The following is a 63829-nucleotide window of genomic DNA, read 5'->3' on the forward strand; positions in this document are numbered from 1 at the left end:
TCTGAAAGTTTTGGTTTCGGGACCCTTTACATTTTTAGAAACTGAATATCCCAAACAGCTTCTTTGTTTATGTGTAGTATATTATCTATTGCTGTGTACAAATCACCCCAAAATTTAATAACTTAAAACAACACTAAACTTTTATTTTTTCTGGGTTTCTGTGGGCCTGGAATTTGGGAGCAGCTTGGCTGGGATTTTCTGGCTTGGGATCTCGTGAGGTTGCAGTCATCTGAAAGCTTGAGTAGGACTGAAGGATCTGCTTGCAAGATGGTCCCATCACATGAGTGGTAAGTTGGTGCTGTCTGTTAGCAGGAAGCTTCAGTTGATCTCCACATGAGCCTCTCCACAGGCACACTTGAGTGTCCTCATGTCATGACTGCTGGCTTCCCCCATGACAGGCAATCCAAGAAACGGCAATACAGATGTTGAAATGCCTTTTATGACCTAGCCTTAGAAGTCACACATTGTCATTTCCTCATTATTCTATTGGTACATAGCCCTATTTGATGTAGGCTTGACTACCAGGAATTAAGGATCATTGCAGGCCATTTTGGAGACTGGCTACCACAATGTGGGTATTTTTAAACTTATAAATATCAGCTTATGTATCTTATATATTTGTATATATTTATAAAATCATATTTCATATTTACCATATTAGAAATTAAAACTGAGAAAATTTTAAAATATTAGTTTGTTCATTTAAAAATAAGCCTGCTATGTGTTACCATAAATAATGCATTTTTAATGAAAATATATTTTCCAAAACAAAAATAATTAGAAGAATGTCATTGTTTTACATTTCTGCAAATCTCTTTAATATCCGGTTTAATAGAAGAGTGTTGGATTCTCGTTTTTGCTTTTGTGTACTCCACTGAACATTCGTGAGAGAAGGAGAGCCAAAATGGAAAATAATGTCTTAGAATTATTGTAAAAATAGTTTTGACCTCATGGAACCTTCTGAAAGGGCTGAGCTACACTTTGAGAACCTTGAGCTAGATTATGATGTGATAACAAATGATGCCAAAATCTCAATAGCTTATAACAACAGAAGTTTATTTCTTGCTCACGCTGCAAATCCACTATGAGTTGCCCATGGTTTTCTTCCATGTCATCTTCACTAAGAAACCCAAGTTGATAGGGCAGCCTCTAGCTAGGACATTGCCAGTCACTGTGATGGGGGAAAGAACCTGGAAAACCATACTGACTTTTAAAGCTTGTGCTTGGAAGTGATGAGTCACTATTTTTCTTTTGTCATCAGCCAAAGCAAGTCACATGACCAAGCTTTAGTTCATCAGAACCGGGATGTATAATCTTCTGCAGGGAGGGACCCCACTGGAAGGAATACCAAGTATATGTAGTATAGTTAGCTCTACCATGGTGTTTAAAGAATATCATTCTGCCTGTGTATGGAGAATGGATTATATTGAGGAGAGGTAGGAAGCTACTCGAGTAGAAGTAGTGTTAGGAATCGGCGCAGTACTTTGGGCAAGAAATTATGGTAGCTCAGACTAGGGTAGTAGCAGTGGTCTGATTCAAGATGTACTTTGGAGTTGGTAGAACTTGTTTTTGGAGTACAGATGGGGATAAGGGAAAGTACTGAAAGATAACTTCTAGGTTTTTGGTTTGAGCAACTGAGTGGATGATGTGACATTTACTGAGATAGGGAGGACTGGGAGAAGAATCACTGGGGGTTTTGGGGAATAGGTGGGTGGAACAAAAGTTCTGTTTTGAACATGTAAAGCCTCTTAGATACCTATTAGACATCCAAATGGAAATGTCCACTAGGCACTTGAATAAATAAGTCTGGAGATCAGAGGAGAGGTCAGAACTAGAGACAGAAATTCTGCAGGCATTAGCATAGAGCTGAATTGTAAAGCCAAGGAGTTGGATGAGATGTCCTAGGGATAAAGTGTTAATAGGGAAGAGAAGAGGGCTGGGGGCTAAGGGCTAAGGGCTAAGGGCTAAGGGCTAAAGCCTTGGCTACTCCAACATTTATGGGTGGAACAGTGGCTTTGGGTCCAGCAAAGGAGACTGAGGGGGAGCCATGGAGGAAGGTGAAAACGGGCAGAAATGGAAGCAAAAAGAAGAAAGTTGTTTCAAGAAGGAGGGAGTGGTCTGTATCAATGTTCTAGAAGTCGGATAGGATGAGGATAGCAAAGTGATACCATTTGGGAAGGTGGAAGTCACAACTGACCTGCATAAGTACATACAGTTTTAGTGGAGAGGGGAAGACCAAAGTCTAATTAGGTAAATTGAAGAAAAGATGGCAAGTGAGGAATTGAGAAATTTTTTGTTGGATGGGTAAGTGGAGAAAAGGGAGGGAAACAAAGACGTGAAGATGAAATGATGTGTATGTGAAATTTTCATGTAAAACATAAATGCTCTATAAGTGTTAAGCTTATTTTGTTACTTATTCTCGAACTCCTAGGAATTTCAAACCAGCTCAGTATGAGGATCACTAAGACTCTATCACTAGACCCCAGCATGCTGACTATTAAGGCTCCAAGTGCCAATGAAAAGCCGAGAAATGAACGGACTGATAGAGAAAGCAGAGCGAAAAATCAAGGGGAAGGGGAGGAGTCGCTGAGTTAATATTGTCCTCCTAGGGCCACCGTAGGGCAGCTCTCGAAGCTATGACATCGTTTCAGGGGCGGAGCCGACAGGAAATTTAAACCGAAGCAGCGGCTGAGGGCGCCTAGAGAATGATATTACAGTTGCAGGGCAACAACCGGGACTCCGGAGTCTTGAAAGAGCTCATGGAGTCCGCGAATGTAAGACGACGGCCGTAAAGAAGGAATACGGAAGCCGAGAAAGAGCCGAGAATTTGAGGAGGGAGCCGGGAAAAGGTACGGATGCCGGGAAGGAGAAGAAGGGATAAGAAGGCAGGCTGAAGGGGTCAGAAGAGTTGTGGAGAGGGTGCATGGTCGAGAAGTGGGCACAGAAATCAGGGAGCGGTTACGTGCAGAAGCTGGAGAGGGTAGAGGGGCCGGGAAGGGGTCACAGGAGTTGAAGGGACAGAGGTCTAAAGTGGGTGCAGGGACCGAGGGCACAAGAACTTGGAGGGAGGCACGGGAATTGAAATTACACGGGGTGGCCAAGAGGCCATGGGAGTTGAGGGAGCAGAGACTGAAAGGGGGCGGTGGGACTGAGGGACAAGAGCCTGGAAGGAGGCGCGGGAGTTGGGGTGGAATATGGGTTGGGATGGAGTTGAGTCTTGCTGTAGCCGCAGTGGGGATAGTGCGGGATTTGGGAGGCGAGGGGAGCCGATGGTGGAAGGTCGAAGACTAGAGAAGGTGGTTCAGCTGCTGTTTTGTGCTTCTTTCTTAGGCGAAGATTGCCTTGAGCCGGAGAGTTCAATGGCTGAGAGTAGGCTCCGGGCTCCGGACCTAGGTAGGAAACAGGTCAAAACTGGGGATGCGAGGACCAAGTTGCTGCTCTTGCCCTAGAGTCTCTTGGGAGGAAAAGGCCAGGATATGTTAGCCCTATTGGGGTTTTCTAATTACTTAGTCGTTTTGTTTGTGTGTGTTGAGGAATGTCGTGGATCATTTAGGAATTCACAGTAAATGTCAAACAAGCTTTCAGTTTGATAATTATGAACAAGTTAGCAGACAGATGGGAAGTCAGGGTAGAGTAACTAAACCCATATTCATGGTTATTTTCACCATAAAATTCTTAAGTTTATCAATAAACGTAAACACCCACACTCAATTAGGTAAGTATTTTAGCGCATACTCACTTCTCTCAATACTCCCCCCTCCACTGTCTTAGTATCCTCTAGTTTTGTTTCTGGATTGTTATGGATGTGCATTTAGTTGTTGCGTTATGAACAGCAGTACACTTTACTAAGTTATTTATGCTTCCTTCCCATGTCTTGTTGCTTTCTTCTGGATCTATTTCTCTTTTTGCTGGAGAACTTTCTCCAAGAGTGTTTTCAAAAGGGGGCTTTATGTGATAAACTTTCTGAGGCTTGTATGCCTGAGAATAGCTTTATTTCACCCTTGTATTAAAATTCTTGAGTCAAAGTTTTTTTCCTTCAACACACTGAAAAATTACAGTCGTTTCTTCTTGCGAAAAGTAGATACTGTTGAGAATTGATGTCAGTCTGATTCTTGTTCCTTTGTAAGTGATGTGCTTTTCTCTTGAGAAGATTTCAGATTATTCTCTTTATATTTGTTTTTAAAATTCACTGCAACGTGACTCTTAGAGGATTTTTATTTTCATTTTTATTACAGTTTTATGTTTACGTAGTTTAAAAGGCCAAGGTCTGTCACACATACCCACACCCACACACACCCACGCAAGAGTATGAGTTGCTGCTCCTTTCCTACCTCCTGATCCCACTTCCGAAGGTACAACCATTTATGCTCTTTTAGCTATTTCTTCTAGTATTTACCTTTTAATTTCTAAATAGCATGCTTATGCTGCTTTTGTTGTTTTCAATTTTAAATATCTGTTGACTTTCTAATATGGAAAGTAAAGATTATTTTTCTGTCCCCCCTCTCCTCTACACCACACACAAACAGATACACATTTCCCTCCTTTCCTCTCATCCTCCCAGTGTATACGTAATAGTTTTTGTTTAGTCATTTTTGTATTTACATTGTTGTGATTATGAAAAGATTATTCACAACGGAGCCATATAGTAAACTCAGAAGTATGCTTTGTTTTCTGTGTATGGATCACTAATTCATGTCCAAACTCTTTACCAGAAGTATAAACTTTCTCTCAGGCCAGCCCGGTGGCGCAAGCGGTTAAGTGCGCGTGCTCCGCTGTGGCGGCCTGGGGTCCGCTGGTTGGGATCCCGGGTTTGCACTGACGCACCGCTTGTCAAGCCATGCTGTGGCGGCGTCCCATATAAAGTGGAGGGAGATGGGCACTGCTGTTAGCCCAGGGCCAGTCTTCCTCACAAAAGAAAAAAAAAACCTTCTCTCAATACTTTCAAGCTCATGAGAGAAACTATCAGTTTCTTCTCTGTCTGAGAGATGTACCTCTGAGACCACCACTGTCTTAGTACTCTGGTCTGGTCCAGTTATGCACTAGGCCTTTTGCACTGGTTTCTTCCTAGGATCTCCGTTCATCATTCTATGGAATTCCCTTTGCCTCTTTCCTATGTGGAATTCCCTATATTCTAAATTCCATATTTTCCTCTCTCTTTGTTTACTTCCTCATTTTGGTAGAGTACATCTTCTAGTATAGCTTCTTGAGAAAGGGAACATGACAGGCAAATTTTTTGAGACCTTGCAGGTCTGATTGTTTTTTATGCTACCTTACATTTGAATGATAGTTCAGCTAGGTAAAGAGTTCTAGGTTGGAAATAGTTTTCCCTCAGAGTTTTGAAGACATGTTCCATCTTCTTTTAGCTTCCAGTGTGCTGTAGCAAAGTCTGATGTTGTAAATATTTCTCTCTGCCTCCTGAGCACTACAAGGGCCTAGACTGCTCTCTCTCTAAACCACCCCTACCCCGGTCTAGCATTATTGCTGTCTAGCAACAATATTATTATTGACTATCTTTTTTACTTCCAAATAGTCATCATTATTATTGTTTTATGCAGTCAATGATTGTTTAAATTTATACATATTTTCACCAATTTTTTGGCATTTCTGGTTTCACTTTCCTTCTGTCCAAAGTACACCTTTTAGAAGTCCTTTAGTAATATTTGGTTGGTGATAAACTGGAGTTTTGTTTGTTTGAAAAATGTCTTTATTTTATCCTAGTTCTTGAATAATTGTTTAGCCAGATTTAAAATTCTAAGTTGACGTTTATTTTCTCTCAACATTTTAAATATTTTAATAAAATTAAAGTATTTAATAATTTAAATACTTATTTTATAGTCTATATCTGATCATTCTATTTGAGGTTCTTGGGGATCTGATTTTGCTGTCTATTATTTCTGCTGATTCTTCTATGGTGGTTTGTTTTCTTCGTTTTTTATTTGTATTTTTTTGGTGAGGAAGATTAGCCCTGAGCTAACATCTGTTGCCAATCCTCCTCTTTTTGCTGAGAAAGATTGGCCCTGGGCTAACATCCACGCCCATCTTCCTCTACTTTGTATGTGGGACGCCGCCACAGCATGCTTGATAAGCCATGCATAGGTCTACACCCAGGATCCAAAGCTGTGCACCCCGGGCCGCTGAAGCGGAGCACACGGACTTAACCGCTACGCCACCGGGCCAGCCCCCTAACTGTCCCTTTTAAAGGCTTTCAGATAATCCTCTGTTCCAGCCCACTGTTTCATTCCAGTATTCTACTACATCTAGTTCCTCCAGTTTCAGGGCCTTTCAGCTCCACCTTGCTTCTTGTTGGCTTCAGATTAAGCTTTCTCTGGTCTCCTGTCTGTTTTTCACTCATCCATCTGCTTCCAGCTTCCAAAATTTTATGGCATCTCTTACTTGTTATCTTCTTGCCAGTGTCTTTGTTCATTTTTATTCTTTCTCTGTCATTTTAGTGGGATTTGGGGAGAGAACAAAAGTTCTCGTATTCATCCTCCACATTTATTTGGAAGCTTGGACCATTATTTCTTCAAATATTTTCTTCTCTCCATTATTTTTTTCTTTCCCTTTGCAGCTCCTCTGATGTTGTTGAAATTTCTGTCCCTAGCCTCTGCGTTTCTTAGTTTCTCTGTTGTCCATTTCTTTATCTCTTCCTGATACCTCCTGGAAGAGTTCCTTGACCTCATCTACCAGCTCATACTGTGTTATGATATTCAACTCATCTATTGGAGTTTTTCTTTTTCCTTTTTATTCTTCATTTTAAAATAATTTCAGACTTAGGAAAACATTTCAAAAATAGTCAAGGGGTCCTTGTGCACTGTTTACAACTCTCCCAAATATTAACATCTTATGTAACCATAGTACAATTAGAAAAATCAGGAAATTAATATTGATAAAAAATATTAACTAGTCTACAAATCTTATTGATTTTACCAGTTATCCTCCAGTGTCCTTTTTCTGGTTTAAGATCCAATCCAGAATCATACATTGCTTTTAGTCGACATCTCTCCTTAGTCTCTTCCTATTTGGGAGGAAGTGCTCATTTTTCTTTGTTGTTCAATACCTTGATACTTTTTTACAATTCTTTTTTTTTTTTTTTTATAATTTTTATTTATTTAAATTTTTCCCCCAAAGCCCCCGTAGATAGTTGCATGTCACAGCTGCACATCCTTCTAGTTGCTGTATGTGGGACACAGCCTCAGCATGGCCAGAGAAGCGGTGCGTCGGTGTGCCCCCGGGACCCGAACCTGGGCTGCCAGCAGCGGAGCACGCGCACTTAACCGCCAAGCCACGGGGCCGGCCCAATACCTTGATACTTTTGAAGGACAGAATGTCCCTCAATTCGAGTTTGTTTGCTATGTCCCCATGATTGAATTCAGGTTTTGCATTTTTGACACAGAAGTGATGTCTTGACCTTCTTGGTACGTGGTATCAGGAGGCACATGATGAGGATAAGGCTCACCAGTGGTCACGTAAACTTTGATCACTTGATTAAAGTGGTATCTGCCAGGTTTCTCACTATAAAGTTACTATTTTAGCTTTTGTAATGAACAAGTATCTTATGGGGAGACATCTTGAGACTGTGCAAATATTGAAGTTTAAATTTTTTCTTTTTTACCGAGGAAGATTCACCGTGAGCTAACATCTGTTGCCAATCTTCCTCTTTTTGCTTGAGGAAAATTTGCCCTGAGCTAACATCTTTTGCCAGTATTCCTCTTTTTGCTTGAGGAAGATTTGCGCTGAGCTAACATCTGTGCCCATCTTCCTCTATTTTGTATGTGGGTCACCACCACAGCAAGGCCACCCACTAGTGGTGTAGGTCCATGCCTGAGCCGCTGAAGCGGAGCGTGCCGAACTTAACCACTAGGCCACGGGCCAGCCCCTAAAAATTTTTTTAACAGCAGTTTTATTGAGATATAATTCATATACCACACAATTCATCTGTATCAAGTGGCTTTTAGTATATTCACAGAGTTGTGCAACTATCACTACAATCAATTTTAGAACTTTGATCATCCCAAAGCAAGAACCCCATGCCGATTGACAGTCACTCCTGATGTTCCCCTAAGCCCCTAAACTCTAGACAGCCACTAATCTATTTTCTGTGTATAGGCTGCCTATTCTGAACATTTCATTGAAATCACACAATATGTAGTCTTTTGTGACTGGTTTCTTTCACTTAGCGTAACATTTTCATAGTTCATCTATGTTGTAGTGTATATTAGTACATCATTCCTTTTCATTGCTGAGTAACATTCCATTGTATGGATATACCACATTTATCTATTCATTAGTTGATGGGTGTATGAGTTTTCATTTTTGGGCTATTATGAATAATACTGCTATGAACATTTGTTTACAAATTATCATGTGGTCCTATGTTTTCATTTCTTGAGTGTATACCTAGGAGTATAATTGCTGGGTCATATGGTAACTCTACATTTAACCTTTTGAGGAACTGGCAGACTGTTTTCCAATGTGACTGTGCCATTTTACGTTCCCAGCAGCCAAGTAGGAGGGTTCCAGTTTCTCTGCATCCTCACCAACACTTCTTTTTTATTATAGCCATTCTAGTGAGTGTGAATTTGTATCTCTTTGTGGTTTTGATTTGCATTTTCCTGATGGCTAATGATCTTGTGCATCTTTTCTTGTGCTTATTAGCCATTTTTATGTCTTCTTTGGAGAAATGTCTATTTTTATTTTATTTATTTATTTATTTTTGGTGAGGAAGATTGGCCCTGAGCTAATATCTGTGCCCATCTTCCTCTATTTTGTATGTGGGTCACCGCCACAGCATGGCTTGATGAGTGATATAGGTCCACACCTAGGATCTGAACCTGCGAACCCCAGGCTGCAAAAGTGGAGCACATGAACTTAACTGCTATACCACCGGCCTGGCCTCCATTGCTCATTTTTAAATTGGATTATTTATCTTTTATTATTTGAGGTTTTTTAAACTATTATATTTTGCATATCCATTATCTCCAATTAATTCTTTTCTTTACCTGCTGTTCCTGTTTTATGTTTCCAGTATCCTCCCTTGCCTTTTTGAGGATCTTTATTATACTTTAAAATTCTTTTTTCTGTCTGGTCCATTACTTATGGACAAATAGATAACCTATACCAGAGAAAGCATCTTTTATAGTACTTAGTTTCTTTAATTGCCTCATTTTCTTATAAGCTAATGTTCCCTTGAGACTGTTGGCAACTCTGATTGGTAATGTGTTCCTGGAAGGAAGATGCAAAAGCTTAGGCCCTATTTTGTGCCCCTCACATTGAGTTTAGGGACTAGGGGTTGGATAGAAGAGGAAAATCTCCCAAGGTGGAGAGCCCCTGGTTCCATTGTGGGCTCAGTCACTCCCCATTTGCAGCAACATTCTGTGCCCGTGCAATACACGAACATTGCTTTGTACTGCAGTTGTGCATCGCTTAATGACAGGGATATGTTCTGAGACATGCTTCATTAAACGATTTCGTTGTTGTGTGAACATCATAGAGTGCACTTACACAAACCTAGATGGTATGGCCTACTACACACCTAGGCTATATGGTACTAATCTTATGGGATCACTGTTGTATATGTGGTCCATCGTTGACCAAAATGTCCTCATGTGGCACATGACTATATTCATTTTCAAGAGTTGTCTCCTTGAATTGTAATTACCTAACTCACCAAATGGATAGAGGGTAAGGAGAGAGCCTCATTTAGGTGCCAGCCGGCGCACTGTCCCCTTGACTCCATGTTATCTGTTTCCCGCACACATGTGCATATTCATCCCAAGCAAGGCTCCAACACTGCCCTACTGTTAGCCTACTACGTCTGGTCGGTTCTGGGCTGCTTACCTGGCACTGGCAACAGGCAGGCAGTGACCCACTCTGCGCAACTAGAAAGTGTTCTCCAATCTGTCACCCACCTGTGAGTCCTGGCATTCTGCCACTCGGCTTGCTGTTCACCCAGCCCCCCAGTGTCTGGTTCTGGTATCCATCCAATTCCTTATTTCTTCAGTGGCTTTCCAAGGTTTAGGTTCCGTGGAGAGAGTCAGCAGGCCTTGTGTGTTTATTATCTTTTTTAGAAATGAAAGTCAAAAGGGCTAATTCTGAGAAAGGCTTCTGTACAAATATTGAATCATTAAGTTGTACACCTGCAACTAATATAACGTTGTATGTCAATTATACCTCAATGAAAAAAAAAAGAAGAAGGAGAAAGCCTTCTGGAGAAGTTGGCATGGGGAGGGATCCAAAATGGCTACAGTTATAATAATGCCAAGGACTGACATTCGGCAGGTACTCCTGGTATGGTTATAGTCCAGATGTTTCTGGCCAGTTTCCGTTCTGAATGGTTGGTGCCTGTTAAGTATTTGAATATCTCCCCAATACCATTATCTGACACAATTTACAGTATTTTATTTACTGTATATGGACTGCCGATGGGGGTGGGTATTTATTTTCACTATTTCAGAAGTGAGAAAAGAGATTCAGAGATACTAAGTGAGACTGTGACTTGCCCAGGGTTACACAGCTAGTAAGAGGCAGAGGCAGGACTCACAACAAAAGTCTGTTCTGTGAAATGCCAAGCTGACTTTCCAGTATTTTCTGTCTCTATACCTAGGACCCTCAGGAAGATGGAGCTTTATGGGACCAGAAGGTAAGTGCTTGAGGGTCAGGTGCCCGCTGAGGTTGGGAGAGCAGGCTCTGGTTTAAGCATTGGGGGAATGATAATGATGTGTAAGACAGAGTCTCTTCCCCAAATAGTTCCCAGTCTAATGGGGGGGCCAGAGGTTTACCCTGAAAGAGTAAACAAGAATATGAAGCTGAAAATACTAGGAGGAGAGACAATAAGTAATATGAAACTGAGTAAAAAAATGGTATCTCATTAGGGCAAGCAGCCGTTAGCTGAGGAGGTCCAGTTGAAAGTCTGACTGGGCAATCAGTGGGAGAGATGCAGGAATTCGTGCAGAGTTTTAGATAGTTTAAAAAAATATCTGGTCCAAACCCCTCATTTAAAGTCCAACAGTTTTACTAACTATGTCTTGGTGTTGGCTATTCTGGGTCAGTTTTTTCAAGTATATGACATGCTCTTTCAGTATCTTAGTTTCAAATATATTTTTTTATTTCAGGAGAGTTTTCTTAAATTGTAGTTTTTAGTATTCTGGGTTTTTTGTTTGTTTCAGTTTTTGTCTTCGGGGACTATTATCTGTATATTAGAACTTCTTTGCCTATCTTCAGTATTTGTCACTTTCTCATGAATCTTTTTTATCTCTTCAAGTTTTAACATGTTAGTATGAAAGTTTTCAAGCCTACAACAAAGTCAAAAGAATTTTACAGTGAGCACTCATAGACATACCACTTACATTTTATCATTGACATTTTAATATACTTGCTTTATCACATATCTATCCATCTTATTTTTTTTCCATTTTTATTTTTTTGTGAGGGAGATCAGCCCTGAGCTAACATCCTATGGTGATGCTCCTCTTTTTTGCCGAGGAAGATTGGCCCTGAGCTAACGTCTGTGCCTATCTTCCTCTACTTTATATGGGACACCCCCACAGCATGGCGTGCAACACACAAGTGGTGTGTCGGTGTGCGCCCGGGATCCGAACCCGCAAACCCCGGGCTGCCAAAGTGGAGCGCGCACAGTTAACCGCTTGTGCCACTGGGCCGGCCCCCATGTATCTTATTTTTGATACGTTTCAAGTAATTTTGTACACATTAGTACCTTTCTCTCTAAATAGTTCAGCATGCATTTCATTGACTAGAATTCCGTATTCGTTTATAGTTTTTTCCTTTTGAAGGAAAATTTATATACAATTAAATGCACAATTCTTTTTTTTGTGTGTGAGGAAGATCAGTCCTGAGCTATCATCCATGCCAATCCTCCTCTTTTTGCTGAGGAAGACTGGCCGTGGGCTAACATCTGTGCCCATCTTCCTCCACTTTATATGGGACGCCACCACAGCATGGCCTGACAAGCAGTGCGTCGGTGCGCGCCCGGGGTTCCAAACCTGGGTGGCCAGCAGCAGAGTGGGTGCACTTTAATCGCTACGCTACAGGGCTGGCCCCTAAATGCACAATTCTTAAGAGTTCATTCATTGAGGATTTTTTTTTTAGCTTTATTGAGGTATAAAACTGTAAAATTCATTTCTTGTAAGTGTACACTTTCAATGATTTCTAGTTAATTTACAGAGTTGTGCAACTAACACAACAATCTAATTTGAGAATATTTTTATCACCCTGAAAGGAACCTCATGCCCATTTGCAGTCACTCCTCGTTCCCACCTCCAACCCTAAGCAATCTAATTTCTATCTCTCTATATTCTCCCTTTTGTGAACATTTCATATAAATGCGGTCATACAATATGTGGTCTTTTTTGTCTGGCTTGTCTCACTTAGTATGTTTTTGAAATTCATCCTTGTTGTAGCATGTATAAGTAGTTCATTCCTTTTTATTGTCAAATAATATTCCATTGTATGGATAAACCACATTTTATTTCCATTTAAATTGTTCCCACTTTTTGGTTAAAACGAATAACACTGCTGTGAACGTTCTTGCGCAAGTTTTATCTGGACATAGGTTTTCATTTCTCGTGCGTATATGCCTAGGAGTAGAACTGCTGTGTCATGTGTTAACTATGTTTAACATTTTGAGGAACTGCCAAACTGTTTTCTAAAGTGGCTGCACCATTTTTCGTTCCCACCATCAATGTACAAGGCTTCCAGTTTCTCTACATCTGAGCTTCATGAGGGTAGACACTAGTCTCACAGCAATCTCAGGGCCTCACCGGGGTGCAGCACACAGAGGCTCTCGGGGAAGGTTGCTTGAGTCACGGGACTCTCTCTTTCCTCAGACTTCTCACCTTATTCCTCTTTGTTGTTTTCTAGGGGTTCAGCTAGGAGTTTCCAGTTATCTGAGAAAATGCCAGAAAAGTTCACCAGATGCTCGGAGGCAGCCCTTTTCTGGAAAGTCCTTCTACTTGGATCTGCCTGCTGGCAAGAATCTCCAGTTTTTGACAGGGGCCATCCCGCAGCTAGGTGGGGTATGTGACCTGCTTCTCTCCTGTGATACCATGTGCCTTTGTGGGGTTAAGGCAGGAGCTGGAGACGGTTATATTAGTGACTACCAGATATTTTCAGTGGTATCACAACATTTTCCAAAGCAATTTTAAGTATAAACCTTTTTTTTTTTTTTTTTGTGAGGAAGATCAGCCCTGAGCTAACATCCATGCCAATCCTCCTCTTTTTGCTGAGGAAGATTGGCCCTGGGCTAACATCTGTGTCCATCTTCCTCCACTTTATTTTTATTTATTTTTTGTGTGTGTGAGGAGGATCAACCCTGAGCTAACATCCATGCCAGTCCTCCTCTTTTTGCTGAGGAAGACCGGCCCTGAGCCAACAACTATTGCCAGTCCTCCTCCTCTTTTTCCCCGCCTCTCCCCAAAGCCCCAGTACTCAGTTGTATGTCGTAGTTGCACATCCTGCTAGTTGCTGCATGTGGGATGCCGCCTCAGCATGGCTGGACAAGCGGTGTGTCGGTGCATGCCCGGATCCGAACCCGGGCCGCCAGCAGCGGAGCACGCGCACCCAACCGCTAAGCCGTGGGGCCGGCCCTTCCTCCACTTTATATGGGACGCTGCCACAGCATGGCTTGACAAGTGGTGAGATGGTGCGCGCCCGGGATCCGAACCCCGGGCCACCACAGTGGAGCACGTGCACTTAAGCGCTACGCCACGGGGCCAGCCCCATAATTTACTTAACTGTTACTCTATGGACATTTAGATTCTTTCTAAATTTTAGCTTTTATAAATAACACTGTTGTGCAGAACTTTGGGTAGAAGGTATTTGCTGTATTTGAGTCCATTAAAAGTCCTTTAAAGGGGCTGGCCTGGTGGTGTAGTGGTTTAAGTTCACGCACTCCCCTTAGGCAGCCTGGGGTTCGCAGGTTCAGATCCCGGGCTTGGACCTATGCACCTCTCATCAAGCCATGCTGAGGCGGCATCCCACATACAAAATAGAGGAACATGGGCACAGATGTTAGCTCAGGGCCAATCTTCCTCACCAAAAAAAAAAAACAAAGTCCGTTAAAGCATCTGTCATATGGTACTTTTAATAAGGGGTTGATATGAGTATCTCTTGTGTTTAGAAAATAGGATGATAGTGCTTGGCCCTAAAGAGCTGGGTAACTGGGGAAACTGCATGAATGGACTTGGAATGCAGAGGGTTTTTGCTGTCTGCTAACAGAAACTCAGGGATGTAGGAACTCAGCAGTGGGGGTGGAGAGGATGAGGATTATACACCCAAAGTGGCCCAAAATTAGGTTTTGAACTTTTAGTCTGCTCTGTCATTTAGCCTTTGCTGCCTAAAAAACGACCCTAGAACTTAGGTTTAAAACAACAATTTATTATTTCTCACTATTCTCTGGATTGGCTCAGTGGCTTTTCTTCTGGTTTCATCAGGCCTCACTCCTGCAGCTGCATTCAGCTGGAGGGCCGGCTGGGCTGGAAGGACCAAGATGACTTGACTCACACATCTGACAGTTGGTGCTGGCTGCCTCTATCTGGCCTCTCATGTGTTGTATGAGAAGCTTCTTATATACATCACATTATATACACTATCATATGTGTATACAGTAAGCCGGGCCAGCCAGTTACGTGGTGGTCTCAGGCGGCTTTCCTGGAAGGTGAAGGGAGAAGGTACAAGGCCTCTTGAGGCCTTGGCTCTAGAACTCACACCTGTTACTTTCACCACATTCTTTTGGTCAAAAGGAGTCCGATTCAAGGAATGGAAAAATTAGGCTCCACCTCCTGATGGGAGGAACAGCAAAGTCACCTTGCAAAGGAGTGGGTTTGTTGAGATGGGAGGAATGTGTGGCCATTAAACCATCTACCACGTTTATATAGAACCAGTCATTGCTCCATTCCTACTCTAGCATTTGTTTCTGCCATATTACAGAAGGTAGACAGATGTAGTAAAATGTATATAACATAAAATACACCATTTTAACCATTTTTAAGTGTACAATTCATTGGCGTTAATTACGTTCACACTGTTGTGTAACATCACTGCTATGTTTCCAAAACTTTTATCACCCCAAACAGAAACTCTGTAACCATTAGGCAATAACTTCCCATTTCCCTCCCTTCAGCCCCCATAACTCTAATCTACTTTATATCTCTATGAATTTGCCTATTCTAGATATATCATGTCACTGGAATTGCTGATATTTGTCCTTTTGTGTCTGGCTTATTTCACTTAGCATAATGTTGTCAAGGTTCATCTATATTGTACTGTGTATCAGAACTTCATTTCTTTTAATGACTGAGTAATATTCCAGTGTAGGGATAGACCACATTTTGCTTATCCATTTGTCTGTTGATGGACACTTGGATTGTTTTCGATTTTTGGCTTTTGTGAATAATGGTGCAGTGAACAATGGTGTACAAGTATCTGGTCAAGTCCCTGTTTTCAGTTCTGTTGGGGATATACTTAGCAGTGGCATTGCTGGGTTGTATAATAATCCATGTTTAGCTTTTTGAGGAACCTAAACTTTTTTTTTTTTAACCTAAGTGTCAGGTTTCTCATTCAGTCACACTTCAGAGAGATCGTCCATCCTTATTTTCAGAGGTATGTGGAGCTGGCTGGTACTGGCTCACGAGAACCAATTGTTGTCACTAAATGCGGAATTGGAAAGAGATGCTGTCATATTGGTAGGTTGAGATTAGCCACAGTAGGAGTATTTAACCCATAGAAATTGGCAAATGGTACAAAGCAGGGTTTTTTCCCAGAGTCAGTCATTGAGCATTTGCCAGCTCACCACTGCTTCTTTCCATCTTTTCTTCTTCCCATAGACCTGAGTTAAGTGTCATTGTGTTTCAGGTGCTGTGTTGGTTCTTGGGGTGCAAAGATGAGTCAGACCCTCTCAGTGCCCATGAAAGATGAGCAGATACCTATGCAGCTGAGTAATAGCCAAAACCCTTTTTTGTTTCATATTTTAGGTTCCTTTTGGTAGTGTGGTCAAGATTACAGGTGCAGTGTCTGGATGTCCCAATGTATCTTCACAGAAAAATCATGGCTTACCCAAGCTACTTTTAATCCTCTCTGGTCCCTTCATTGTGCTCTTGCTCCGTGCAAACTCAAATTGGTCAAATAACTCAAAGTCTGCCGGGTCAGAAGCAGCAGTTCTGGAGACAAAACCTTGTATTATATATATAAACCCTATTATATTTCAGGGTGATGTCTTCTTGGGGGCCCAGTACAGAACTGCAGTTGGTCTATTTAAAGACATTGATTCTGGAACTTCTGGCAGCCAAGATTTCCTTCCCCAGCCTCTTGATATTGGTGATTTAACTTTTGCTTTTGGTTTTCAGCCACCTTTGTGATCTGGTTTCAGGTAATTGAGGGTTTCCTGAGCAAAGAAGTAAGTTACATCGTGTCCAGCCGCAGGGAAGCAAAGGCGGAGAGCAGTGGGACAAGTCACAGAGGCTGCCCCAGCCCCACTGAGGTCAGAGTGGAAACACTATCCCTGGCCGATCCAAAAAGTGGCCACTCAAGGCCTTCACAGAAACCCGTGGACTCGGTAAGAACCTCGTGGGGTAGGAAAGGTGTCTCCTATACACAAAGGAAGTAAGCCCCAGTGAGCCCTTTTAGGCAGTCTCTAGTTTTAGTTTCATGTGGTTTAATTTAATCCCTCATTTGAATTCAGGGGCTAAAAATATCTTATCATAGCTCTGGATCTAAACACCTCAGCACCATGCTATCCCTTTGATAAAAGTGTTCACTTTTTATGGGACTTCAGAGTCAGAGGTTCAGAAACAATAAGAGCGTCCTCTGTTAACCAGAGAGGGCTTGTTGGAATTGGCCCAGGCTTATCTGCTGGAGAGTGCAGAGACTCTTAAAGAGAGGTCGTTTTTTTTTTTTTTGAGGAAGATTGGCCCTGCGCTAACATTTGTTGCTAATCTTCCTCTTTTTTTTTTTCTTTTTTTATCCCCAAAGCCCCAGTACATAGTGGTAGAGTTGTAGCTCTTCTGTACGCCGCCTCAGCATCGCTTGATGAGCGGTGAGTAGGTCCGTACGCAGGATCCAAACTGGTGAACCCCGGGCCGCCAAAGCAAAGTGCGTGAACTTAACCGCTGTGCCACTGGGCCGGCCCCAAGAGAGGTCTTAAAACATTTGTAACACTTTTATCTGGGGTGAATTCAGAATGTCCTTTTCCACCAGGGTCCAGGCTGCCCAGGCTGCAGCTGCCTGTGGGTGACCTGAACTTTTATGTGGCTTTACCTTTACCTCCAGAAGTTTGCTAGGCTCTCATTTCTGCCACTCCTCACTTGTCACTGCTGCCAGCTTTCTGAGGGACATGACTCCCAGACAGCCTTGCCAGCTCCTGTGTAAACATCTGTTTGTACACAGCATACCTCATTGCTCTTCTCTCCCTGTCAGGTGCCTATGAGCAGAGGGAAGGAGCTACTGCAGAAAGCCATCAGAAACCAGGTGAGCTGAGGGAGACAGGCTGGAGGTGGACGCCTCTGGCACAAGGAGGGGTTTAGCCTTTCTTCTGAGGCTCTTCTGAAGTACTGACACAAATCGCACACCCTGTGAGATGTGCAGTATTGTCATTATTTCCTTCTTACAAATGAGGAAGTGGGTCTCAGAGAAGTTAAGTAATTAGTCCAGAGTCACCCAGGGTGTAAATGGTAGAGCCAGGATTTGACCCCTTGATCTTTCCAACTTCAGAGCCTACCAAGAGAACCTTGGAGGAATGCTGTGGAGCATGTCTGCTCTGCACATAAGCCAAACTTTGTAGTCTTTTACAAGTAGCTGTTTACCCCTTTTGTGAGAATCCAGGGCCATTAAAGTTAAGTGACAGGAGGAGGAGTTAAGGTGATCTTGTGAGAGGCGTTGTTAAAGTGACATCAAGATGAGTGCAGTGGCTGTAATGAGGAAGGATGGTATTGCTGGACTCAGACAGCCAAGCAGGAAAGGTCTGCAGCCAGCATAGTTTCCTGCTCTATGATGGTGATTGTCGCTGGTATTTATTTTGTACTTACTATGTGCTGAGAGCTCAGAGACCCTCCCCACAAACAGCTCTCTTATAAGCATGTGTTCCTTCCTGATCACAGGGTGGCTGGAGCAGAGCATATAGGCAGATCAGCAGTCCCTCCCCTCCTGATGTGGCTGTCCTTGTGGAGGACAGGGGGCTTCTTCCTGGGGGTTGGAGTAGACTCTCCAGGTGCTGTGCTTTCTCCGCTGCCTGCCTCCCCTCAACATACCCCCATGTGGATGACCCAGAGCTCCCGGAAGCCAGGACATCCTGTCCCGTAGTGTTCAGGCCTTGGGAGTCTCATGCGCCTGCCTTTCATCTTTCCAGGGGAGCAGCAGCGGAGGAGGTAGCGGGAGCAGCAGCAGCCTCCTGACCAATGCCCGCTCGTGGGGCGTGAGGATTCTGCATGTGGACGGTACTGTTTCTGCCCAGGGCGCCTGTGGAGGGGAGAGCTGGTGGCTTGGACGGGAAGTGTTCGCTTTCAGAGGGGTCATAGTTGTGTAAGCTAGCTGGAAGCCAGACCTACTCAGTTACCGTGTTGATCCACAAAGGTGGCAGGGCGTGGAGAGCAGCAGTAACAGGCAGAGTGCAGGTACTGGGTGGTGCTGTTTTGTTTAACCCGCACCACAGCTCTCCTCAAGTTGGTATGATGATCCTGTTTTACCCATAAGGACATAATCCTAGTATCCATGACCACTTATCAGGTATTTGCTCTGTGCTAGGAATTACCTCATCTAATCCTCACCGAAGTCCTCTGCACGTTGTACAGATGAGGAAATTGAGCCTCCGAGGGATTAAGTAGATTAGCCATAGTCTCACCAGGAGTGAATAGTGTGGCCCATATTCCAACTTAGTTTGACCCAACTGAATTTCATGTTCTTTCTTTTCTATTGGGTTGCCTCACACTATAATCACCTGTTTGCAGGTTGTAATAAATTTACACTAGAATAGCTATCCTGAATCAGCTGGTGGGCCTCGTACCCAGCTCCACTTTGAGTCTGGGGTTTTCTCTGATCCATTAAAGGGGGCTGGTCCAAATCTAGCCTGAGATCTGCCAGGGCAATAGAGAACTGTGCTCGGGAGGGTCCTGGTTTGTGATGTGGGGGGGCTCCATGGTCACTGGAAAATCTGCTGTTTCTGACATGATCTAATTTCCTGCCTTCCTGTGTGTTAGAGAAGCTCCAACATGTGTAGCCCTTGCTGCGTCTTCCACCTAAGGATACATCTGAGTAACTCATATGGCTTGGTCTCCCTGACAGAAGCAGCTCTTCAGTAGTGCCTTAAAGCCCTTTGTGAGCCGTAAGGGAGCTCCTGTACAGGAGTTTGTGTTCGGTGCTATAAAATAGCATGCAGCCAGCTTCCGTACTTTTCCAGGGATAGAGGACCCAGTGCTTTTTTTTTTTTTTTTTTGGTGAGGAAGATCAGCCCTGAGCTAACATCCGTTGCCAATCCTCCTCTTTTTGCTGAGGAAGACTGGCCCTGGGCTAACATCTATGCCCATCTTCCTCCACTTTATATGGGACGCCGCCACAGCACGGCCCAACAAGTGGTGCGTTGGTGCACGCCCGGGATCCAAACCCAGGCCGCCAGCAGCAGAGCACTACGCCACAGGACCAGCCCTTTCTTTTATTATAAGCAGGTGCAGAGGTGACAGGTAGCCAGATGGTGGCAGGCAAGGCTGGTGTGATCCAATGGGTCAGGCTGAGTGAGAAGTTTAGTCCCCAGCCCCGGGAAGGGGCTGTGCTGATGAAATGAAGAGTAGATCCTTTGGCCACAGCCCTCTGTTTTCTCCACAGAAATGATGGTGCATGTGCAGCAACTGTCTCTTGATGCTTTGTGTGTGAAGAAAGAAGGGCCAAAGAAGCCAGAGGTAGGTCATCCTGCTGAACTGAAGGAAAATGGATGGTTTACAAACAGTGAGGTCTGTGACAGCTTTGTAAATCCATGACCCACCCAAGCCATCTCTTCCTGGCCGTCCTGGAAAAAGTAAGGAGTACAGCCTCTCAGCTCATCCCTGGTGTCCGCAGCCTTGCATTGCCCCATGCTACCTGCAAATCTTCCTTGGTGCACTGAGGCATTCACTGTGGCCTGGACCGTGGACTGCCTGTGGATAGTTCTGGCCTAGATGAAACGTGAATGCTCATGGCCTGCTGGCCAGGCTGCCATCTGGGGACTGCTCTTGGCCTGGGAATGAGCCTGCAAATTGCATGGGTCGGGGTGGAGGGTGTTGTGGTTTTAAATAGCTACCATCTTCCAAATTCTTGTTTGGCTTTTCTTTCTTTTTCTGGAGTTAAAACTGTGTGTACCACACATCAGGAGAGCCTGGGCTGATTTTTAAAGCCATGGTGTCTTCTCTTCACCGGGCCTGAATCTGAGGAAGGATTAAACCCTGCAGGTCCGCCAAGGGCCTGGCACCTGAGAGCGGGACCAACTGTAGTAGCAGACTAGGACAGAGTGCTCGGCCTTGGCGCTCCTCGCTCCTCACCCTCTGGTCTGGGAGTCTTTGGGGTTTCCCTGCAGCTAAGTAGATTTGCATTGCTCACAATTGAAAAGGGTATACAGTGAAAGTCTTTCTCCCCCCAACTTCTGTTCCTCAGCCACCCAGCTCCCTCCCTGAGATAAGCAATGTGAACAGTTTCTCAGGTATCCTTTCAGGACTCCATATACAAGCAGATATGTCAAAACTTCTCCCTTTTTATGCATATGCACAGTATTTTTACTTTGCTTTGTTCACTTAATCTATTTTGTAGATACTTGGGAGTCTTTTGGATGAAGTCTGGGTGCAGTCTGCTAATATGCGAGGGGATGTGGAAAGCTTCTTTGGGGTTGTGTTTGCCCTGGAGGTGTGGCCTGGAGAATTGAACCTCCTTGGACCCAGAAGCATAGGCAGTCATGGATCCACTGGATCTCTCATCCTGCCCCCACCACCCAACTCTTTTACTGATTTTTTAAATTTGTCCCATTTAGTTTTTAATATTAGCTTTATTTGACCTTGGTCTAAATGTTGGGTTTGACCAGCAGAGTCAGGGTACACAGACAGGGCCCAGGAAAGCCACAGGCATTATCTTCACCCTCATCCTGTAAGCTACCTGGAATGACAGCAGTGCCTAGGAAATACAAGCTGCCATGGAGTGAGCACATACTCCGCGTCGTGTCTCTTACCTACTTTCATTTCAGTTGTGTCACATCTGATGAGGTAAGTGGGAACTCCTCACATCACAGGCAGCACAGCTCCAGTTCCCACCCAGGCCCATGGGGCTCCACAGCTCTTGCCCTCTGCTCCATCCTGCATTCCCTCTACAAAGTCAGCTGCCAATGAGATTCACACACAATGCTTACCACTCATCATGTCCCTGGGGAGCTGGACGGAGCCATTGTGCTCAGGGCCCAGCTGACAGCAGGAAGCAAAGTGGGGCAGACTTGCAGCAACTAGGCTCACTGGGCCTGGTACCTCGACCCCCCTGGCTCCCTCACATCCTTAACCTATTTTCCCTTTCCATTTAGGGAACACGTCCAGCAGAGTCAAGAACACGGAAAGGTCAGTGTGGTAGCTTTTCCTCATCTAATTGCAATCCCTCCCTCCCTAAACGCTGCCCCACGACTCCCTCTGTGGCTGCATCTGCTCACTTCTCTGCGGCAGGAAGTGAGTCCAGGTTGTGTTCCTCTTCATGTTTCCAGGGCCTGGGCTTCAGAGAGGGGGGCGGCGGGAGAGAGGCAGCCACAAGCAAGTCCAGAGCTGCTGGGCCAGGGCTCCTCTTTAGAGCCGAGATCCCATACAGTCCCTCTGCCTCCTGCATCCTCTGGCTGTTCCTGGGCATTGATTGAAGTTCAGCATCCTTTTTCTTCTGGTTCAGGAGCAATTTGGGGTGGGCAGTTTGACAGCTGCCTACTACTTTCAGATGACAGCTGCCTACTACTTTCAGAAATGCCAAACTCCCTGAAATTGACAAACAGGCAGATTGATGGGCCCATCTCCCAGCTCCTCTTGAATGGCAGGAGAGTTTCTCTCCCTGGATGTTTCTCCCAATGATGTTCTTTAAGTGGCATTTATTCGTGCACAAGCAGGAGCTAAGAAAAGTCACTTGGCACCTCTCATGTTTGAAATTTAAGGAAATCTGTGGGGGAATTGATTTTAATCACTGTCTCAGTTAATTAGAAAGACAAGAAATTGCCCCAAAAAAGTAATTAATGGGAACTGCTGCTGCACAAGGAGAAAGGCTGCTTTTCGCTTGGGTGCTGGCAGCAGGCTCAAACAGGTCTGGGAGCTGTGAGGCTGCAGCCTCTTTGGGGATTTGGTGGCTGTTAGTTCTGCCCAGGCTTCCAGTGCCTTGGCTGCCCCTTTGACAGGACTTCCGGTCACCATGGGAAGGTGGAAGTGCTTCTTAATGCCTAAGAGATTTTTTAAACTGTGCAAATAACTAGTTAGTAGGGGATGAATCTCTTGATTAATTGACTCCAAATCTGTCTTCCCAGCACCCGTTTGCCCTGTTTTTTCAGGAACCAGATTTCACCTTTGATATTTTTTTACCATCCTTCTGCTAAGATCTCTAAACAAACACTCTTTAGTTCTCTTCCTCTCTGCTCTCCCCGCAAATACCCAGGGTCCTCATGCAGACACCAGGAGTGAAGGTCTGGGAAGGACCTGAGGCTTCTAACAGAAACCAGCAGGGGCTGGATTTCTCCCTCTCAGCCAGGTTTCTAATGGTCGGTTGACAGCTTCCAGAACCCACACACAGGAGAGTCCTCTATCCTGCTGAGGGCGGGCACGCCTGGGACCCCAGGCACCCTGCAGCCTCTCCCCGCCAAGAGTAGAACTCTTTCTCCCAGGGTAGAGGCCGGAGGAGATGGGAGTGGGTGTCTCACCTCTGCCAAATGGAAGGGCGCACCTTGGGCGGCCTGGGTTCCAGCTCTGAAAGGCTCTTAGGCTTTGGCAGATCCTTGCCTCTCTGAGCATTTCCTGTGTGTGTGGTGTGGGCCCTGCACTGGAGCAGACAGATGGCTGATGTGTGTGCTCTTCCTTTCCAGTGGGCAGACTGAAGGCACCATTCCTCAAAATTGAAGATGAGAGCAGGTGAGTGGGGCCTCCTCTCTCTCCCCTCACCCTTACCAGGCCCACACGGAGCAGAGGTGTGGGGGATATAGAGCCCCTCAGCCCTGCACCTTCCTCTTCCTCAGAAACTGCTTTCTCCCCATGTCATGGAGAAGTGTTACACAGACCACGAGGAGCCGCTGAAGGTGGCATTGCACAGTTGGCACTCCTTTTGGTCATGAGTCAGAGGTTTATGACCCTGTGTGTGAATTACCTCCTTTTAATGCTCTGCTTTTATGAGCTCATGATGTCCCCTCCAAGCTTGTTACTGGTCCTTGTTTCCCCCTAGGTGTACGCTGACACTTAATATCGAATCATTGCTGGCCCCAGTACAGTGCTAGTACAGTCATCTTGGCTAAAGAAAGGATGTTTGAGGTGGCATTGGGGTTCCCTTATCAGACCACCTTGTGCTTGATGAAGCCTTTGTGTTTTGCTGTGTAAAACCCTTTTTGGGCACATGTTATCTCATGACAACCCTGGGTAAAAAATAGCATGAGAGTCCATCTTCTTCCTAGTGGGGAAATTGAGGTCAGAGAAATTAAAGGACTGGCACACAGCCACTTTGCTAGTGAATCTTAGCCTGAGGCTAGAATCCAGGTGTCCTGGCTGTCCTGCCTGGTGCCCTCTCCACTCTGCCCTTTCTGTCCGCCATTAGGGCCCCTTCTTACCTAGAGCAGGAGGGTCTCTTTTATGATAACCTGATGAGCTCTTAGCCACCCGTGTGATCACTGACTCTTCAGTAAGTGCTAGATCAAAAGTCCATGTGAATCTAGAATTCTCTCAAAAACGTTTTTAAAGAAGAAAAGGCCACATGTACCCAGCAGAGACTCCTGGGACCAGAATTCTCTGTGTCCCTCAGCCTCAGGCAAGGCAGCTAAGGACCCAGCCCCAGGAGCCTGGCAAGCCTGCCTGTCCTCCAGATGGTCCTAGGTTCCTTCTCGGCGCCTGCACACAGTACAGAATTGGCTTTGGTGGCCCAAAAGTGAGTGGAAAGAACACAGGGATGGTAATGAGGTACCCTCTTCTTCAGTTCCAGTGGGCTGGGGTACATGTCCTTAACCCTAGGCCCTTCACAACCAGTTAAATACAGTCATGACTTGTATGCAGTGGCTGAAACACCACTGATGCCTTAGTATTTCACTGCACATGGCAGGCCAAGGCAATGTCAGTTCCCGGAGGGGGTACATGTATTTGTGTGCCCCTGGCATCAAAGGCAAGAGGAGATCCATGCGGGGCTGAGGTTTCTTGTGACACTTGTTATATGCTGTTCTGAAGCAGGTGCTCTTCAAAGCCCGATAGCCTTACCAACCTCAACTTTCCAGCCTCCTAAGCAGAAATAAAACAACATTGAGGAGGAAGCAATGAGGGTACCAGGGCTGTGAAGGGCACCTCCTTCTCCTTGAGGGTCCAAGAAGACTCATTTGTTAATACACTCCTGAAGCCAAGGGCTCTCTGTACCACCCAGGAACCCATGGCCTGCACTCTCCCCTGGAGCCTGGGCCATTGCATTCAACACTGTGGGCTGGCATTTCCATCAGCTGGGTTGGCTGAGCCTCCATGCATCACCAGATCTGGCTCTGAAAGTCTCTTGGATGTGAGCAACTTGAGGCAAACCACCAAAACCACTCAGTACATGTGAGACTATCCAGAACCTTCACTGTGCCTCTCCTTTCTGTTCAGAACACTACCCCTCAGATGGTGCAAAGGATCAGCCCAGAGCAGGAATGTTTCTCTTCATGGAACAAGAAAATCACTGTTTAAACATTCTTCCTTTTAGATTCTGCCAGGCTAGAGTCCTCAAAGGTTGTTTTAGGGTCAAGAAACAAAATGGAAAGGTGAGAAGAACTCAGTCAGGAATTGGGAGACGTGGCTTCCGGGCTGGTCTTGGCCACTTACTAGTCGTGAGCCCTTGGGCAAGTCACGGAACCTTTTGGGCTTCATTTCCTCTTCTATAACACAGGACAACACCACTTGTTCCACTCAGCTCAGAGGGTGGTTATAGGATTCAGATGAGGTAGTGAGTGTAAATGGGCTTGAAAAGTAGACAAGGAGAGCATAAGTATTCATTTAACCTTGTAAGGCTAATGAGGGTTTGGTTTTAGAACTTAAAAGATATGCAGGTGAGAGTGCACTTTATCAGGATTGGAATTCTAGGGAGCTGGGCTCGGCCCCCTATCTCATCCTTTCACTTTCCGCAGAAGTCAAAGTGGAAGTTTTCTGTGTTTCAGGAAGTTTCGTCCTTTCCACCATCAGTTTAAATCCTTTCCTGAAATTTCTTTTCTGGGACCCAAAGACGCAAGTCCCTTTGAGGCCCCGACGACCCTGGGCAGCTCGCACCATACCAGGTGGGTCTTTCTGGTTCCTGAGTACCAAGGGCTGGTTACAGGCCAAAGTCCTTCCCCTCTCAGGCCTGCTGGTCAAATTTTGGAATGGGCATGTGTTAGCTCCTTAGGCGAAGTCTGTTCTGGGAACTTAGCCCAGAGAAGAGAGACATTAGGAGTGCTCATCTGTATTATTTGGTGTTCTCCATCCCTACCGAAGAATTTGACTTGTATCCGGAGGGCAATAGGCGGGTTTCTGAAACTCAGATCTATAGACTACCTTCATCAGAGTCCCCTGGGGTCCCTTTAAAAATGCAGGTTCCTGGACTCCACACCCACAGAATCACAGTCTCTGAGGATGGAGCCCCAAAAGCTACATTCTCACGAGTACCCTGTGTAATTTCAACGCACATCAAAGTTTGAGGCCTCTTGAGCTGAATGTCAGGAATAATAAGTGGCAGGGATCTGGGGCACCCGAAGTGGCTTGTAGGCTTGTGGGTGTTCCTGCTCTGCAGATGCGTGAGAACGCGAACCTCCACTGACCAAAGTGCAGAAGGAATAAGGCTTGGGTGGTGGACTAGATGCCTTCTCAGACCGTTTCTCACTTCTGGCCCACAGGGTTAGTTCACAGACCAGAGAACAAGACAGGGCAGACTCTCAGCCCCAGAGTTCCCAGGGCCAAGGAGAGCCTGTGGGCTCCACCAGCAGACAAAGGCTGCAGGCTCAGAAAATCATGCAGATGGGAGGAAAACCAGGAAGGGAATGTGGCAGTAAGACGGAGAGGGGAGGAAGGCGAGAACGAGCTGAGCTGAAGTCCAGGTGCCCTTCATACCTTTCCCAGAAGGTGCAAGGGATACCAGAAAGAGCCAGCCAGGAGGCTGCCCGAGCTTGGGGCAGGGAGGTGCTGCTAGGCCTGGGATGGCCTTGGGGTCGCCGAGGAGCTGAGAGCTTGTAAAGGGAAGATGATGAAGCAATGAAGCTCTGGTGTCGCATGTGAGGAGCATAGGGGGTTGGCCCAGGGTTCTGGGTGTGTGTGTGTATGTGTGTAGAAAATCCGTGAGAGGAAATGTTTAAATTTTTTAATTTAAAAATGATTATTATATGTTGGTTCAAAATTCAGGAGTTACAAAGGGTTTAAAGTGAAAAATCTGTATTCCATACCCATCCCCCAATCTCCAATCGTGGGTCTCTCTCCAGAGATCTGTGTGCGCAGAAGTACATCATGTCTCCTTGGTTCTCTCTTCTTACATAAAGAGGAGCATAATACTCACTGTACTGAATCTTGCCTTTTCCCCTTAATATGTCTTAGATTAATCTCCTATTGGTGCCTGAAGAGCATCCTCATTCCTGTGTATGGCTGCAGGGTAGTCCACTGTATGGATTTACTCTGGTTTACTTAACCAGTCTCTTATTGATGGATGCTTAGATTATTTCCAGTCTTTTACTATTATAAACAATGTTGCAGTGAATAGTCCTGTTCAGAGTACATTTGTGATTGTTCAAGTATATTTGCAGAATAAATTCCTCAAAGTGGAAATGCTAGGTCAAAGGGTGCCTGCATTTATAATTTTGATAAATGCGGCCAAATTGCTTTTCATGGAGGTGATGCCAGTGTGCACTCTCACCCACGCTGGACCAGCGCCCATTTCTCCAAACCCTTGGCTGGTACCGTGAGCTGTCAGCCTTGTTGACGTCCGCCAAACTCATAGATTGGAAACTGAACCTCAGTGTAATTACAATTTTCATTTCTTCTCATTCTCAGTGAGGTGAAATCTGTTTTCATATGTTTGATCATTTGAATCTCTTTGTGGGAACCTTCTTCATACCATTGGCCCATTTTTCTGTCCAGTTGTTGATCACTTTTTTATTGATTTGTAAGGAGCCCTTCAGGTATGAGGAATGAGCCTTTGTGCGTGTTCTTTGTTATAAATAGCTCCCGCCAGTTTGTGGTTTGTCTTTTAACTTTGCTTATGTTTCTGCTTATGTTAAAAATTGCATGTACTTGAATTTATCGGCTTTTTTCTCTGTTTTCTGCGTTTTGTGTCATACTTAGAAAAGTCCTTAGAGGAGAATATTTGGGACATGTTGAGTTTGCTCGGACAGTTAAATAGCCGTGCCCTACAGGTCGTTAGAAATACAGGACTGACATTCAGAGAAGTCAGGTTTGAGAAAGAGATTTGAAAGTCCTCAGTTAAGGTGGCAGCTGTGCCAAGAACAAGTCAGCATGAGGGAGGAGACAGACTGAACCAGGAGGAGGGGACATTCAAGGTGGAGGAGGTTGAGGGCAGCACAGTCCCCTCGCTGCTGTTGAGGCCTTTTCCCTCTCCCCTTGCAGGTCAAATGAACGTGGGTTTGGGTATGAGCACAGGGCTGGAATTGTCCTACGAGGGATTCTTGCTCCACCACTACCCGTCCTCCCCTGTGGTTTGAGTTGTGCGGGCGGGGAAGGGACAGCTAGGACAGTGCCCACAGGGAGGTCTCGTCTTCCTTGTTGCCTCTCCTGCATCCTTGGAGGAGTGGTGCCAAGTGTAGGCAGGCCTGCCTAAATCCAGGGCTGTTTTGGTCCATCCTCTTGCTGGCCTGGGCTCCAGGTCCTGGAGCAGCAGTTCCCCCTCTGAGGGCCCCGGCAGTGACCACTTTCCCCTACCTTGCACCCTCCCCAGAGAACCCAAGGACCTAGAGCCAAGCCCACGGTCAGCCGCCCGCACCGCGCCCGGGAGGAAGAGAGGCTACTGCGAGTGCTGCCGAGAGGCCTTCGAGGAGCTCCATGGGGTGAGCCCTTCCCCGCTAAGCCGCTGCTCCCCGACTGTTCTGAGAGAGCCTTTCCCACCAGTCTCTCCACCCTGGTGTGGCTGGCCAGTCTGCTCGCGTCCCACCTCGGCCTTGTCTAACCCTTGTGCCTGCTCTCCCCCGGGCAGCATCTGCAGAGCACCCAGCACCAGGGCTTTGCCCTGGAAGCCCATCTGTACGCAGAAGTTGATTGCATCATCGCCCAGCTCAGCCACAGCTTTGTGGACATCCCCTTCCAGGCCAGCCTCCCCAGGTGAGTGCCATGCGGTCTTCCATGCCTTGGCAGGCACCATGCCTTCTCACTCTCCTGCTGCCGCCCTCTCAGGGGGGAAGGAGCCCTCGGGTTGGCGACAGCAGGGACCAGGCTGTGGCATTTTTCTCTTTCCTCACCTTTCTTTCCCACCATTCTCTCCCACCATTCTCTGTCCTGTTTGTTTAGAGGTGGGAGGAGTGGGGAGACTTCCATTTGCAGCTTCAGCCAGTAGGGACTGAGCCCAGACCAGAGCGTGGCTCCCTTCCTAAAGCGCCAGCATTGCCACAGTTGTGGGGGCAGGTGGGCAGTTCAGCAGTTGCTGCTCTTGGCCTGTGTCTGGTCATGTGCCTGTCTGGCCTTCTAGAAGTGGGGAAGGGGATTCCTGGGTCCCTCCCAGGTGGGTAAAGAGCAAAGTCTTTCTGTCTTTCTAGAAGTTACCCCCGGAAAGAAGGATAGCAGGGGGTTCGGTGGAATTCCAGGGCCCTCTGAGCCCAGCTTTCCCATGCTGCCACCAAGAAGTTGTGGCTTCATCTCTCACCCCCAGTCTCCACCTTGGGCCTCCCTTCCTGGGCTCAGCTTGGCCGGCCAGGTTCTGTGCTACTTTCTCCAGCTGCCAAAGGGCACACACATCCTCCTCTGTGGAGCTATTAAATGGAACAGCTTCTAACCTGTTCCTCTGGCCAACCCTGACCACAGGCCGCAGAGCCAAGAGAGGTGCAAACAGGGCTGGCCACTACTGCAGGGTCAGACCCACGAGTAGGCCTTTCCCAGGGCCCCAGCGTGGGCAGCTCTCTTCAGCACACCAAGACCCAAAAGCGTAGAACCATGCATGCCCACCCCCACCCTGCCCTCAGCCCCAACCTGGGAAGATCCCAACCTGCCACCTGCTCTGGAAGTGAGCCCTGTGGCCCACTGGGTGTTTCTGTCCCCACAGGCAGCCAGGCTCCCCGGCTTCAGATTGTGACCCTCTGTGTCCTGAGACTCCGCCTCCCAGCCAGCCCTCCCATCCCAGGGCAGCATGTCCCAGGATGAGGGAGGAAGACAACCGCCAGGTCCCAGGCGCCCAAGAGCAGGAGGGGAAGGTGGGTGGCATGAAGGCACCAGCTGAATCTGTGGAGGCTGGCGAAATACCCGGACCAGTAGCAAGCTGCCAGGAGCTGGGGGCGTCGGCTGATGTCGTCGTGGACCCCCCAGGGACACCAGTATCCAGGAGCCCTACTTGCCAGCACCTCCAGCCCAGCTCTGGCTTTGCAGCCCTCTCCTCTGGCCTAGACCTGGAACTTATTGGCCACAAGCGGAAGGTTCAGTTCCCCAGTGGCAATGCCGAGAAGAGGCCAGGAATCTCCTGGCCACAGGCCTCATTCTTCGTCCCGAGAGCCCCCAGCCCCTGTGGCACCAGGATAAGTGGTGGCAGGCGTCTCCTGTCCCTTCCCCCTTCAGGCCATGAGCCCAGCCCTCCGGCCTCCCCCCTGCCCTTGTGCCACCCACAGACCTGCCTCTCCCTCCCAGATGCCTTCCCCTGGCAGTCAACAGATAGGCCAGCCGAGTTCTGGGCCACACAGGCCCCCTGGCCTGGGGGAGGCTGGCCCCCAGGATCTCAGGATTCTGCGTGTGCAGTCCCTGGCCTTGCCTCCCAGCAGGCTGACCAGCTCCCCAGCTGCCCTGCAGCTCCAGGCCAGCTGTCAGCCCACCTGCACTCAGCTGTGGGCACACAGCCCCCAGAAGGACCTGCAGAGAGCCAGTCTACCTCTCTTTCCCCACCCTCTGCCAGCCAGTGGGGAAACCAGCTGCTCCCAATGGTTCTGGGCCCCCCAGCCTCTCCCAGTACCCTGCTTCCCTGTCTCCCAGCCCCAGCCCAGTGCTGGGAGAGGACTGCTCCTGTGAGTCCCCTGAGCACGCAGCTCTGGAGCCAGACAGCTCCCAACCCGAGGGCCAGATACACAGATACAAGTTATACCTCCACTGAGTGCTGCATACCCAGCCAGGGCTGACACAGGAGCAGCAGTGCCCCAGGCTCCCCAAAAGAACCAAAAGGAGCCCTGGGCCTGGCTTTTGAAGTCCAAGTGAATGGCTCTTGTCATGGCCGAGCTCTGTGGGGTCGATGGAGCCCCTCCTCCCGCCCAGTCTTTAGGTAGGACTAAGAGCGTCTGGGCTGGGGGCTGCCCTCTCCTACCCCTGCCTCCAGCCACGTCCCTGACCAGGCAGCGATCTAGGATGGGCTTGTCCAGCCATGGCCGGCTGCCCACGCCAGGAGGCAGAGGCAAGGTTGGCATAGGGAGGGACCACAGAGAAGCTGGAGCAGCAGGAGCCCTGGCCTCGCTTCCTGTCCCTCCGCAGGCACTTGCCTCTTTGCCAGAGCGGAGAGGGTGAGTTGTTGGTGTTCCCCACCCCCACCTCCAGCCGCCTTTCCCACAAGCATGTGGCTCTCTCCTGCTTTCCGAAATGCCTGTGTGTGTGTCCCCCCTCCCCCAGCCCCCCACGCTCCTGCACCAGATCCTCAGGAACATATGAAGCAGAGGAGGGGCTTGGCTGCGGCACTTACAGAGCTCCCTCCCCAGCACTTAGTGGGGGCCGAGCGCTGACCTTTCCCCTGAGCCCAGGATGTGGCCAGAGCCCCCTCTGGGGACCCTTCTCAGCTCTTCCCTGCCTCAGCCCTGGCTGCCCACCCTGAATTCTGCTGTTCCAGGGTCAACGGTTCACCTGCCAACTTCTGCATCACCCTTTTCCTCCCTCCCTCCCTCCTTCCCCAAGGACCTCCCCCCATTTCTTTCAGCCAAGCCATTAATCTGGAGACAGAGATGGGTTTGCTATCGATTCTTATTACATTTTGTCCTGTGGTTCTTCTCACCCGTCTCTGCCTCTGTGTGTTTGTCTCTTTAAATGTGGAAGCTACCAGAACCCTGGTGCTATTCTGTGTCTCATTTTGGAGGAAGAAAGGGGGGCCTAGCTGTGGGTGGGGACCAGAATTGTTAGTTTGGAAATAGAGCAACTGTGTGTACAACCCTCAGAGAGGTCATGTTTGGCCTTTTTATGCCATTCTTGTTAAATTTCACAATTAAGCTTGGTTCAGGAACTGTAAATAAAATTGTTAATAACAAATAGCAAAGAGATGGGGCTGGAGTGCAGTGCGTCAGGCCTCGATCTGCCCTCCAGTGACCCAAGGCAGGGCTGGGGGCCCAGAGATTCGGACAGAATAACTGTAGAGCAGGATGGGAGCCTCCTGCAAGTGGAGAGCTTGTGTGAGTGCCACCACCCTCTGGCCTGCCTAGCCCCTGAGGGCTGCTTCCGTCCAGTGCCCTCAGGTCACTCACTTGGCTCTGCTGCTGCCCACTGAGTGGTCACCTGCAGAGGGCATGCTCGTCACCCACTCCCAAGGACACGGCTTTGCCCTAATGAGTGTTCCTGCTAGGGGCCCTCTCCCCTTCCCTAGGGCCCAGGCAACGGCTTCCTTCAGGGCCCTGGTGGGTGTATCACTTTCCTTTTGTGACACAGCGGTGCCTCGTCCCCCACTGCCTTTCCTGTGACCCTGCCACTCTGGGTGAGAAGTGTCCCCCCGCGCCTTCACAGGCCTCTCTCTGATATCCTCATGTGCTGTTCACTCAAAGATCCGCGCGCCAGATTCTGACAGCCGTCATCATCATCATCTGCCCAGACCCTCACACCCAGCTGTGTGACCTCCCCTCCCATCTCAAAGATTGTGACCTTGGGCCTCACGTCTCAGCCAGGTCCAAGCCTCAAGGCTACATCTCTTCACAGCCGTGTCTCTTCTGGCCTCCAGAATATACATTTAGAGGGGAACCCACAACACCTGAAACCTGACCCAGGACAGACGGGTACTGCTTGACATAAATTAGGCCCCTCAGTGGCTCTTTGACATGGGGACAGTTCAAACCTCCTTCCGCTCCCTCCCTCCCATCAGATGACTTTGCCTCAGACTCAGCAGGCAAGGCCTCATCCTGCTCTCAGTCCCCCTTCAACATCTGACTCTCAGAGGAAGTAGTGTCCTTCCTCCCCAAGTCTCACTGTCCCTGTGCTCTCCAGCGCGCCGTGGCCAGCCTTATAAATTTCCTCCTCTCGCATTCACCAGCTCTCCTTCCCTCAGCCCAAAAGCTCCATCCTGGAAGACACTTGCATCAATTCAGCAGCTTGAAGAAGGCTCCCTCCTTCTATTCTCTGGCTACTTCCTGTGGGCTACAGCCACTGCCTCCAGGTCTGCACATCCCCTTCCAAGCCTCCTCCGTGGCTCTGCCTAAAGCAGTCCACTGGCATTGTCCGTTCCAAGGTCACCGGATAACCTGATAGTTACCAAAGTCAGGTTCTTGTTCTCCTTTTCCACCTTCTTGAAACCTGGCTCCGCGCTCCCAGTGACCCCATGATAGCCTGGTTCCCCACCCCTCCAGCCTCTGCTCTACCACGTCCCCTCTCTCACCTCCCAGAGCCCCAACGAGCCCTCGCCCTCACTGCCTCCCCAGACGCAGGCCTGGACCTTTGTTCTCACCTCTGTGCGCTGCTGCTTTCAGTTAGACGTGACCTGAATTGGTAGCTTCACCCCTGACTCCCCTCTGCGTACTGATCTGCACCTGGGCTGGGTGGGAAGGCAGGAGATCTGGCCACCCCTAACTCAGTGTGACTGGGTGAGTCCCTTGACAACTCTGGGCCTCAGTTTGCTCATCTTGAAGTGAGGGGCTTGGATGAGATGATTTCAAGGATCCTTCCTTGCAATAATAAAATACCATGACCTCTAGTGAATCCCTTATATCCCTCCAGTCCTGCTACCGCCACAGACCAACTTACCAGGACCTTGTCCCTGGTCTGAGACTGGCTCCCCCTTCCTTCTTTGTCGTGTGTCCCTCCTGCGTTCTCTAGCGCCTGCCCCTCTCAGCCACTCCAGCCAGTCTCGGGTCCTCCTGTTCATTTCCCCGCTGACCGTCCTCCCCTGCCGCCTCCCTCCCCGGACCTCGTCCAGCCAGACTGAGCCACTTGTGGGGCCACCGTGGGCAGTCTGGCCCCCATGTCTTTGCTCTTGGTCCCTGACCTGGACTGTCCCTCACCGACAGCAAGAATGCCCCACTCTTCAAGGCACAGGTTTCATATTCTCCATGAACCCTGCAGTGTAAGCCTTCAGACCTCACAGACCTCAAATCGGGGTCCCGCCACGTTGTGACCTTTGGCAAACCCCTGAAACTCAGTTTTCTTAATCTGAGAAATGGAGGTAATAGCAGTTGCTGCCTCACTAGGACATCACAAGAATTAAATCAGAATGTTTGTGAGGTGCTTGGCACCCTGTGAACACCCAACAAACTAACTTATTACCACTCACCCCCACACCCAGGAGGCCTCCCTCCGAGACGCCTCGCTAGTGCTTATTTTCACTAATCTCCCACCCTGTGACTGCTCAGACCCGCATCCCCATCTCCAGTGTAAATTTGAAGCTGCTAAGGGGCTCTGGGAGACACCCTGTCCCTGGGCGCCCCACTTTCCGACAGCTGGTTCTCAGAACTCCGGGAGGATCCCTTGCATGGGAGAGAAGGGACAGTGGGTGAGTGCTGCACCCCCTACAGCACGTTGGACCCTTGGGGCATGACTACATTTGTGCACTAGGAACCTCTCTAAGGAGGGGTGTCCTCGGGATTCTCACACCCCAGGCGCCTCCAGCTCCTCCCTGAGGCAAGGCCTCAGAGCTTCAGAGAGGCCTTCAGCTTGCAACAGAGAGGAAGGAGCATGAGGCTTCCCTTGGAGGGATATTCGGATGACAAGAGTGGTCCTCTCCCGGTGGAAAGGATGGGGCGCTGGGCTGGGATCCGGGAGGAAGCAGAATGAACTTCCTGTCCCAATGCTGTGGGCATTCCCTCTGTTCCCCCCACTCTGCAGCATCATGTCAACAAGCATAGTCTCTCCAGGTGGGGCCCCGAGGCCCCCAAGCCATAAAGGAGTCCCGCGGGCCCTTGACAAGGGCCAGGAAGCTGGTTTCCTCCTCTGCACCTTAAGGGCAACAGGGACAGTGTGAGCCCAGGCTGAGTGAGCCCCTCTGCACCAGGCACTGCTCCTGAGCGCTCGAGGTTGTCCACCCATTTATCCCCTGGCAGCTCTGTGAGGGAGGGCTTTTCTAACCTCCACTTCACCGATGAGGAAACTGAGGCTCAGAGAGGTTGGGGGACCTGCTCAAGGTCACACAGCTGTTAACCAGGGTTGGGCCCCAGCTGGTTGCCTGGAGCCCTGCGTCCTGCTCTTACCCACCGCGCCACCCTGCCCCCTTGCCTGGCGTGGTCTCTGCTGCAGGCCTCGCAGACTGGGCACGGGGCCTGGACAGCCTCCGCTGGCAGGAATCACCGTCCATCGCACCCCGCCAGGGCCGGGCAGCCAACACCCCTCCCTTACCTGCAGCTGCTGGGACTAGGTCTTGGCCCCTGTGCAGGAAAATCTGAGGGAAGAATTGGCTGAAAGGCAAGAACTGCAGAGGGAAGGAGGCCTCAGCCTCCTGGTGGTGGGGGTTCCCGAGGGAGCGCTGGGGCTGGGGACCAGAGCCTAGCGGCTCCCCCAGCGGGGTGACCCTGAGTGTGGCCTCAAGAGAGCAGGAAGCGTGGCACCAGCCTCTGATTTCCAGAGTCCGCAGGCTTCCTCCTAAGAGAAACAAGAGATCACCAGAAGCGACCAAAGGAGCCGCCATAGCTGTGGGGTTGGGGTGAGATTCTCCCAGGGAACCCCCGGTTTGAGGGGGAGTCACAGGCCTGCCCTTAGGAGCCCCCATCTAAGGAGAAAACAGTCCTTGCTATCAGGGGTCGGAGGGGGGCGACAGTCGCTACTCTTGTGAAGTCCCAGTCTGAGGAGAGAGACAGCGGCTGCCCTCGGGGAGCCCCCAGTTTGAGGAGAGGCTGTTTCTACACCCCGACCTCAAGAGGGAAGGCAGGCGAGGGAACTGAAGCAAGCTTCCTGCCTGGGAGAGGAGTGCAGCTTGTAGGGCTGGGGAGGGGGGTGTGGTCAAGGGAGGGTCTGGATGTCCAGCTGGGCCTGCTGGGAGCTGGGGAACCCAGGGAGATAAGGGGCTGTTGGGGGCCGAGGGGCCACATGATTGAGCCTCCACTGGAGCTGGCCCAGAATGCCAGCAGAGAGGAGTCACTGCAAGGTCTCCCCAACAGGAAACCCAAGGAACCAGGGCCACAGAAGTGGTAGGAATGTGCCTCGGCCAAGGAGGCCTGGGCCTCTGACTGGGCTCGCTGTGTGGGCTTGGGCGTGTTGGGGGAGGGGATCCAGACTCCCACAGACCCGGGGCCCCCATCATGAAATGACAAACTCCACCTATCCTTTTGGGAGTCGTGCCGGATCAGAGCTCACTGACGTGGCCCTGGAACATGGCACAGGTGGGGCAGTGTGGACTCACCCTGGTGGGGTCTGGTGTGCCAAACGGGGGGTGGAGGGTGGAATAGATGGACTTGATGGACCAGTCCCCTCTAGGTCCCAGAGAGAAGGCAGAGGTGGAGACAGGGGTAGCCAGAGAAGAATGCGACCCTGGAGTATGGGATGCACTTCTAACTGCCCAGCAGTGTGAGATTTCGGGAAGCTCACGTACCCTCCCAGAGCCTCAGTTTCCCCATCTGTAAAATGAGGAGCACAATCCCTCCCTCCTGGGTAATTGTAGGTTTCCAGGGAATATCCCATAGTAGGTGCTAATTCCCGGGGGGCCCCCTCAATGCCACACCCTGGAGGAGGTTTCCTAGAAGTCTCCAGAGTGAAGGAATGGGCTCAGCCTTCCTGAGCATCTGGGTCTGGAGTGGCAGGTGGCTGAAGTAGGGGGAAGTTGGGGAGGGGAGTCACCCCATTCCCAGCACTGATGTCAGCCTCTGGGGAAATCACCTTCTCACTTCTCCAGGGCCTAAAATAGAGCTGGAGGAGGGGGGAGGAGTTGTCACGAGCCAGAGGCAGCTGCCCCGTCCCTGGCAGAGGCCCTGGGTTCCTGGGGAAGCAGAGGACCCAGGAAGGGTTTCTCTGCCTCCACTCTTGCTCCTCAGTGACCTGTGCTCTCCCAGTGTGGTGCTAGGATGCTCTGACCTTAGGCACAAAGTCAGGATAGGGCCTCCCCAGCAGTAACCACGCCCTACCACACCCTACCCTATCTCAAGGCTCTGCTCTTGGGACCCCTAGCAGAGGTCAGAGACCCCAGTTCCCATTACAGGGACCCATCTTGCCCAGGAGCTGGGCTGTAGTGCACAGCTGAGGAGGTAGGTTGGGAGGCCAGGTGGTTTGCAGACAGGGCAACTTAGTCTGGCCAGAAAGAGGAAGCTGGGGGGCTCCAGAGGTATCTTCTGCTCCTCAAAGATTTGGGCTGGCAAGAGAGGGGCAGAAATAGGGCATGCTAACAGCATGCAAATAACCTGGCTACTTTATATGATATTTAGGGGGAAGGACTGGGGCGCCCTGTGTGAGGGACTCAGCCCAGAGAGGGAAGGCCAGCCCCTCCTGGTGGCTCTGGTGACAGCAATCCCTGAAGCCCTCGTGGAGGCAGGGGCATCTTTGGCCTGGAGAAGAAGGAGCCTGCAGGGTGGAAAGGGGTCTGGACTGAGGCTGTGGGAGGACTCCGCAGCGACCCGCTCCGCCGCGGGTGGGCGAGAGATCCCAGAGGCGCGGAGCCAAAGGAGCTTGTGCCGCTCGTTTCGTCCCTGGCCCCCCAGCCTCCCTGGCTCCGATAGCCTTCGGCCGACCCGGGCGCTCGGGGCTGAGTCCGCGGCAGCCCCCTCCTGCGTACACGCTCGAGGGGCGACCCCGGGCCGGGCAGCCACGTCCCAGCACCTCGACTGCGCGGGTCGCCAGACTGGAGGTCACCGGGTCAGAGCCCCGGGGTCCCTCTGTACCCTGCCTCCCTCCCCGTACAAACCGACGGGTCCTCGGAGCTCCCCGAGCCAAGGGTGGCCGAGGAGGGGGCCGCGAGATGGGGACCGGGGGCGCCCGCCTGCACCTGCCATGGGGGCCGAGGCGCTGCGGGAAGGCGGGCCCGGGGCGGCGCCTCTTTTGTCCTCCCGTCGCGGCGGCCCCGGCCCGGCTGGCTGGGGGGGCCCGCGGGGGCCGGGGGCGGTCCCTTGGCTCACGTGCTCGCCGCTCGGCTCTTAACCCGGCCCGCCGCCCCGCCGGGATGGCCGCGGCCGGAGCGCGCTGAGCCGGGCGCCCTCCCCGCCGCCGCCGCCGCCGCCGCCGCCGCCGCCCGCGCCCCGCGCCCTTCGCCCGGCGCCCCCGCCCGCGGCTCCCGCAGCGGCGCCTCCCCCCCCGCCGCCGCCGCCCGCGCCGCGCCGCCGCAGCCCCCGGACCCGGAGGATTATGAGCCATGAGGCGGCTGCGGCGCTGGGCGTTCGCGGCGCTGCTGCTGCTGCTGCCGCTGCTCTCCCCGCCCGGTGAGTGACCCTCGCCCGGCCCGGCCCGGCGCCCCGTCCCTGCCCCCGCCCCGGGCTTTGCGGCGGTGTCTGCTGCAGCCACATTTTCCTGCAGTGCTTGGGGTGACAGCCAGTCCAGAATGCGGGAGGTGGGGGGCGCGGGAGGAGGGAGGGTGCGTGCACCCACCTGTCCCCATCTGGCCCTCCCCACCGCGGCCGTTCCCCTGCCGCCGGCCCGCAGACTCTGCAGGTCTCTGCAGGTTTGGGGGGGGTGGCAGTCGTGACGATCGGGCAGGAGTGAAGCTCCTGGCCCCCTCCCCATCGGGCTCTTCCCTCTGCAGGAAAGCAGATCCTCCCACCCAGATCCCCCCAGGATCCCCTCCAAGGGCCACGCCAGAGTGGGGGATGGGGTGTGCCCACCCCATTCCCAAGTCTCTTTCCCCACGATGGGCATCTGCCTTCAGCTGTGGCCTTGCCTCCCCAGGTCTTGGGATCCGGGGACCTGCCGGAGCTCTGCGCTGGCGGGTCTCACCCCAGTTGGGAGTCCTGGAAGCCCCGGAGGTCACAGAACCCAGCCGTCTGGTGGGGGAGAGCTCTGGGGGAGAGGTCCGAAAGCAGCAGTTGGACACCAGGGTCCGCCAGGAGCCACCAGGTGGCCCGGTGAGTGGGTCTGGGGATGAGGCCAGGGGGCTGGAGCAGACCCTAGAGCCCAAGGGAGGCGGCTCCCCAGCAGCTGGCTCCTGCAGCTTCCCCGTCTGCACAGTGGGCCACCAAGTGGGTGCTGGAGCCTGCTGGTGGGAGCACCCACCTGCCCTGCTCCAGACCCCCTCCCATCATCATAGGGATCCCCTGCCCTCAGCGGACCCGAATGCCCAGGGCTCAGTCCAGCCATGGTCAGCCTTCCGCCAGCCCCCACTCCTCTCCTGCCAGAGCAACTGGTTCTACTCAAAGGGGCTTGGGTAGGGAAGGAGGGGGCAGGGAGAAGCAGCTAAGAGCCAGTCAGGGATTAGGGCTCCCGGTTCTCACCACAGCCACCTTCAGTGGGCTTTTTTGGAACAGCTTAGTGCTTGCTCCTGCCTCAGTTTCCCCCTGTGCACTGATAGGCTTGTTCTCCTTCCTGTCCTTGCTGTGGGTGGGGCCTTGGAAAAAGGTTCAAAGCCCCAAGCTCACCCACAAATGCCAGCTCCACCCGCCTCCTGTCCCTGTCAGCTGCCAGGCCCCTCCTGCCTCCCAGAGGAAGCTTAGGAATGAAGGAGATTAATTGCAATTAATAATTAATTAATATCATGTGAATAATAATCACCCAGATGGAATATTCATTCAGCACGCCTCGGCTCTCCAGGAGCTGGAAGCTGAAAGTTAGCCAGGCCAGTGGGGGCAGCGGACGGCGGGATGGCGAAGGCCTGGCAGAAATAGGAGGTGTAGAGGAGAGACTATAAGGAGGGGTACCACCGAGGTCTGGGAAGTTTTGGCAGCTGGGAGTGGTGGGAGGTAAATTGGGCTGTGCAGAGGGAGGAAGGAGGGAAACGGAGGCTAACATTACGGACATCTGTCAGACTGGCATCTGGCCCTGCCTAATGTACTTGGTTAAAAGCCCTTAGGCGGGTGGAGGGGGCTGTGGGGGGTGCAGGAGGGGGATACTCGGGAAATGGAATGGAGCAGGAAGGCAGCATGCATAATAGATGGACCATCACTCAGGGCAGTGTGGAGGGAGGAGGGGGTGGTTAATGGTCCCCAGCAGGCAGGCCTGGGTGGGGGTTGGCGTGGGGTGTGGGGGAGGGGGGTGGGAGGGAGGGGGGTGGGAGGGAGGTGGGTGGAGCTGCCTTCAGCACCTGCCCAGGCTCCCTGGGACGTGGTAGGTGGGCAGTAGGGATGATCCCAGGGCCAGGGATGGGGTGTCCTAGCAGGGTTCGGCCCTTAGTCCCACTTTCTTCCCTGGTGTCCCCCTCACCTGTGAACTGTGCACCCCAAGGCTGTGTTGGCTGGAAGGTGACTGCCAGCCTGACTGCAGGGACTCCTGGCTGGTGCGTTAGGGGATGTCCAGATTGGAGGACGGGGCAATGCCATGGTGGGGTCAGAGGACAGAGATGAGGGAAAGCATGGGGGCCGCCTAGGGGTGAAAAGTGGGGTGCTTCTTCAGCTTAGTCCTTCCCGAAGAGAAGGGAGGGTTCTGAGGTGTGGTGGCGCTGTGCCTGTGTGGGAGACCAGGATGGGTGCAGTTGGACTGGCATGGGTGCAGGGTTGGGCGTGCAGGGATGGAGGAGTCTCAGTCCTGAGTAAGTGCATGGGATATGTGTGTGTGAGTGACCCTGGGAGTGTGCCCGAGGGGGCAGGTGTGGGAGTGGGGGCTTCTGTGGGTCTGTGAGGCAGTGGTCACCTCCAGTGGGGGTCTCTCTGGGACTGCGCCTTTTCAGGGACCTCACTGCAGCCTCCCCAGGGGACTTACTCATGGCCCTGCCTTGTCTGTCCTCGGTTTCCCCTGAGGTGGAATTCTCGCAACTCTGTAAGGCAGGTAACTTTTGTCTGCCCGTTTTGCAGATGAGCAAACTGAGGCTCAGAGAGGTTGAGTAACTTGCCCAAAGTCAATCAGATCTTAAGCAGTGGAGTCATTTTCTCTGAGACCAGCCGTTCTGCCTCCAGGGACTCTCTGGGTTTGGGCACAGGGGGCACCCGCCAACCCCACCAGGCGCAAGGTGGAAGAAGGCCAAGGGAGACAAAAAGACATGTCCAGAATATTGCCCCGCAACTGGAAGGAGACATTGCAACCCTCTGTCTCCCACCTGGCACTTCTCCCTGGGGCACGTCTGGCCTCGGCACCTCGGGGGTGATGGCAGAGCCAGTGCATCATCCGGACAGGAAGTGCCCCGCCCCGGTGGCGCTGTGGGGCTCTGAAGTTACTACACTGGGATCTCAGGCCAACCGAGGTCTTGGGTCAACAGCGAGGTCTCCATCTGCTGTGGGTCATGTGGCGAGTCTGGGGCACATGCTGGCTGATGGAGCTGGGATGGCGAGGCCTTAGGTGTTAACCTGCTTTGGCCTGGGGCTGGTCACATCACCTCTCTGAGCGCCAGCTTCCTGGTCCCTAACATCAGGATGATGCTAACATTAATCTCAGCCTCACTCACCCAGGAGGTGGGATGGGAAAGGGCATTGTGAGCCGAGGACTCCTCGCGTTTGTGAGGGGAGGACAGGAGAGAGGGAAGGTGGCCAGGAATTAGAAGCTAGAGAAATTACAATCTACTGGGCCCTTACTGGGGCAGGCACTGTTCTGCCCTTACGTGTATTAATTTATTTCATGCTCATCACAACTCCAGCAAGTGGGGCTGTTGTGATTCCCATTTTACAGATGAGGAAACAGGCACAGAGAGGTGAAGTCACTACCCCAGGTCACACAGCACTTAAGTAGCAGAGTCAAGATTGATACCCAGAGCAGCACTCTTAACCAGTGCACTGCCTGCCTCTTGCTCAAGGGTATAGTGAAGAGGGGCCCGGGGACCCTTTGCCCCCTTTGCCACTGCTCTCAACACCTCACCTCTCTCCAGCTTGGAAGCATGCTGGGCCTAAGGGCCCAGAGAGGTGGGGGAGCTTCTCGAAGTGCAGAAACTTGTGGTCACAGGGAGCCTGCAGCTGAGGGGTGAGGCAAAAGAACAAGCAGGGCCACAGTGTACAGTTGGGCTGGTTGTTCACTGCACAAGGGTGCCCGGGCAAGTGGCTGAATGAAATTGGTGGGCTCACGAGGCTGCGTGTGTTCTGAGGGACCCTTTTCCTAATCCACACAAAGCTGCTGTGTGGGTCATGCCTGCCCTTGGCGAAACCCAGACTCCTTCGGAACCAAGGAGGGAGCAGGATGTGGGTAAGTGAATAGGGTGGGCGGATGGAGGAGGGTCCTGGGCCCAGGACACAGACCCTCATCTGAGCTAGCTGGAGGAGGGGACTTCAGTCAGTGGGCTGAGGTCCTGTGAGGGCTGCCCAGACCAGCATTTACTGAAAATGCCACCCCAGAAGCCTGTGCTGCAGTGTCTTGCAGCAGAAGGGTGGGGGACAATTGGGTAAGGCTCAGTCAGTCCCCAGCCCTGGCAAGATGGCAGTCACGGGCAGGGAGCCACAGGGTCTGTGCCTGGAGCCCTAGAACCCCACCAGGGCCGAGGCCACACTGTGGTCTCTGTAGCCAAGGTCACAGCTCTGTCCCGGGATCAGAGGTAGGAGGGTTCCTGGGAGGGGCTGGAAGCCAGGGCTGGGTTTGCGCTAGGCTTGGCTTGCTCCGGGAGTGCCCTGGACTGAGCCCGCCGTGAGGCTGGGCAGAGGGAGAGGTCATGCAGGGGGCTAAACCTGGGTCTGAAAGGTTACACTCTGTGGCTTCCGGGCGAGACAGCCTCAGTGGGGCCTGGTTCCCCTGCTTCTGACTAAGTGACTGGGGTGAGCCACTACAGCACTCCAAACCCCACCTTCCTCATCTGTAGAATGGGGGTGATGGCGGTTTCCACTCGCCCGGGCTGTCGCTCGGATTAGAGGAGATGATGTGTATCAGGTGTCCTGCCTCGATCTGGCAGGAGCAGATGTTCAGCATCTGTGAGCCTGCCCTCCCTATGCAGGGCGGGGCGCTGGGCAGCTCGTGCTGGCGTGAGGGCTGGGTGTCAGAAACAGGAACCAGGGCGCTTGGGGGTTACCTCTCTGGCTCGGGGCAGGGGAGTGGGGTACAGGTGGAGAGGAGTCTCGAGTCCTCCCCAGCCAGACTCTGGCCTGAGGGCTTGGCCTCTCCTGAGCACCCCTCCTGGCTGCCTAGAGGGACCCAGCTGCCCAGAGTCTGTCCCCAGAGGAACTAATGACCTGTAGGAAGTGACTCTATCCTCAAAAATTTAGGTCAAATCCCATTATTGGAAATTGGTCCAAGTGTTCTCACTCTCTGGGACTCCCGCCGCCCTGCTAAGTGGAGGCTCGGCACATCTGGGGGGCCATGGTGGCGAGTCAGCTGCTGGCGGAGGGGATTTCTCCCCGGTGGTCCCTGCCTCTCTGGCTTCTGCTCATCTGCTGCCCCCCAGCCCATGCGGTTTATCCAGTTCCTCAAAGTCCTGTTCAACTGGACCAATTACACTTCCTTCTTCATTGATTATTATTATTATTAATCCTATGATAACAACACGGTAAAAAGGGCTTTCATTTAATCCTCACAACAACCCCATTTTATCAATGGGAAACTGAGGCTCAGAGAGGTTAAGCAGCTCACTCAGGCCTTCTGATGCCTTCCCATTCAAGAGGAGTGTGGAGCCCCTGGGCAGGGAAAAGGCCAGCATAGCCCGTGCTCCAGGGGACCAGAGGTCGCCCATGTGAAAAGCTGAATCAGCGACCAAAAACATTGATGTCAACAACCATGTGCCTAGAGGCCCAGGAGTGAGGGGGGCCACGGCCCTGCGTGGGTTGGCGGGTGCAGGCTTTGCAGACGAGGGCGAGGAGGAGAAGGTCATGGGAGGAGAGGGAGGTTCAGGAGGACGGATTCAGGGTGACTGTCTGAGGGGCAGTGTCTGGATGTTCAGATTTTCTGGGGCGCTTGGGAACCTTATGGGTCTTTAGTCTCCCCCTTCTCAAGACTGATTCTGTAGGTCTGTGGTGGAGGCCTGGCATCTGTATTTGTTATTCCTGGGGCTTCTGGGGGTCTTTGCTTCCTTCCCTCTGCACCCCATATCTGGCTGGGCCTGACAAGGGGCAGAGAGGCACCTGAAGCAGGTGCCTAGGGAGTGGACGGGCCGGCGACAGGGAGGCCTCAGGGCAGGGTCACCCCAGCCAGGTGGCCACAGCTGCCATAGGAGACACAGACTCCAGCCTGAGGGTGAGACCTGACCCTGTACCTCCCCAGCGTGGCCCTGGGCCAGTCACCTCCAAGTGTCTCTCCGTGAGCCTCGGCCTCGCATTTGTAAAATGAACACCAGATGGCCTGGACAGGTTGAGATCAAATGAGCTGGAGCACGTGAGAGCCCGATGGCCAGGGAGCAAGAGGCAAGAGCAGGGCACAGGGTCGAGGCTTGGCCGGCCGGTCACCAGCAGCGCTGAGCTGGGTGCAGAGGAGGGAAGGCAGCGGGGCCAGAAGGGGCTCCCGAGGGAGGGCCTGAGGGATGATGGGAGAGGTCAGGGGCAGGTCAGGGGCAGGAGGCAGGCAGGCCAGGCAAGGAGGAATTTGGCTTTGATAGGACACGGACCTAAAGCTTGGCTGAGGAGTCTTAGGACTCTGGTGCAGCAGGGGCCCCTCCCCAAGTGCCCGGGGTGCAGAGGTCCTGGGAACTGAGGTGGGTTTGCCTGATCTTTCTCACCCTTCAGACAAGGGGTGTCCCCCTGAGTCCCCCTCTCGGGCCAGGCCAGGCAAACCTGCCCGGCTCTCCAGTTCCCTCCTTTTCCTCCCAGCCCCTGCGGTGGCTCCCCACCCGTCCTGGCCTGCCCTCTGTTGGGCCAGCCCCCAGTGCCAGCAGCTGCCCTGCACAGGTCTTAACTGGCCTGGGCCCTGTGTCCTGCTGGGGCAGAGGGCAGCGCAGCCCCACAGTCAGGCCTTAGCAGGTCGGGAAGGCGATGAGGCCGTGGCAGGCTGCAGAAGTGGTGGGGGACAAAGAGGACCTGGTGTCTGCTCCCCCATGAGTGCAGGCTTTCCCCAGACCAGGGGTCAGCTTGGTCCACACAGAAAGGGGGGAGGCCAGATGGGTTAGCTCTCTGACTTCCAGAGTGAGGGAGATTCTGCAAGCGCGAGGGCCGACTGCTAGAATCCTCCAGGCCCAGGACGACCTCCACCACACAAGCCAACCTCACAGCCTTGCATCTGGGCTCATCTTACCATTTTTAGTGGGGAAATCTGAGGCTCAGAGAGGTTGCTGGATCATCCCTGAGCCTGCACAGCCTGAGAGAGTGGAATCAGGGCAAGGGGCCTGGACAGGCTGCTCCTCTGGGTGGCCAGTGTAGGGCCAGGGATAGGGGCTTGTCAGGGGTTGGGGGCGGGGGTGCAGGAAGAACAAACAGAAACAGACCTGAGGGCAGGGGAGGGCCAAGATGGTCCAGGCAGCATGGGTGGGGAAGGCAGAGAAAGTCCAAGCCCATGAGTGGAGAGGGAGGGTAGGGATGGTTGAGGCCAAGGGGAATGGTGGGGGTAGAGGTAATCCAGGCCTAGGGGCAGGGGGAAAGCAGAGATGGTCCAGGCCAAGATGGGGGAGAAGCAGTGACTCCTTGTCCTTGACTTTCTATTTTGAGTCTGATCGATGCTCTAGGGGCTCAGGACAGAGCTTGGAGCCTCGGTCAGCCTGGGAGGGGGTGAGTCAGTGTCCTTGGGGCTCAGCAGGCTGCCTACCCAGGCCCTGGCCCTTCACCTGCCTCACCACCTCTCCCCGGGCCTCTCATGGACACGGAGCCATGTCCATCTTACCTCACCTTTGCAGGGAGAAGGCTCTGGAAGCTGATTCCCTAGGCTTGAATCCCAGCTCCATGTCTTAGCTGTGTGACCTTGGGCAAGTTAGTTAGCCTCTCTGTGCCTCAGTTTCCCCACCTGTCAGATGAGGATAACAGAGACATCTATCCCATTGGGTTGTTGTGAAGATCAGATATGATCGTACTTGTAAAGTATGTAGAACAGTGCCTGGATCATACTAAGCACTCAGTAAGAATTGGGAACCTAGGGGGCTCGTGAGGACACTGATCAGCACCAGGATAGGGATTTCGTGACATTGGGGATCCTGCAACCTGCTCCCCCAAAAAGGAAGGCAGCAAACAAAACCTCACATCTGCACAGCCCCGCGGTGGGACCCTCATCTGGGGGTCTGGATTTCAGGCTTCTTAAATGGATGGGGGTGGGAAGAAGGCTGCACTCCTCTCAGGCCCTTCTGCTTCAGATCTTTTGTAAGACCTGAGGCTTGGGGTGGGCACGTGGGAGCTGAGAAGGCTGACTCCTCCCTGCCCAGATTCTCCTGCCCCTTCTTCCCTTGGGGTTGCTTCCCTCTGGGCTTGCTAGCTTCAGGTCTGGAGTCCCCACTGCCCGCAGTAGTTGGGTGCCCAGGCCTGGGAGGGCAGCCACCTTGCTCCGGCCTGGTACGTTGCCATGACAACCTGGAGCCTCCCAGCCCCACTGCAAAGGCCCCTCTAAAAAATTTATCAGGAAAACTTCAGTGTTTAAAAATTAACCAGGGGATTGAAATATTAAAGATGAGCTGCTTTGGGCGAGGTGAGGGCGATGGACTTGGGGGTAAGGAGCCAAGTTCTTCCCTCCTGACAGGATGGCATCTGCCCATCACCCCAGCTTCCAGGGCCCCACGATCAATTCTAACCCACTCCACCCATCTGCAGAGTCCGAGGCCTCCTCCATAAATGGAGGCCGGAGCCAGGACAGAGGCACAGGAAGGGAGGGGCTGGCTTCAGCAGGGCCCGGGGGTCACACTGCCCCCCATCTCCTCTTTGCCCCTTTCCCATGATACTTCTGGGGGCCTCCCTTTAGTCTACCTGAGGGTGGGGGATTGGGAGGCAGGGAGGGCCTGGCCTGCAGCAGTGCACAGCTAGAGCTGCCCCTCTCCATCCCTGCTGTCTCAGGGAGGTGCCTGCACAGGGAGGGTGGGCTGGCACCTCCCCCTACACTGCTCGCTGTGCCCGTGCCCAGAGGGCAGGGTGGGCTGTGCCCAGGGATGTGCACTCCTGCCCCTTCCCCCAGGAAAGGAACAGGTTCTTGGAGGAAGATGAACTTGTACAGAGCATCTTCCCCCCAAATCAGTGGTCCCTGCAGCTGCTGGGCTGGGCCGTCCCCTTCCCAGGGGTTTCCCTGATTCCCCTATTTCCACCTTCAGTCCTCCCAAGGTTGACTCCCACTTTGCCCTCCCCACCCCCAGCCTGTTCACCTGGCCCAGGTGAGTTTCGTCATCCCAGCCTTCAACTCAAACTTCACTCTGGACCTGGAGCTGAACCAGTGAGTGTGGTCTTGGGCCTGGGAGGAAGGGCAGCAGGCGGGTGCAGGGCATGGCCTGGACTTGGCTGGTTGAGGGTGGGTGGGGGCTGGACCCGGGCAGGGAACCCGGATCTGAGCTGGGGTGGGCCCCAAGCCTGACCTAGCCCCACCAATGACCCCTTCCTGCCTCCTGCCCACTCTGTTTCAGTCACCTCCTCTCCTCGCAGTACGTGGAGCGCCATTTCAGCCGGGAGGGGACAACCCGGCACAGCACCGTGAGCCTTTGGAAGGGGACAGGGGATGTGGAATGGGGAGACAGGTGGCCCGTGGAGAGGGGGTCCGGGGTATATTCTACACTCGGGATGAGCCTGGCCCCTCAGGACCCTCCATCTCTCCCCACCTTGGAGGCTCCAAGGGTGGGAGTCAGGGTGGCATGTCGAATGGGGTGGAGCCCTGAGCTCCCCTGGCCCAGCTCCAGAGGTCTGACTCCCAGCCAGCCTCTCTGCCGGGCCTGGAGGCATTCGAGGACCCTCATGCTCCTGTTGACTCTTCTGGGAGGGGGCAGTTGGGGAAATGCCCCTCTTGCTCAGCACCAAGGCCCTGGGGATTCCTGGCTTCCTGCGATACCTCCCAGCCCTGGAGGCCCAGGGGCCTGAGCAAAGATGAATGAGTGTCTATAAATAGCCACCACCCTCCCCCCCTCGCCTGTTCAGTAACTGGAGCACAAGTAATTCTGCAGGAAGCAGGGGTGGGTGATGCTCCCCTCTGACCCGTGAGCTGGGCCAGGAGGACACGAGCTGCTCACAGTTCCTCAGCCACAGACCGTGTGCAGGGGGGGTCCACGGAGGCCGCAGTGTCTGTCAATGCACTGTGTGACATGGTGCGTGCGCATTGGGGAGGTCCATGGCATTCACCTAAGTGGGCTAACTGCTTAGAAGAGTGCCCAGCACACAGTAGGTGCTCTCTGAGCATTAGTGCTTCTTCTCAAAGGAGTCTGTGATCCCTTTAGCAAACAGTTAAGAACCACTGATGTAGTCCAACTTCCTCATTTAGTAGGTGAGATGAAGGAGGCCCAGAGAGGGCTAGGAACTTGCCCAGGTTGAAACAGCACATTAGGAGCACAGCCAGAGTAGAACCAGGCTGCAGATCCCCTGGAGTGCCCAGGGACTGCAGCCACCTGCACCCGGGGCAGCTTCGGGGGCCCTCGGCAGTCCTCATGCCCTCATGCTGGGGTGGGGGGCAGGTCGGCTCATGCTCTGCTGCTCCTCCAGGGGGCCGGAGACCACTGCTACTACCAAGGGCAGCTCCGGGGGATTCCCCGCTCCTTTGCCGCCCTCTCCACCTGCCAGGGGCTGCAGTGAGTATGGGGAGAGGCTGGGTGGCCGGGGAAAAGCCTCCAGCCCGAGCCCTGGGGACGGTAGGGAGCTGCGCCTCTCTCTCTGCAGTGGGGTCTTCTCTGACGGGAACTTCACCTATGTCGTGGAGCCCCGAGAGATGGCCGGGCCTCGGGAAGCCCCCCAGGTGAGCCCCTCAGGTCCCTTTTGATGGCCCTGCCACACATCCCAATGGCTGTCGTCCCAGTGGCTGTGGCTGCCTCCTCCTCCTCCCTTGGTAACCTCAGCCTCACTGCCCTCCTCAGTGACGCCAGCTCTGGTTCCCTCCCCCTGTGTCCCCAGCTCCAATGTCCCCTCTGCCCCCCAAGTAACCTCCCATTGGGCTCCAGCATCCTTTGCCCCTGTCTCTCAGGGCGCCCCCAGGTCTTGACCCCGGAATATGAGCATCTGGGAGATCAGATCCGACATGGGAGCTCTGGCCAGTGCTGGGTCACCCTGGGGTGGGGTGGGGGAAGGGCTGGAGCTGTCCCCCTAACTGGGCTCAGAGCAGGCCTGGTTGGCCCCCCAAGAACTAATTCCCCCTCATTGCAGGGACCCCTTCCCCACCTCATTTACCGGACCCCTCTCCTCCCAGTCCCCCTCGGATGCAGGGAACCAGGTAAGGGAGGGAAAGTGGGGCTTGGGAGGGGCCGGCTGTGCCCCCCTCACCTGCCCCCTCCCCTCAGGCTGCCTGTTCACTGCCCCTGCCCATTCTGCTCCTCCGAACCGGCCGAGGCTGAGAAGGAAAAGGCAGGTACGGGGGCCCGCAGAGCCTCGGGCTGCAGAGACCTCAGGCTGTGGTCCAGAGCAGAAGCACACCCCGATTCATGGCTGGGGCAAAGGACAGCTCAGACTGATGTGGCTGGGGGCTGGGGAACCATCTCTGGGAGGAAGCCCCCCACCCCATTCCCTAACGCTGGTGATGACACGCGTCCCCATGGTGGACAAACTGAGGCTGCCTGCCTTTGTCCCAGGGTCGGGGACGCATGGGACCCCCCCCTGCCGCCAGTGGGGGGCTGGCACTGTTCCTGGCGGGAGTCCAGCTCCCCCTCCCCAAGTCTGTCCATGGCTTTGCCGTGATGCCAGGCATGGAAGGGACTGATTCCAAGTGCCCACCCACCCTCCAGGTCCGCCGGGGCCACCCTACAGTGCACAGTGAGACCAAGTATGTGGAGCTGATCGTGATCAATGACCACCAGCTGGTAAGTTCCCAGGCTAGGGGCCACTCTGGGAAGAGGGGCTGGAAGGAGCCCTGCCCTCCGCCCACTCTCCTCTCTTCCAGTTTGAGCAGATGCGACAGTCGGTGGTCCTCACCAGCAACTTTGCCAAGTCTGTGGTGAACCTGGCGGATGTGGTGAGCAGCCCTCCCTCCCCTTCCCTTCCCTCTCCCTCCACCCCACCCCACACATCTTTGGGGTGAGCTCTCAAGAGCACTATCAGTCTCTGTCCCCCAACTTCCTGGGGGGACAGACTGAGGCCTTCCTCCAGCCCTGTCCCCCCACACCCACACCCCCACTTCCAGACTCCTCCTCATCTTTTCCTCTCCATGCCAAGATGTACAAGGAGCAGCTCAATACCCGCATCGTGCTGGTTGCCATGGAAACGTGGGCAGATGGGGACAAGATCCAGGTGCAGGATGACCTCCTGGAGACCCTGGCTCGGCTCATGGTCTACCGGCGGGAGGGCCTGCCTGAGCCCAGTGATGCCACCCACCTCTTCTCGTGAGTCCCCCACCCCATGCATCCTGCTCTGCTGGTTGCTGTGGTGCACAGGGTTATTGAACACCTGCTCTGTGCCACGTGCTCTTGCAGCACTGGGACTGGGCTCACCTTGCTCCTGCCCCCAGCCAGTTGCAACAGTCTGGGCATCTTTCCCTGCATCTTAGGTTGATGCCCCTTTTCCCTAGCCCAAGTGGTCTTCCTCTGCCCACCACCCCCCCTTCACCTCTCTTCCCCTTTCACACTGTCCCAGCATCCCTTCCTCAGGGAGCCAGTGCCCTGGTGGGAAACTCTGATAAAAAGTCCTTGCAATTGGAGATGATCCAATAGGAACCTCTCATTTGGCTTATGGGCAAACGAACCCAAAGAGGGGAAGGGGTTTGCCTGAGGTCACACAGGCTGACATGAAGGGCAGTGCTCACCTCCCCAAGGAAGGGCTCTAGTGTGGGAGGCTCCCCTGTCTCCCCCTCACAGCCAGGGAAGCTGTGGGTGGGAGGGTCTCTGACAACCCTCTCCCTTCCAGGGGCAGGACCTTCCAGAGCACCAGTAGTGGAGCTGCCTATGTGGGGGGCATCTGCTCCCTGTCCAGGGGTGGGGGTGTGAATGAGGTGAGCAGTGTGGGGGCACGGCTGGGGGGTGTTGGAGGGAGAGGGGCTATGAAGGGCATGAGCCCTGTGCCTTCTGGAAGGATGTAGACATCTTTTTGCTCCATCTTCCTCACCCAAAGTATGACAACATGGGGGCCATGGCAGTGACCCTGGCTCAGACGCTGGGGCAGAACCTGGGCATGATGTGGAATAAACACCGGAGCTCAGCAGGTATCAGTGAAGACCCTATGTGGCCCCACAACCAGCCCAGACCCACCCACAGCCAGAAGCTCCAGAAGTGAAGAATGTGTCCATGGGAGGGGGGCAGTCCTCCACCCTCCTTTATATCCACCTGGCTCACTTCTCAGGGGACTGCAAGTGTCCGGACAACTGGCTGGGCTGCATCATGGAGGACACTGGGTGAGTTCTTGGGGGAGGGTCTTGGGCGAGGGGAGTCCCAGAGGGAGCACTGGGTGGCAGTCTGGACCCGGTGGCCTCAAGAGGCCCAGATCTCAAGACCACTCAGGATTCCAAGAACCCCAGTTTTCAGCGGAGGGTGCACATGGAGTCCCAGATACCCTGCCGGACACCAAAACTGGCCAGACTGTAGTGCGCACTGTCGCCACTGGGCGCCGCCAAAGCCTTGTTTGGAGGCACCTTCTCGCCTCGGCGCTCCAGCCTCAGACTGGATCCTGAGGTTTTGGAGAGGGGACCGGAGCGAAGTTCCCCGCCCACTCCCGCTTGATGGGCAGGCGGGAGGATCCTCGTGCAGTCTCCGGGCATGTAGATCCTCAGCCTTCTCCAGATGGTGACCGAGTCCCCCGTTGCACCCGATCCCCAGTCTTGAGAAGGGGCAAGGGAATGGGCTGGAAAGGAGTGCGCAGGCCAGGACCCAGCGGCACAGTCCCCTTACCCCTTTCCAGGTTCTACCTGCCCCGCAAGTTCTCGCGCTGCAGCATCGACGAGTACAACCAGTTTCTGCAGGAGGGCGGCGGGAGCTGCCTCTTCAACAAGCCCCTCAAGGTATCAGCCCCAGGGCGGAGAACGTGGGAGTGGGGCTTGGGCAGGGTCCTGGCCAGACTCCCGACACCCCTTGCCCGTCCAGCTCCTGGACCCGCCTGAGTGCGGGAACGGCTTCGTGGAGGCGGGGGAGGAGTGCGACTGCGGCTCGGTGCAAGTAAGTGACTGGTGCGGGCGCCAGGTGGGGGCAGGGGACGCCGGTGGCCGCGAGGGAGGGCCCGGGTGGGGAGGATCAGGGCTCGGCCGCCTCCCTCCCCTTCTCTCCGTGTCCTCAGGAGTGCAGCCGCGCAGGCGGGAACTGTTGCAAGAAATGCACCCTGACCCACGACGCCATGTGCAGTGACGGGCTCTGCTGTCGCCGCTGCAAGGTGAGGGGGACCCGCCGCTGGAGCGCGAAGGAGGCGAGACCTGCAGGGACCGGGCGGCACAAGTTCTGCTAAGGGGCGGGGCTTATGGAAGAGGCGCCGCTGCGGACCGAGCTAATCTGAAGGGGGCCTGACGCGAAGAAAGCGCCAATGGGGAGGGAGAAGGGCAGGGCGTTCGCCCCGGGGCCTGTTGAAGGCGGGGCTACGAGGAGCAGGGCGGGGCACTTGCGGAGACCTGGTGGGCGGGGCGGAACCGTAAGTGGGCCTGGGGGCGGTGCTGAGTGGGCTGGAGCGGGAGTGGCTGGGGCCGAGGGGAGGGCAGGCGGGCGCCGGGTCCGCAGTTCCTGCCTGAGCCCTGGGAACGCATCCTTTCCCCAGTACGAGCCGCGAGGCGTGTCCTGTCGAGAGGCGGTGAACGAGTGCGACATCGCGGAGACCTGCACCGGGGACTCGAGCCAGGTCCGCCCGGCCGGCCGCCCTGCGGAGCCCGGGGCGAGGCAACCCCTGTCCCTATCAGTTTGACTCTGCCGGGCGACTGTTCTCCGCGCCCCTCCGCTCCGCTGCTAGCGTCGCCGCCGCTGATCAGCGTGTTTCCTCAGCTGAGAAAGGGGTTCCTCATGCCTCCTGGCTTTGCTCCTTCAATTATTAAACCAGTATTTATAGTCTGGCTGGTGTTCCCAGAGCCTGGTGCAGTGCCTGGCGTGTGCTGGGGATCAGAGTGGGTAATACTAGTTAACATCTCTTAAGTCCTTATTAGTGCCAGGTGTGTAGTTCCCCCAGCCTGTGAAGTAGGTGCAGGAAACAGGGAGCCTGGAGAGCCTATGGGACTTGCTAATTGGTCTGGCCTAAGTTCCAAGCCAGACCTCTTGTCTGGGATGTGGAAGAACCCTGTCACATGAGCCCCCAGATAGGGGGCATTTGGCACCCCTTCATTCCTTCCTGGGGCCAGCCGCAGCTCTCAGTCCTGGGGCTGCTCTGCTTAGTCCAGCCCCTCTCTCGGCAGTGTCCCCCTAACCTGCACAAGCTGGACGGTTACTACTGTGATCATGAACAGGTATGATGGGGTGGGGGCTCCTCCCCTCGGCGCCTGTCAGTACAGTCTGTCTTGTCTCCACTCTGATCACTCAGTGTCTCAGCCCCTTGTCTCCTGTTTGTCTCTTAGGGCCGCTGCTATGGAGGTCGCTGCAAAACCCGGGACCGGCAATGCCAAGCCCTTTGGGGCCATGGTCAGTCTTTGGCTAGGGATGGGAGAGGGGACTCTGGAGGACCCAGAATTGAGAGGCTAGGGAGGGGGCATTTTCTGGCTTAATATGCCCTCCACCACATGTGTGGCTCCCCAGGATCTCAGGGCCCCAGCCGGACTGGGGGTCAGGCCAGAGTGTTGTAGGTGCAGGCCTGAGGTCCCAGGTGGGTTCTGGGCTGAGTGGAGTGACGCCTGGCATCATCTGCTTACAGCGGCTGCTGATCGCTTCTGCTATGAGAAGCTGAATGTGGAGGGGACAGAGCGTGGGAACTGTGGGCGCAAGGGGTCAGGCTGGGTCCAGTGCAATAAACAGTGAGTTGCCGAGCCTCCTGTTTGGGCCTCCCCAGTGCTGGGGCTAGGGAGGGTTTTTTCAGACATGGGGCAGCAGGTTCTTCTAGGATGAGTCTGTGAGTCCCAAATGGGAGAATATGTGAAAAATCAGGGGTGGGAGAGGGCAGATTCACGTTCAATAGTTGGGTCTGAAGTCAGACTTGGGTCTCACTGTCTCCATGCTGCCCTAACAGGGATGTGCTCTGTGGCTTTCTCCTCTGCGTCAACATCTCTGGAACTCCTCGGCTGGGGGACCTAGGAGGGGACATCAGCAGTATCACCTTCTACCACCAGGGCAAGGAGCTGGACTGCAGGTTTTGGCCAGGACCATGGCTGGGGAAGGGGAGGTTGCAGCTGTGATGGCGTGGGGGGCAAGGGACTAGGCTGGCTGTGCTGTTTCCCCAGGGGTGGCCACGTGCAGCTGGCCGATGGCTCAGACCTGAGCTATGTGGAGGACGGCACAGCCTGCGGGCCCAACATGCTGTGCCTGGATCATCGCTGCCTGCCAGCCTCTGCCTTCAACTTCAGCACCTGCCCAGGCAGCGGGGAGCGCCGCATCTGCTCCCACCACGGGGTGGGTGCCTGGAGGCCAGGGATGGTGGGAGGGGCTTACAAGAGGGGACAGGGCCCTGCTCACCTCTGCTGGCCCCACCCCACCTCTAGGTCTGCAGCAATGAAGGGAAGTGCATCTGTCAGCCAGACTGGACAGGCAAAGACTGCAGTATCCACAACCCCCTGCCCACGTCTCTGCCCACGGGGGAGACCGAGAGATATAAGGGTGAGGCTGCAGCTGGCTGGGGTGGGCGCTCTCCTTCCTGTTCTCCATGCCTGTGCCTGCCAACCGAGCCCTGCCCTCCTCCCTAGGTCCCAGCGGCACCAACATCATCATTGGCTCCATCGCCGGGGCTGTCCTGGTTGCAGCCATCGTTCTAGGCGGCACGGGCTGGGGATTTAAGTAAGAGACGCATGCATCCCTCCTACACTCCCTGGCGTCCTCGGGGGTTATCAGAACCCCAGGCTGTTGGAGCTAAGGGGGCCTCCTGAGGTGTTAGCTAAACCAGAGCTCACATATCACAGTCCAAGCCAGCCCAGAGGGTCTTGTTTTAACATTTTAAAAAACTGGTTGCTCACATTTAAAAACCAGGAGAGTTTACATTAAGAATCCTGATTTCTAGCTTCTCTTGAAAAGTGAGAAGATGAGGCCCTACTGTGCCTCAGTGCATCCCAGCGCAGCCACAGAGGGGAGCTGAGCAGGGCTGCCTGAGACAGGGCCTCCGTCCTCTGTCCCTAGGTCCCACCCAGCCTACAATGTTCTGTGGGCACCTGAGTCTGGGGCCCTGGAGCTGGTCTAACCCTCAACGTGCAAGGAGGGACCTGAGGCCCAGGGCCATACAGTGAGTCAGTTGCAGAGTCAGGACTCAGACCCAGCCCCCAACTTTAGTAGGTCTTCTCAGTATCTCTCCCTGGGCCTGTCATTAGTGTCCAGGCCCCGGTGCCCCGGCCCATCTCTGGGGCAAGGAGTCTTCTGGGAGCCAGAAGGTCCCTGCCTAAGAGAAGGGGAAAGTCACAAATGACTCCTTTTCCTTTCTCTGCCTGTTTTCTCCTTGGCTTTTGAAGAAACATCCGCCGAGGAAGGTATGACCCGACCCAGCAGGGGGCAGTGTGACGCCGGCCACGTCATCCCTCCCGCTGTCCCTGTCTCCTCCATCTCATTCGTCACCTCGCATTCTGTTGATGGGAAGCTGGGGGCTGATTCCCCACCCCCGCTGTCACTGCTGTCACTACAGGGGTGGGAGAATCCACTCTGGGAAGCAAGTTCTTAGCCTGCCCTTGCCCCTTTCTCTAGCTGCCCATCTCCTCAGGCCTGGTCCATTTAATCCTGCCCTGCTTATGGCCAGACTACCCCTGGCCAGGTGGACCCTGGAGCTGTGCACACTGCAGCCCCTGACCCCTGGGAAGAGAGCCTACTTCTGTGTCCCATCTGTTTTGTCTTCCATGTCACCACTGTCTCACCTCCTACCAGATCCCCTCCCTGGCCAGCCTGTGACTTGCCACCTCCAGGGCCCAGCCCTGACCTCCCAGGGCCTGGCTCAGGGGCTATCCCTCTGGGCCCTGCCTCATATCCTCCCTTGATGCCCCCTCTCCATTCCAGGTCTGGAGGGGCCTAAGTGCCACCCCCCTCCATCCAAGCCTGACACCCACCGTCTCCACCCTGAACCACGAGGCTGCCCCTGCCCAGCCATGGAGGGAGGCACCATGCAAATGTCTTCCGGGCTCAAGCCCTTCAAGTCCTGGCCCCACTGGGCTTTGGGTGGGGGGCTGTGGCCCTGTCCTTCACACCCCCAGGGTGGACCAGGCCTGGAGGGCCTTTCATGGTCCCCCACCCCACCTCATGTGGCTTGGCCTTGCACACCACCTCTCCCTGTGTGAATGTAGCTTCCATCATCACAGATTGCCACAGCTGAAGTCGGGGGGTGAGGGTTAGAGGGATGGCCCCTCTCAAAAACAGGCAGCTGGGACCAGGGTCTTAGCTCTCTGGGACTTAGGGGGAGGGGGCCGACATCTACATTTCTTTTTAACTGAATCTTAACTGATGAATGTAACCTTGGGGTGCTGGGCCAGGGCAGTTGTGGGGATCTTTTGACATCTGTGGGCCCGGAGGAACTGAGGCATGGCCATCCCCCGGGCCCTCCCCTGGGATGATCACTCTAGAGTCCTCTCACTGAACACAGACGTCCCCAAGCCAGGCAGGGGCCAGGCGTCCATGCTTGCCTCCTCCGCCCAGTCCAGCTGAGCCTGGAGAGAAGTCCGAGTGCTGATTCAAACCAAAGCTGCCTGTTCCGTGCCCAGGGCCTCAGTCCTGGGTACGGCAACCATAAGTCCCAGATTGTCTTCAATTCCAAAATGACCGTCCTGCTGTCCCTGCCAGGACGCATGTATTTGGGGGTCTAGAAAATACAGTCCCTGAAATAAAATGGCACCTTCCCCCTTTCAAGAAGGGTGATTCTGGGGCTGACTCAGGGTTTAGATGCCTTCTGGCGCGCCTAGAGGTCCCAGGCTGGGCCATCCTCCCAGGGAGGACTCTCCCAAGTAGGAAGGCCAGGGGTGGCTCAGTGCCTGGAGAGCTAGGGGCCCTGCCTGTGATGTGCAAGAGGAGGTAACAAAAGGCAGGTCTCATGTACGATCCTCAGCTTCTAGAAAAGTTCTCAAGGCCCACTCAACCTATTCTGCTCCTTACCCCATTCCAGGGCCGAGTAGTAAGTTTACAGTTGTTGTCCCCATTATGTCCTCTGATCCCCCTGCAGCCAAGCCTGAGAGACAGGCTGAGGCCGGGCAGAATTCCTCAGTCCTCCAACAAGCTGTCCTGTCCATGGCCTTCCCTCATGACCCTCGCTTGGGACAGAGGAGCCCTGGCTCCTCAACTGCTGCAAACCAGCTGCAGGGCCAAGATGGGGGTCAAGCTACCTTATGGATGAAAGCCACAAAAGAATGGAGCCCCTCTCCTCAGGGATACCCCACCTGGACTCAGCAGGGGTTTCTGAACACCCCAGGGCCTTCGAGCTGCCTGCTTCAGTCCCTCTGTTTCTGGGGCATCTTTGAGGAGGAATCATGGAGGAAATGGCTCCCTGTTTATCTGTACCACCCCTCAGGGCAAACTGGGGGCTGAGACCCATTGACACCCTTTTGGGTGGCTGGATGCAGCTACAGCCGGGTCCTCAATACTGAGCTCCAGCTGGCACTGCCAAAGAAGGGGGGTAGGTGGGGTACCCCTCCGGCCAGTCGTGCTCCACCAGCCCCACAAGCTGGGGCAGGGGCAGGAGGGTAAGGGCTGGGTTTTGCACTATTGCTGTGATATCTTAAGGCGTCCTCTGGTGGTACACACGTGCACACAGGTGGCGATGCATCTGGCACAAGCAATTGGATCCACATCTCTGTACAAGGGTGAACAGCTCTGCGCACGGGCATTGCTGTGTATGCACATATGTGGGGGTGGGAATGAGGCTGTGGAGAACGCTGGACTTCCTGTGACCAGTCCACCTGGCTCCCAGCTGTCTGCATCCTTCTGCCCCACCCTGGGAGTGCCCACCCTGGCAGGGCCCAGGGCGGAATGGAGGCTGCAGTGGCCTGGGCCTAGAACTGGCTCCATACAACACCCTGTAAATATGTCATCTGGGATTTGGGGTGGGGAGGCAGGGACAGGAACATCAATTAAAGATCATGTCCTGGGGCTTCCATGGAGCTCACACCAACCTGTGTCTCTCCTTTCTGTAAATGACTACACTGTGACCGGGACCCTTCCCTGTCCTCCCTGGCATGAGACTGAATGCGGGAAGTGAGCACCCAAGACGGGGCTCTGGGAGGAAGGGGCATGCGTAGTCCATTTACGTAGGGGCATACTTCCATTCACGGCCAGGAAATAGGCCTTTCCACTCCTCGGCTCTCCCCAGCAAAGATAACTGCCCTCCTCTGGCTTCAGCAAAGCAGAATGGGAGGTGAGTAGGAAAGAGTCTTGCCAAAAAGCAAGAGAACCAACTTCCTTTTTATGGTTGAAGCCAGGGAAGCCTCTCCTCACCTCCCAAGAAAGTCCAGAAATCCAGTCCCAAGGGCACGGTACTCTTGGGCCTACAGAGAATTTGCTCGTTTCTCACCTCTGCTCCCTGCTGCCGTGCCTGAGGCAGGAAGGGACTGAGCAAGGCCAAGGCTGAGCACTCCTCCCCCGCTGGAGGCCCAGTCTGAGCCAGGAACCTATTATTATTCCCATCTTCCCCTTTGGGCTGGAGGTATCTGGCTCGGAAAGTCCTGCTTGTTCAGAGGAAAGATAAGACGAGAGAGGTGGGGGCAGGGAATGAAAGAAGGGACAGGTAGAGAGGAGATAATGGGAGCAAGAAATAGCAGCAGCCAGAAAGGGCCTGGGGAGAATGAGCAGCTAGGAGCTCCAGGCTGACAGCCCCGTTCCCAAACGGATCACCTCGGCTCCTGTGCAGAGAGAACAGGACACAGGGCAGCTCCACCTAGATCCCTGGTCCCCGCCCTATTTTGGCATCGCAGTTCCCCAGAACATCTGGAACATCTACTCCGGTCCCCCAACCCCTGCAGCAGACAGTCAGCTTCCTCCCATTGGCTGTGGGTTCATGGGCGAGGCAGCCCAGCTACAGTCACTATCAAACCTCTGTCATGAACTGAAGTCTTGGCTTGCCCTGTCTGCTCTGCTCTGGGCTGGAAACCCTATTTTTAACTTTCTTCATTGCTCCTGCCTCTCAACTCTTCCATCCCCATGCTTACTCACTTCTCAGTTCCCGGTCTGTTGTGACCTTCAAACTCGGTCTGATGTGTCATACAGCTGACCCTTCAGTTGGTAAAAAGTGTGGCTCCTGGCCGACAGATGGCAGAGGACACGGGCGAGGCTCAGCATTTGGCTCTTGAAGGTCAGTGCACAGTCGCTCTTGACACCTGCCTCTCGGCCTCAGGCCGCACCCCTGGAGCTCCAGATGTTCCCTGCGTGGGTGCCCAGAGGTGCAGGAGACCGCAGAGCAGCACAGGCACCAGTGGCAATAGGAGTGCCAGGGAGGTAGCCCCGCGCCCTCTGCCCAGTGGGCTGCCCTCTGATGCCGGTGCATCTCCCACCTGCCTAGGCAGAGGGAAGGCTGGAATGGAACATCAGATCCAGTCCAAACAGATAACCTGAAAAGTACTTACTTTGGCTTCAGAACACGTCACGGCAGTTCTAGCAGAACGGTTCCTTAAGAGTGCAGAGTAGAACCAGAAACTTGAAATTTGCTGTGAAGGCCACCAATTCCAAGGAATTCCCAGATACATGTTTTTTCAAAAGCAGAAAACCCTTTGATAAGACCCCTACCCCAGGCTGTTCCTGAGTCTCTCTGCCTAAACCAGAGCTCACCTGTTTAGAATTTCTGGGTGGATCATGGGTGCAGATTTCAATTCCCAGCTCTATTTGTTCAAGTTGATGTGTGGGCCCCCTCCATGCCCTCATGAGTTGAAGGCGGCCAGGATGAAGAGCGGGGGTCATTAACCCACTTTGCACCTTGCAGGTGCTCAGAATCTACTTGTTGACTTGAAGGAATGATTATAAGTTCATTACGGCTCATCCCAGTGTCTAGACCAGTGCTGTCCAATAGTATAGAATATGGCCTACAAATGCAAGCTACATTGTACAGTATTTTAAAATTTTCTAGTAGCCTCATTAAAAAAACAGGTAAAGTTAATTTTAATACATTTTATTAAATTCAATATATCCAAAATATTCTCATTTCAACATGTAATCAACATAAAATGATCACTGAGATGTTACATTAGTTTTTTTGTTTGTTTTTGGGGGTGTGTTTGTTGTACTGTCTTTGAAATCAGGAGTGTATTTTGCACTTAAAGCACATCTCAGTTTGGATTAGCCACATCTCAAGTGCTCCATAGCCACATGTGGCTGGTGGCTACCATATTGGATAGCGTAGGTCTAGACAATAACTGATGCTATTAAGTAGCAATATCCAAACCCAGGAAACTTTGAAATAAGGCAAGGACAGAAGAGAGGAGACCACAGGAAAGACTTGGATCAGCTGCAGCGGACAAAACCTCATTAAAGGTCAGAGGGAACCTGTGTGTACCTTTCTGGAAGGCGAGAGAGGAGCTAGGATGACTTTGGCAGGATTGGGGAATTTTAACTTAACCTAGAGAAAGAGACCTAGATGTGTCCTGCCCTGAAGCAGCTCTGGCCCCCGGTAACTTGCTGTTGTTCGAGTTAAGATTTCCATCAATCTTTTCAGAAGGTCTGCGGGAGAGAGCAGTAGCCGGGCCCTGAGGCCTGGTGCTGAGGAAGCCTCTTCCTGCTGGAGGTACTTTGAGGGCAAGGGCTGTCGGTAACAGCTTGAGCTTCTACTTTCGGCCTTTGAAGGTGGAGATTCATTCTTGTTTCTTGAGAAGCCACAGATACATTTAAGGGAGTGAGATCTGCACATTACACTCACAGAGGTCCCTGAGGACCTCCCACCAAACCCAGAAACCCCCCGCACCCCCAGCCGTGGCTCTGGCATTCACGCGGGTCTTTAGGCGTTCTGGTGTTGAAAGCAAAGGAGGGAAATAAACGTGAGTCAGTGCTGTGACACACGTCCTTTAAGATGTCTAAGATGTTACAACCTGGAGACCATCCCTGTGGCCCCTCCTGAAAGGAGCACTGGCAGAGCCTGCAATGATGCAGGAGTCCTCGGGGCACCTGAACCTTTGGGAGAGGTGTGCTTCGAGATTGTGAGGCTGTGAAGCCATGGATAACATCTTCCATGCAGAGTGCCAGCTAGAGCCTTCCTTCCCCTCAGTTATACATTGCATTCCAGGTCAGTGATAAGGGGACAAGGTGCTACTCGGCCCCCTAGAATGCTGACAGAACACCCCTAATGCTTGACTGCCCTTTGTTCTTGCACAAAGCTACTCACATGGTCCATGTGACCACAAATTGAGACCAAGCCTGACCCATGCCCTGGGTGAAGGGACGACAGCCGTGTGTAGCATACTCATTGGCTCCGTGCTGCCTCGGGGGAGTGTGGCCCGCTGGGCTCAGTCCTCAAGCCCCCCTTGTCTTCTTGGGCATTGCTTCAGTTGGGCTGCGAAGGGTTAACTGCTGCTCCCCTCACCCCCAACCCTGACCCCTCATGCAACAGTCCTGGCCTTCAGCCACCTGAACTCCTGCCCACTTGGCAGCCCACAGGCTTCCTGACAAGTGTCTGACCAGCTGCCAATCTCTATTCCCCCGCAAGAGCCGTCTGCTTCTCCCTGGCAGCTGTAGTGCCCACTTGGGTTTAAAAATAAACTCACTGTCTGCCTTTCCTCCAGCCTGACCCCAGTAACTTCTTCCAGATTGAGCCTGATCCTGACTGCCTCTGAAAATAAGATGCCACTGTCATTCCAGAGGCCACTGCAAGGAACATGTTCCAATGTTCCCACTGAGGATAGACCATATGAAGTTCGACCCAGGAAACTCTGCTTTGTCACAGGGCACCTGTCACTTCTCTAATCTGAGGGTCAATCCTGGGTTGAGGGCTTAAGCACAGGAATGGGATAATGGGAGGCAGTGCTGATCTGAGGGGAAGAGAGACTCCAGGTGTGCCCAGATTAATGTCATTACATCAATTACAGTCTCCCACCTCAACTGGGTGCTCATAGCAAGGCGCAGGCTCACCTGCATTCACCTGGTCGGTGCCCCTCCCTTTCCCCACCATCTAATTTCACCTCCTTTGCTCTCTACAGAACTCACCCCATCCCACCCCTGCTCACCAGATAACCTTGCTCCTCCTGCTTCACACTCTGTCTGAAACCCCACTCTTAAGGTCCTGACAGCGCCCCCTTGGATTCCTTTTTTTTTTTTTGTGAGGAAGATCAGCCCTGAGCTAACATCCATGCCAATCCTCCTTTTTTTGCTGAGGAAGACCAGCTCTGAGCTAACATCTATTGCCAATCCTCCTCCTTTTTTTCCTCCAAAGTCCCAGTAGATAGTTGTACGTCATAGTTGCACATCCCTCTAGTTGCTGTATGTGGGATGCGGCCTCAGCACCGCCGGAGAAGCGGTGCGTCGGTGCGCGCCCGGGATCCCAACCCGGGCCACCAGTAGCGGAGCGTGTGCACTTAACCGCTAAGCCACAGGGCTGGACCCCCTTGCATTCTTACCAGTACTCTTGGGTCCTTCTCCCCAAGGGTCAGTGCCTCCCCCTTTGAACTCCAACTCCTCCTACCTTCTTAGGACATCATTCGGTCATGCACCAATCCCCTTCCCTGGTATCTTCTCCTTCACATAACCCAGCACGTTTCGATTCTTAAAAACAAAAACAAAGACCACCTCCACCAAGGGGCCGGCCCTGTAGCGTGTAGCAGTTAAGTCTGTGTGCTCCGCTTCGGTGGCCTGGGTTCACAGGTTCGGATCCCAGGCGGGGACCCAGGCACCGCTTATCAAGCCATGCTGTGGCAGCGTCCCATATAAAGTAGAGGAAGATGGGCACGGATGTTAGCCCAGGGCCAGTCTTCCTCAGCAAAAAGAAGAGGATTGGCAACGGATGTTAGCTCAGGGCTAATCTTCCTCACACACACAAAAAAACAAAAACAAAAACACCTTCACCAAAACCACCCCCTGGCCACTAGTCCCACACCCTCACAGCCACGCTTCTTGATGGAATGCCTGCTCCCACTGTCATATTTTCTCACCACCCATCCAGTCCCTGGAGCAAACACTGGAGGTTGCCAACTTCAAATCCATCTCCTTCTCCATCCCATCATCTGGATCCTGGCAACAGCCAGCTCCACTCCTCCGGCCATGCCCTCTCCAGTTCCTCCTCAACCCTGGAGCTCTGGCTCTCCTCTCTGTCCCCTACTTGCCTCTCCAGCTCATTTTGGGTCCATCTTCCCCTCTAGGCTCCAACCTTGGGAACATCTTTCATTTCCTTAAGGTTCTTGTCCTTGGACCTTCTCCCCATTTATGACTTCACCCCCACTTTACCTGGCTAACTTCTCTTCATCCTTTGGGTCTCAATTTATGTCACTTGCTCCAGAAAGCCAGCCTGGGTTGGACGTCTCCCCACATGCTCTTGGAGCACTTCCAAGTTCTATTTCCTAGATCAGAGCACTCAGCACACTGATCATGATAGCCTGTCTACTCTCCCACAGATAGCACCAGCTCCATGAAGGGTGGGGCTAGGTCTACCTTTTACTTCATATTCCCAGCTCGCAATCGGGTGCCTGCAATATTCGTGGTGCTTAATAAATGTTTGTCAAATGAAAAAAAGCAGTGCTATCCAAAGATTAAAGCAGGCTGATGGTTTGTGTTGGGCTAGGAGAAAAAAGAGGAACATAAAATCAGACCTGAAAATCCAGACTGGCCCACAAGTGTTCTGTTTAATTGTAGTTTTATCTGGAATTTGAGTGATCTTTAGGGGAAGCAAAAAGTTTCATTTGAGACATACTCCAAGGCATGTGCTCACTGTGGAAATTTCGTTCCCAATGTATAACAGAATAACTGATTTATTTTCATAGAGAACTGGGATTATATTCCCTATCCCACCCCTCCCCCTCAACTAGCTTCCTTCTTAGCCTTTCTAGATTTATCAGTGGAAACATCATTCTTCCCAGAACCAGGAGCCCCTATCTATGAAGCCCTAGAACTCACAGGCCCCAGTTATCGAGTGCTTACTGTGGGCGGGCACTGGCACAGCACCTCAGGTGATCCTCACACTCGCCAGATGTGGCAGGGCTGTGACCATCCTCCCTTCACAGGTGAGGAAGCCCAGGCTTAGAGGACGCACCCCCTTGAACATACTAGGTTGCCTGTAACATTCATCTGACATTGCTGCTTTTATGTAAAGGTCCTATTTTCTGCAACTCTGTAAAGCCACTCAGGGAGTCTCGTTTTATGTCTTTTTGCATCTTTTGCAGAGCCTTTACACAGGGCCATCTAACACATC

The 63829-nt window shown here is 52.9% G+C and overlaps 2 protein-coding genes across 4 annotated transcripts; both read left to right on the top strand.

The window, feature by feature from the left end:
- Positions 1-2438: 2438 nt before the first annotated feature.
- Positions 2439-30456, top strand: DBF4B (DBF4 zinc finger B). The gene is given in 15 exon segments (XM_058561185.1): positions 2439-2849; positions 3331-3389; positions 10600-10639; positions 12877-13031; positions 16382-16567; positions 17428-17478; positions 18356-18443; positions 19825-19898; positions 21533-21566; positions 23054-23099; positions 25346-25462; positions 28102-28210; positions 28357-28481; positions 29416-30238; positions 30240-30456. Coding segments are annotated over 14 exon segments (2004 nt in total). The 5' UTR covers positions 2439-2849; positions 3331-3359; the 3' UTR covers positions 30366-30456.
- Positions 30457-37752: 7296 nt separating this feature from the next.
- ADAM11 (ADAM metallopeptidase domain 11) lies at positions 37753-57833 on the top strand. Of its 3 annotated transcripts, XM_058561186.1 has the most exons (26): positions 37753-37861; positions 38325-38500; positions 46684-46760; positions 46948-47014; positions 48011-48096; positions 48185-48260; positions 48665-48731; positions 48799-48866; positions 49240-49314; positions 49395-49466; positions 49667-49833; positions 50354-50438; positions 50558-50648; positions 50786-50837; positions 51341-51440; positions 51523-51594; positions 51713-51805; positions 52181-52261; positions 52806-52856; positions 52965-53028; positions 53258-53357; positions 53570-53689; positions 53781-53949; positions 54039-54153; positions 54240-54330; positions 54993-57833. In XM_058561186.1, the coding sequence occupies exons 1-26, from the start codon at positions 37795-37797 to the stop codon at positions 55039-55041; spliced, it is 2331 nt and encodes a 776-aa protein (XP_058417169.1). In that variant the 5' UTR covers positions 37753-37794; the 3' UTR covers positions 55042-57833. The 3 variants fall into 3 exon arrangements, with proteins under 3 accessions (XP_058417169.1, XP_058417170.1, XP_058417171.1); XM_058561187.1 differs by lacking the exon at positions 52806-52856; XM_058561188.1 differs by lacking the exons at positions 37753-37861; positions 38325-38500; positions 46684-46760; positions 46948-47014; positions 48011-48096 and having other exon boundaries at positions 48246-48260; positions 48799-48862.
- The last annotated feature ends 5996 nt before the right edge of the window (positions 57834-63829 follow it).

The sequence above is a fragment of the Diceros bicornis genome, chromosome 18 (assembly GCF_020826845.1).
Source record: "Diceros bicornis minor isolate mBicDic1 chromosome 18, mDicBic1.mat.cur, whole genome shotgun sequence".
NCBI classification, from domain to species: domain Eukaryota; kingdom Metazoa; phylum Chordata; class Mammalia; order Perissodactyla; family Rhinocerotidae; genus Diceros; species Diceros bicornis.

What these genes read in the sequence shown, in the direction of transcription:
- ADAM11 (XM_058561186.1), top strand. Translation starts at nt 37,795, where the DNA reads ATGAGGCGGCTGCGGCGCTGGGCGTTCGCGGCGCTGCTGCTGCTGCTG. An exon ending in CTGGACCTGGAGCTGAACCA is followed by an intron (nt 46,761 to 46,947) that starts GTGAGTGTGGTC and finishes ACTCTGTTTCAG; the next exon opens with TCACCTCCTCTCCTCGCAGT. An exon ending in GGCACGGGCTGGGGATTTAA is followed by an intron (nt 54,331 to 54,992) that starts GTAAGAGACGCA and finishes TGGCTTTTGAAG; the next exon opens with AAACATCCGCCGAGGAAGGT.